Here is a 72,089-nt window from a genome sequence, read left to right as displayed (position 1 = left end):
AGGGCTTTCCCAAAAGGCAGTTATACGAGGGTGTGATGTCCATGACTTGGAATTTGACATTGTAAATGTAAGGGCCCACTTCTAAAGGGATATCAATCTTTCACATAACTTCACGCCTTGTCCCATCGAATGCCCTTACCGTGGAATGACAGGGCCTTAAATAGGACAAATCTATCGGAATTCTGGAAAGCGTGGCCAAAGGCATGACATTGAGTGCCGAGCCATTATCGATAAGCACATTCGGTATTATGTAGCCCTTACAACGCGTCGTAACATGTAGTGCTTTCACGGAGCCTCTACCATTGGGTGGTATTTCGTCATCACTAAAAGAAATAAAATTATCCGCATTCAAGTTGTTCACCCATCTGTCCAGCTTCTCTAAGGATATATTGTTTGTCACGTAAGCTTGATTCAACACCTTCAGCAAAGCGTTCCGGTGTGGCTCCGAATTTAGCAGCAGAGATAAAACCGAGATTCGTGCTGGTTGCTTATTCAATTGTCCCACCACATTGTATTCACTGTGTTTGATAAATTTCAAGAACTCTTATGCTTCCTCCTCATCCACAGGCTTTTTAGTTTCTTGCACGGGTGGAATTTCTTGCTCGACTTCGGCCTCATGCATCACTGCTTTCCCTTTTTGCTTCCAATCACTGTTGTTCTTCACCAGTTCGACCTCTTTCGAATAACATCTTCCACTTTGGGTAAAATGACCTACCTTTCCAACATCTCCAGTTATGGCTTTGAGCTTTTCATCTTCCTGTGTGACGATATTAATGTCATATTTCCATGGCACGACTTTGTCGTCCTTGTACGGGAAAGAAGACGGTACTTCGATTATCATTTTTAGTTTCACCGGCTCTTTCGTCGCGTCGTAATAAATTACTAACGGTCGATCCGCGCTATAAGGGAGACCTGATGACTGGTTGTCAGAGGTGCATACTTCTCTTTCGTTGGTCTCTTCCCTCTTGTTAAGGACCTTAATCTCCTTATTATCCATCCGGTCTTGAAGCAACCTTTTAAATTCCTCACACGACTGAATGTCTTCTCCTATAATTTCATAGAAATTGCAAAAACTTTGACCTTCTTCTCCTAGAATTCTATTAGGGTGACAAAGCAAGCTTTTCTTAACCAGTACCTCCCAGATTTTCTGTAGAGGCGTCCTTACTTCCGAAACACATCTTCTGACTTTCTATTCGTCCTCTTTCCCCACTGTGCTAACATTCCCTTCAGCATAGTTAGGGAACGGGTTCCTAGTTGCGTTATTGGCACTATCGAACCGTAGGATACCCGCGTCAATGAGTCCTTGACTCTCCTTTTAAAGGCTAGGCAATTCTCCGTGGAATACCCCTGGTTCCCCACGTGGTATGCACAACTAGCGTTTGGATCGTACCACTTTGGGTATGGAGGTTTAAAGGGTGCCATGTAATGGGGAGAAATCAGCTGTTTCTCCAAAAGTTTTGGGTGCAATTCCCCATACGACACAGGGATAGGAGTAAATTGCGGTCTCTCGGGATTAGACCTTGCTAGTCTTGGTTCGTTTCTGGGCTGGCTTTGAGCGGGTACCATGTTTTGTGGGAATGTGGTGACCGGTCTTTGGTTGTTCGTGGCGTATACGGGGTAGGAAAGAGGTGGTGCTTGGTAGTAAGGGGTTTGAGGGGGATAATAGAAATTTAGAGGTGGATAACTTCGAGGTCGGGGTTGGTTTGGATATGGATTAGGGGCATAACGGCTTTCCATTCCCACTATGTGGGCTTCTGGTTCTTTCTTCTTCATGGGCACTGTCCTTTTTGAACCTTCTGAACCTTCCATTCTGCCGCTCTTGACGGCATTCTCTATGAGCTCACCGGATATTACAATATCTGCAACATCCTTCGTGGCACTTCCCACTAGTTTGTCATAAAACGACGTTTTTAAGGTGTTGATAAAAAGGACGGTTATCTCTGTTTTCGTTAGTGGGGGTTCCACTTGGGCTGAGACGTCCCTCCATCTCTGCGCGTACTGTCTAAAAATTTCTGACGGTCTTTTCTCCATCATTTGTAAAGTCATCCGATCAGGCACCATATCTGATACATGCTTGTACTACTCACAGAATGCCGACGCCAAGTCTTTCCAAGATCGGATCCTTTCCTTACTGAGTTGGTTGTACCACCGAAGAGACGATCCTACTAGACTGTCTTGAAAACAATGTACAAGTAGCTTATCTTCGTTCACGTAACCGGTCATTTTTCAGCAAAACATGACAAGATGTGCTTTTGGACATCTTGTCCCATTGTACTTTTCGAAATCAGGCACCTTGAACTTCGGAGGCAGGATTAGGTCAGGTACCAAACTGAGTTCTTTAGCACCTAGTACTGAGAAGGCTTCAGTGCCTTCTATTGCCTTGAGTCTTTCTTCCAAACTCCTATACTTCTTTTGAGCCTCGTGATCATCTATTTTCAACTTGGCTATTTTGACTGGATCATTTAAATCTGGAACTACAGGATTGGTAGTGGTTGCTCCGGGATTTGACATAAATGTTCCTTGCCCTAGATGGGCAAATGGAATAGGTCGTTATTCCAAGCCTGTGGATTCCCCTTGAGTATACCCTCTTTGTGCTACGTGGGCATGTGGTGGAGTGAATCTTAGGGGATAGAGTGGATCCTGGTTATGATTAATTCTTGATTGAGGTTCCGTACTGTCGGGGTATAAAAGCTTCTTTCTAACTAACCGCTCCGCGATTATGTTATGGTCGGAGCCCCACTCATGGTGACCTGGTTGAATTGGGAGAAGCTGTAGGTATTTGCATGGGTCCTTTTCCTTTGACCAAAACTGATATCATTTCCATCATTCTAGCCATTTGATCCTTTTGTTCAAGTGATTCCTCTCGAGATCTTGCTATCAAATCCCTCGTTTGTTGCTGTGACTTAGCTAGATGTTCTTGTAATTCCTTCTGGACTCTTTCCATCCTTTCAATTCTTTCATTGAACTCAGCCTCCATTGCTCTAGCTTGTCAACGCATTTTATACGAATGGCGTGGTTCCAGATTTGAAGTGTTACAACTGCGAATTATATGATTCTAACCTTAGCGAATGATTATGTGATATGTATATGTAATGAATGAATGCAAAAAGAGGCGTTGATTCCAATTCAATTTCATTAGAAGAACTTCACTAGAAGAAAAATTTCTTTACATAGAACGGATGATTACATATACGACTTCGCCCTAATGCCCAAAGTTTTAACTTTCCTAAGAAGCCAAGCTAAGCTTCGGCCTCGGTCTGATTTCGACTCGTACTTTAAGCTCAATATATCAGCCTGAACTGCCAAGGTTTGCAAGTGATCAGCTATCTCCCGAACCTGAGCTATAGCTTCGCCCATGACATAGCCTCTATCTCTAATCTAGTTTTGAGAGTGATGAAGCTGTTCTCTGTAATGGTTGTTGTTCGTCTCAAGAAGTTCCAACGAATTTTGCTATCTCGCAGTGCGGTCTCAAGTTCTTCTATTTTCCCGTTCAACTCTTCGATCCTGCTTAGACTAGCCTTTAGCTTAATTATCAAATTACGGCTACGATGTTGCTGAAGTAATCTTTCCAATTCAGCCACCTGAGCTCGTAACTTCTCCTTTTCGTTTTGGGTTTCTAACAAACTCTTCTTCAGAGTGTCCTCTCGTACTCGAGCATCTTGAAATCTTTTCTCCCAATGGTCGGCTCTAGTCTTTTCCTCTTTAATCTCTTGACGCCATTACTCCGACGTTTTACCTAATCTGGTAGTTTTTATCATTATACGAAGCTTCTTGTAATCGGTTTTTAGACTATCTAAATCTTCCTCGGCCTTGTTATTTCCTTTCCTTAACTTCTCGACCTCTAGCTTGTAGATATCGACGTCTAACCCCAACTTCATTTTATCTTTTTCTAGCTGCTCTATCTTCTTCCCCAACTTCGAGTTTCTTTTCTCAAAATCTTGCTTAATGATCTCTAACTCGGATGGGATGACCCGTAAATGCTCCTCTATCGGTTGAGTGTTCCCTTGATTTTGCCTAGGGATGTTGTCGTTCACTCTCTTACCTTACCACCATTCATACTCGGGGGTCATCATCGGGCCTGCGGTGAATCCTTTCATTCTTCGAGTTTGGTTCCATGCATCTGATATCTCGCGAACCCTCTTCTTATAATTGTTGTCTTTATAGGGGAACTCACATTGTGCCAACCTTTGTGTCACCGGTATAAACTGCCTTGATCGATACTGCCTTAACACCATCAGTGGAGCGTATCCAACGGCTCCCCATATTCCAGCCAGAGGGACCCAGTCAAAATCACCACACCTATATAAGATCTCGTTAGGAATTAACCACGAAGCCCTCCATTCAACGTCTTCGGTCCGTAAATTTTGGAGAATAGTTATCCACCTCTCTTCAAAGATGTCGTCCCGCCTCGATGTGGCAATTAATTCTCTTAATGGGGAATAATCCTTAGAGAATACCCGATAGGAGACCTTCTTCACCTTCCAAAAATGACTGTGGAACCAAGCCAAAAGAAGCTGTGCGCAACCAATAAATCTTCCCTCGGCCGCTCTCCGGCATGTATTCAAGGATCGAAAAGTTTCTGCTAGGATTGTCGGGACGGGTGTGGTACCTTTATCAAGTCAATCGAATAAATCTGAGACGGCTTCATCTATGTGTCCAAGTGCTTTAGGAAAGACGATCAAACCGTAGAGACTTAAGGCAAAAACATCAACCCTTTTCTTCGAATCCGGGTGCGCAAGAATAAAATCCCTCAAATTCCTCCAAGGAATACATTTACTATCCTCTTTTTGCTTGATGCGGGCCGCAACCCATTGCTCGCTCATCCCCGTGATATTCATCAATTTCTTCAAAAAGGGAGGGACATTAACAAGTCTTGAATAGGCCCTATCAGCCTGAATCTTCAAGGCAATTAAGTAACGCCATGTATTCCTCCACCGTAGGTACTAAATCAACTCCTCCGAAAGTGAAGCAACTGTAAGCGGGGTTCCAAAATTGCGCGAGGGCCCAGAACAAGTACTTGTCCACCTTTACATCTAGCAAATAGGGTAGGTCACCGTAGTTACAGTAAAAGAGTTGTTTGACTTCGCCATTCCAACTATTCTATATATCCCTTAACTCTTGCAGGTCGTTCTGAGTCACACTGATGCGAGTGAAATCCCATAACTCCGATTCATATCCCTCGGTCAAACTATCTCCTTTCTCCTGTTGCGTTCTCTCAGACCACACTCGGACGGCCGCATTATCCTCCATTCTATCAAGAAATCCTTTTTCCATGCTAAACTCTTATAATTAGTAACCGAAAGTAAATCAACACCCTTTTATGATGAAATGTCATGCGAAAATGATCAAATACAACAAGTTAGTATTATATACAAAGAATAGAATTCAAAGCAAATAGTGAGTAAATAAGCACCTAATCAGGTAACCACTAAGGTTTGGTGTGGTTCTACCTAGGGTAGGCTCCTAGGGCTCATTACATGTAGTTTGGTTCTAAAGTAAAGGTACCTGAACCAGCAGATTCCTCGATCCTCACCCATTATAGGTTCATACAGACCGAGTTTGATTCAGGGGAATACATTTCCCTACGGCTATACGGAGGTGAAAACCCCACGAAGATGCAGGTACGGATGTATCCCGAAAGTGATCCACTATCCTATACGGAGGTGAAGACCTCACGAAGGAGTAGTTTTTCACTTCCACTTAAGAGGGTGAAATTGACCAATAATGCGATGCGATATGCAAAGATACCTCAAAGAATTAAACCACTTAAAGCAAGCATATTATGAAGAGAGTCGCAAAAATAACAAACAACATGCAATGCAGTAAATTTAAAATCGATTTTCGATTTTTGACAAAAGACAAAAAAATAATCAATTTAAGGCTCGACTTTCGAATTCCCCAGTGGAGTCGCCAAGCTGTCGAAACCATTCTTTTGAAAACGGGGTTCGACTTTGTTTGAAAGTGAAAATTAAAACGGGAGTCGCCACCAATCTTTTATCAGGTGTGATCGGATTACCTTTGTTTTAATAAATCAATTTTAGTTTACTAAAACAGAGCCTTTGGTCTACGAAACTTGAGAGAATAAGTTCGGGAGTCGGTTACGTGCAAGGAAGGATTAGCACCCTCGACACGTCCAAAAAATTGGTACCGAATTGATTAGTTAGTGTCTTAATGTCGAAAATTAAAAATCGGGAAGGGACTTGAAATACGATCTTTTCTATTAATACTGATTTTAAAATTCTTGAATTAGCTTAAATTGATTTGTTTAAAGATTTCCTTATCTCGAGATATCGGAGATCACATCCCGTAAGTTAGGACACAATACCATGAATTCTCGAGCACAAGGTCGTCTTTTAATTTAAATTGGAAATCCGTGCATTTCAAAACTCAAAAGGATATTTAGCTATTTAGAACCAACAAGAGAATCGAAACCCCGTAAGTTAGGGCACAATTCTTCGATGTTCCAAAATGCAAAACATTGCCTTATTTATTGAAATTAGTAAAAACATGAATAAAAATCTTTAAAGTAATGAACAACAGAATGATATAAAATAGGCGGGAGACAAAAATAAACGAGTTGGAAATACATTGAAACAAGTAATAAATATGACAACAATATTAAAACAATAACAATGCATGCGATATATTAAACGTAATAATAGTATCCAATGTGAAATAAAAACAACGAATATATACATAATAAAGATATTAAGAGTATGTACGTAATATATATATATTTATAAATAGTAATAGTGTTAGAAATATACTATATATAGTGTTTGAAGTATATACATAAAATAGTGAAAATATAACTAGTAATGTTAAGATATATATAATATATACATATGTATGAAATAGATATAAAAAAATATGTACATAATATAGTGTAAAAAATACATACATAATATAATTAAAATATATACATAAGATAACATTTAGAAAAAAAAATATAAATAATATAGTATTAAAGATATATACATAAAATAGTATAATATATATACGTAATATAGAATTTAGAATATACCTAATATATTAAAAGAATATATATAATATAATATTAAAAAATATAATAATAACAAACAAAAAGAGGGAGAGAGTAGGTGATTTTCGGTCACAAGGCCGACCACCGTCCTGTCACCGGACCACCGCCGGCCACCTTCGGTGCCACCGTACACGGCAGCCGGACCTCAAAAAAAACTTTTTCGGTAAAAATGGGAAAGCTTCCTCCTTTTATTTTTACTTTCGTATAAAAGAAACAAAATAAAACTGAAAGGAAAACAATAAGCAAACAAAGAACTTAAAACAAGAATAGACCAAGAAACCTCTTTTGCTTTGATATTTGATTAATCTCCAAAAAAAAAAACTAGCCTCTCCAAAAACTAGCATTTACAATAACTCTGTTCCTTGATTACTCTCAAAAAACCTCTCAAAAATCATTTACAATAACTTTCTCCCCCAAAACTTCTTCCTCTCCTAAATACAAAATATGAGAAGGCTTATATAGCCATTTAAAAAATAATTTTTATTGTTTATGTCTTCATTTGTAGGTACAAGTGGTGGTGGAGCAAGTGTGGCTAGTGGAGTAGGTGGTGGAGCAAGTGTGGCTAGTGGAGTTGGTGGTGGAGCAAGTGTGGCTAGTGGTGGCAAAGGCTAGGATTTAGTTGAGAAAAGTTTAGGTTGTGGGCTAGGTTTTTTTTATTTTGATTTGGGCTTAGGGTTTGGGCCATTGGGGTTTTGATGTAAATTGGGCTTTGGGTAGTTAAGATTTTGGGTTTTGGGTTTAATTTTGGTGGGTTAGGTAAGGTTAATTTGGGTTTTGGTGTAAATGTGTTAAAATTGGCCTATAACAAGTAATTAAAGACAATTAATCAAATTTAGCTCTTGGTGTTTATATATTTTGCTTAAATATTGACAGAATGTATAATTGTTGCCCTAAATTTGTTAAATCATGATCAAATTAATAGAATATGTAAACTTTGAAGGCTAAATTTGTTATTATACTAATAAAAATGTACAATTGTAAAAAAAATTTAATGTTGTGATTAATTTTTTTTAGTTGTGTACTTTCAAAAAATTGACGTGGATTAAATTGTTTTAATATTTTTTTAGAGTGATCAATTTACCTAATATCAAAATTGAGAGAGAGACCAAAGAGACCATTTTACCATTTTTTAAAAATAAATATTATATAAATTGTTAAAGGTTAAACTAATAAAAAAACTGCCGATTGAGTCTTACCTTAATTAATATTATTGTTATTGCAATAACAAGAATCACGCATTATTTTAAAAAAAACGTGAGTTTGAGCGATTTTTAATATGCATTTTCTTCTGATTTTTGCCATAATTTTTATTGTAATCAAATAAATTTGATACAAATTCAACTGACCATTAATTAGGGAAAGTTAAAAAAAAATCCAAATTCCTAAAAAACCACGTTCCCCTCCTAATTCTACCATTTGTTACTAAATCATTACTTCCCGTGAACGATGCCTCGGTATTGCAATTTCCTGAAACCAGAAAACAGACGCCTAAGAAGAAACAAACAGTCATTTTTTATAAGCTTGATTTTGCAGTTTTCCATTAATTTTATGGGTTATTAACTTTTAAACGTAAGCAGATCTTATTTTGAATATCTCTGCAGATTGAAGAGCAGAAAATGTTTACCCCAAAAACAATAATTTCAAAAATGAATTAATTGAGAAGATTTGCAATTTCAATATCAATAAAAGTATAATTTAAGCCATAGAAATTGTCATGTCAAACTCATACTTAATTTTTCAATTTATGCTAATTTTCAATATATGTGATGATCATTAGTATATAACTCAGTCCATTGTCTGCAAATTTTGCATTAATCACGTCGACACAATTGAAATTCAATTCAATTGATAATTATCAAATGAAATTCCAAATAATTTATTTGAATACTTAATTTGAACAATTAACAAGTTAAGTGAAATTCTTTTATTTACAATATATTTATAATATATATAAAAAAGTATATATGCTTGAATTCAAATACAAAAATTATGTAAAATTTAAATTTAAATCAAATTGAGTTCAAATTAAATCTTGTGTTGTACTCAACTCGATTACATTTTTAATTTAAACTATTTTTTTTATTTTTTTCAAAGCCTAATCGTAACCATATTTAATTTATTGGTTCTAATAAGACTTTATATAAAGCTAGGCTAAATGAGAGTGATTTCTCTGAATTTATATATATACACTAAGTTTTACGGATTAAATCTTAACTTAATTAGCATAGATATTGTTGTCAATGCAGGAGGATATGGGTTTCAGTGCGCTGAAGAACATTATCCTCTTATTTATAGATTGAGAAAGGGTTATAGATAGTTTTATGTATTATATAAAAAAGAGCATATATGAATAAAACCTATAATGAGATTATTCAATATACATTGAATTCATTATTAACTAATGTTTTCTATAATGCATGAAAACCTTACCTTATATAATACATATTTATGATTTTTTTTTCAAAAAAGTTAATTGAGTCCTCACATTATGATTTAGATTCTAAATTAGTCTTTAAATTTTAAAATGTTTTTAATGATTTCTCAAAGCATTAGAATCATATCAACTAAAGCTTGTTCAAATTTAAGTGGAGCATATTTACAACACGGATCAAATTATGAATATATGTGCACTTACTACATAGACACCCTACATTTGACGTGTTAGAAAGTTGTCTCTCCTAATTTTATTGGCATTATCTGTTTTTTTAACATATCAAAGTTAAATTATTCATGGAATAGATATAAACATGTTTACAATTTGAGCCACATGCTTTAAATATCCTCCAAATCAAGTCCAAACTAGCATTTAATGTTTAATTAAAGGCTAGGCTAACAAAAGACCTTGAATTGATACAAAATAGTCTTTTTAGAACTCGATTATAATGTTTTGAAGTTTATAAACCAATTTAAAATGTAGAGGATGGTTTAAGGACATTTGGTGGAATTAATCCATAAAATCTAGATGATGGCCCAAACAAAGGGCCTTCACTTGCAGATTAAGACTGAAGCAATATATTTTTATACCTTATTAAAAATAAGTCAAACTTTGTTTATTAATTAATGAATTTGGTGATTTTTAATTTTATATTTTTCAAAGTTTTAGAGTTTAGTATTGGCTAAACGGTAAATTTGTTAAGTAAAATTTTGTTATTTTTAATATTTTTATGGACAAACATATTATCACTTGTGTAATCTATATCAGTTTGATATTTTCACATAATACTCACAAAAAGGTCATGTCTAATTAATGGATTTAATGGATATGGTTTTAGTTAAAATTAAATATTTAAAGAGACTAAAAATGATCAAATTGGATAACAAAAACTAATTCAACTAATTATATAATACGCATAATATATGATTAAAAATAAATTTTGATTTAATAGATTTAATTACTATTGTTTAGATAAAAAAAACTTAAATATCAAGATTAAAAAAAGTGAAAAGAACTACAAATTATCAAATTAGAATACAAAAAGTAAATCGAAAAATTATGCATACTACAAAGACTAATAGCATGATCTTACCGTAAAAATAAACCAATATACTAGTAAATGAGTTTAAAGATATTTTTGAAGATAGATTTATTCATGTTGGGATCAACCCGATTAAGCAACAAGTAAAAAAATAGTGGAATAAATTAAGAAATTGAACATACAAATTTAACATGGAAAATCCCTCCAAAGAGGATAAAAAACCACGGGTAAAGATAATTTTACTATAATGGCAAAAGAACGAAAGTACAAAAGATAGAGATAAAAACTAAACCCCGAAAACCTGAAAACAAATAACCTTCAAAACGTAAACACAAAATTCTTTAAACGTGTTATGAGTTCTAATCTCTGATGGGTGTATTTTCTAAGTAAAAGAGCCTATTTATAGGCTAAATTCATAGGTCAAATAATAATAAAATAATCTAGACTAATCAGAGTTTAATTGAAACAAATAAACAGAGTTTAACTTAAAGATTATTTCTCAAATTTGACTGAAATAGGAGTCATACTCAACAAATCTCCACCTTGACTCATATTTCCACAATGCCATCTTTGCCAAAGCCCGTCAAGGGCCTATCTTAAACTATGCAGGGAATTAACTGAGTCGAATCTGTGCTTAGAAACTGGAAGACTTTTAGCCTTTGACTTGTACACTGCCAAATTAAAACTAACCCGAGTCTGATTTTCACGAACATAGTGCCCTAACTTTTCAAAACTTGCGTCCAAAAGAGAACCTCTCTTTAACGAAATAGTCATACCTTTTTCTCTCATATGACTAAGTTGCCTCCGTTCCAAACGAGTTGACTTCGACTCCGTAACGGACGAGGGACTTCCGATTTCACCAGTCACTGTAGAACCATCCACAATATAAAGATTGTCGGTTCTTTTACCTTTTAACAAAAACAAGAGCTCCACGAGATACTTTAATGCCGCTTGACTCGATGTTGATTCTGCATCCTTTCAAGTCTAAAAAACTCAATGAGATGAGATTCTTTCGTAAATCAAGTACATATCTGACATCTAATAGTGTCCTAATCGTCCCACCGTTTATCTTAATTTTAATAGTACCAATACCAATTACCTTACTAGATGAATCATTTCTCATGCAGACAACTCCACCTTCAACCAAACTGTATGTGGAGAACCATTCTCTATTGGGATATATGTGAAAAGAACATCCCGAATCTAGGATCCACCAGGACATGAGCTTGGGGTTATCGCTCGTTGACACTAACAAGAAATCATCACCGCTTTCATCGGCCAAATTAGCACCATCTATATCTTCCTTGTTACTCTCAATAGGTCTTTTATTTTGCAGTTTGTAACAATCTGCTTTGACGTGACCTAACTTTTTACAATAGTGACACATTTTGTCTCGTTTCTTTGATGTTACCAAAACGGAAGCTTGCCAATCTAGCTTGCTATCCAAACCAAACTCATTATCGAGTTTGTCTTTACTCAACAAATGACCCTTCATATATTCAAACGAGAGTTTGTTTCTACCATAAATTAGGGTCTTATTGAAAGCCTAATCTTCATCGTCAATCTAAACTTCAACATCCTTTAAATCATTTAAAAGAGTAATGAACTGACTGATGTGATCTCTAAGAAGCTCACATTCGTTCATGCGAAATGTAAATAGACGTTGTTTCAACACTAAACGGTTAGCCAGTGACTTAGTCGCATAAAGAGTTTCTAACCTTTTCCACAAGGCGGATGAGGTCTTCTCTATCAATACCTCTTGCAATATTGTATTTGTGAGGCACAATTGGATTGCAGACAATGCCTTTTCATCAAGCTCTTCCCATTCTATTTGATTTAGATTCTCAAGCTTTTTCCCTGTAACAACCTTTTTCAAGCCGGTTTGAACTAGAATTGCCATCATCCAAACTTGCCACAGATTGAAATTTGTCTCCCATCAAACTTCTCAATTTCAAAATCTATAAAAATTTAGCTCTGATACCACTTGTTGGGATCGACCTGATTAAGCAACAAGTAAAAAAATAGTAAAATAAATTGAAAAATTGAACACATAAATTTAACGTGAAAAAACCTCTCCAAAGAGGATAAAAAAACCACGATTAATGAAAAAAAAACGAAGAGTACAAAAGATGGAGATAAAAACTAAACCCCGAAAAGCCAAAAACAAAGAACCCTCAAAACGTAAACACAAAATTCTCTAAATGTGTTATGAGTTCTAATCTCTAATGGGTGTATTTTCTAAGGTTGTAAAAGAGCCTATTTGTAGGCTAAATTTATAGGTCAAATAATAATAAAATAATCTAGACTAATAAGAGTTTGATTGAAACAAATAAACAAAGTTTAATTGAAAGATTATTTCTCAAATTTGATTGAAATAAGAGTCATACTCAACAATTCAATTCTCCGATATTTATATCCAACGTTTAATTCATATAAAGTGTACATTCTTGGTTGTCACTAAGAAGCATAGTTAAAATAATCACATTAAATTATGGTCGAGTATTGGATTGTCCCAACAATGGTCGCTAGTTTTTCGAGGGTTTCCATTTGTTAAGTGTGGTGAGAAGGGATATTTAGCACGGGACTGTGAGTAAGGTGGTGGCGGCTGCGGCGGCGGCAGTGGCGGCAGTGGTGCTTGTTACAATTGTGGAGACTCTAGGAATTTTGTGAGGGAGTGTCCCAACAATGGTCGCTAATTTTGATAAGGGGATTAAATGTGTCATTCACATTTCTCCGATCCATCCTTTTTTCCCTTTTCGTTACTATTTCTGTCGATTTTGCTATTATCATATGGTTCGCTTTCTATGTTTCATTTTTCTGTTTATGCTAAACGATTTCTCTTAATCAATTTGTTTTGATTTTGAAAGTTGGCAAATGGTTGTAATGGGTGCTTTCGTAGTAGTGTTACTATTAGAGTGGACATTAGTATCGATAAAAAAACAACAATGAAGAAGAAAATGATGTTAAAACTCATTGTCATCAAGTGTTTATATAGATATCATATAAATAAAAAGAAAAAATAAATTGTTCAAAAAATAAAAGTATGGGGGCTAGTTTTAACTAAAAGAAAACATAGAAAAACTACGCTAAAAGAATAGGAAAAGGAGTAAAACAAAAGAAGCAAAAGAGAATAGAAAAAAAAGAGGAAAGTTAAAAGAATATAAAAAAAATTTAAATTGCTCAAAACGAAAAAATATAGGGACCAATTGTATAATTTTAAAAAAATTGTTTGAAATGATGATTTAATGTGCCACTTCAACTTATCTTTTCACTATTAATAGTAATTAACAGCTCAATAACTAAAATGTTACAATATGATAAAGTAAGTGACTAAAATGTAATCTGAGACAAATAAAATTGACTATTTTAATAGTTTACCCTTAAATTAAAGAAAGAATTAATTTTGAACCGGTCACGGGCTACTTCTCCGACCAGCAGCGTCCGTTTTCTGAACCGCTGGTGCTTTCTTTGTTGTTCTGAGTCGGTCCATTATTGACCCCACGCGAAGTATACAAGTCCGCCGTTTTTATTTCAAAAAAAAAAAAGTCCGCCGTTTTAATTTTGAACCGGTCAAGCTTATGCTGATTCGAGATTCTTCCAGAAAAAAACCAAAACACAATAAAAAAACATTATTAACATTGTAAGAAAAGAACAGGAGATCTAACCAGTTGAATTTTTTATTCACTTCAACCACTTAAAAATTAAAAAGAAATTAACAATAATTAAAAATGCAAATGAAATTTAAAAGATTTTAAAAAATAAAAATAGAAAATTAATATTTATTAGAAAAAAGTAATTGTAAAAAAATGAATCAAAACATAATAAAAAGTTTCTATTTTTTATTAAAAATAAAATATAATAATAAATACAAACATGATTTTACTAAATTTAAAAACGGTTTTGCCAAATGATTTTATATTATCAATTCAACCGTTAATTTAATCCACCAGTTAAATGTAATTTTCAGGTACAACTATTTACTGAAATTTGATGAATACTTTTTGTTGCTTTGAATACTTTTTGTTGCTTTGAAGGGGTAGATCGGATTTGAGGTTTTGATTTTTTTTTAGGTATCTACTTGAGTAAGTTCAGTGACTAGTTTTCCACGTTTTGTTAGTTCATTAAAGATTAAACGCTAGTCACGAGTTTTAAAATTACTCCATACTTAAAAATGAGAATTGAACTCTCAACTACTAGTTAAGGTAAGATGATCATATTTTACATGTATGTATATAATATAAATATAGCCATGAGTTTTAAAATTTCTCTATATCTATAAAATTGACATTAAAATTATAAGATTGTCAGGCTCAAATTTGCTTTTATATTAATTATAATGTAAATATAAATTTAATATAAACTATTAAATCTGTGAAAATTATAATTATAGATATTCCTGCTAATAAAGAATGTCCAATTGAGTCAAATTAATATGTTAAACTTAAATCCATTCATCCTCATTTCTACTCGAAAGCTTTTAATTAATCTGAATTTAATCTAATTTAAAATTAACAATTTAAACTTATAAATGATTCGGGTTAAAATTGATATAAATTTAAAATAATTTAAACTTGAAATCACTTTATCCAAAAAAATTTTATCACAACTTGAAAAATCTCAACTAGAAAACTTGAATAACAGCTAAAAAGTTATCTGAATTCAAAAAGTAGAAATCAGTATGAAAAAGTATTTAGGATAAATAGTAAAATACAATACAACTTCAAATATTGGAAATGATATTATCAAAAAATTATCATAATCTTTGAATATAAATCGTAAAATAGGAATCGATTTTTATTAAAATATGACAGTGATCCGCCATAAATGAAATCCAAAAACACAATTAAACTTTTTTTCCCTTTATTTTTCTTTTTCGTTTCTCGTTTTAATCCAAAAATTTCTTTTAAAATTGCAAAACGTCATAATAACCGATGTATTTTTATTTGTGATTACTTCAAGAATTTACGACTGGAAAAACTTCGTAATTCCCTTTGCAAATTACAGACCCTAATAACTAAAATTGAACAACTTAGTCACCCCAGAGATTGACTTCCACATAATCATTCCCATCATCATCATCATCATCAGGATAATACCCTTTCTGCATAGATGGTGGAGTTATCATCAATCCTTCCGCCATACTTTCAAGTATCCCCGGCATATTAAACACTTCATCTTCATCTTCAACTTCAAACACCATATTTTCCGGAAATGCCGGTACCGCTGACGACACCGAATCAGGCGAAGTTTTATCTTCAATAAACGTCTCAGCAGCTTCCATAGCAGCAATCTGAATATCCTTAACAGACAATGACTTAGGACGTGGCAATGTACGAGCAGATTCAGGAAAATTTAAAGAAGCAGCATCTCCTCTAAGTGCTAAAGCAGCTACATCATAAGCTTTAGCAGCCATACCTGGATACGAAAATGTCCCTAACCATATACGAGACTTCTTATTTGGTTCTCTCACTTCACTAACCCATTTCCCTTTCCTTGTTCTAACACCTTTGAATATTGGGTGTCTCGTCTCTTTAAATTTCTTCCTTCCCGCTCTTCTTTTCTGGGATTGTCCTAATGAAGTACTCCCTGCTTCTGACTGTGAAGACGATGATGAAATTTCATGGGATTTTGAGCTTTGTACCATTTTTGTTTTTTAATTTATTCTAGTGAATGAGATTTTAATTTATAGGATAAAATTTAGAAGCAGAAAATGATTGAAGAATGATTCAAAACGAAGGAATCGTGTTTCCTTTTGTAGGTTTTTAGTACTTACTTCTTTTTCCACGTGGATTAAAGTAGGAACACATGTTGGAAAGAGACATAGTTCCAAGAAATTTGAGATTGTTTTTGTCGTCTCGACAAAATTAACAATTAACAACGTTCCTATTTTTCTATGACGTGATAGACACCTTTGACCTTGTCAAGATACCTGAACCTATTCCAATTTTTTTTAATTTTTAATTTTACTTTTATTGAAGTCAAATCGAGAAGACAAGATTAGCATGCAAGTAAAAGGTGCTATCTCTCTACCTGAATCTGATACAGGGAAATCAAAATTTTCTTAGAATTATTGAACAACATTCTTTTTGAATGAAAGAGTAAAGTCTATAGAGCGCATGTTACGGTGTTTTGGGTTCAAATTATATAATATATATGTATCTTTTTTCATAAAAATGCCTCTTAAAATAATTTTTATTTTATTTATTTTTTTAATAATTTAATAATTGAATTGAAACACGTAAATGACACCAATTCAATTAAAATATTATTATTTAATATAATTAATTTAGAAATATATCAAATCTAATTTAACCTTAATGAAAGTTTTTTTATTAAGATACGAGTGTAATTACAATCAAAATCAACATTATCAAGTTTAACTTTTGAATCATGTACTCCAATTTTTTTAGAAAGTTATATTTTTACTCTTTAAAATATGTAAAATTATAAATTAGTAATGATAAAATCATACCTTGACATTTAAAAATGATAAGATTTTAATTTAGTCCTTTAAAAAAAATTACAAAAGTATTAGCTAATAGTAAATTTACATTTTAATTCTTATCAAAATTTATATAACTTAATTTCGTTTTAACTTCACCCCTGCTCATGTATTACATAACTTAAACCAAAATAAATCTAAAATTAATTTACACGATTTGAAAATCTCAAAAATTTTAAAATCTCAATCATATCGACTAACTTAACTAAGTTGTTGATACATGTTTGTCAAATGCTTCTCATAATAAACGAAATAAAACAGAAAAATAGAGTTGAATTTATTACACTTTAATTTTGGCATATGTTGACCAAACATATATAAACATAATAACCCAAAAAGAAAAAAAAAATTAAAAAGGGGGGCCTTTGACTAACCATACATAAAATTACAACTTTATCTTGGGCGTTGCAATTTCACGTGCAGTTGCAATTCTGCATGACAAGTTTGAGTTTGGTTTGGTAATCGATTCTGCCTACAACCAAACTCATAAAAACGACAGTTAAGTAGTTGTTTTTATGATTCTCACTTTATTTGTTATTATTATTTATTTATGGGTTTGTTTTTATTGAAATTTTATTATGTTTTCGGATTTTCAAAATAAAATATAATTATTTATGTATCACGGATTTTTTTTGGAAAGATAGTAAGACTTTCGGATTAACTCCAACAGAAGTATTATCTTTTCAAACTTTCAACCAATTGATTTTTTTTTATATTTTCAAAGTCATAGTTGCTTAGAAAGTATGTTCTAATCTAAAAAACGAGACTCTCCTTGGAGGGGGAGGGTTTGTGCAACCCTCTACTGAAAACCAAATCAACCACAAAACTTTCTAGTTCCCGAATTATAATAGTTTCATGATTGTAATTATAATTCTCTCTACTCTAAAACTTAAACCCAAGAAGAGTATATAGCCCTAACAGCAACGTAACTAACACGACTCTAACCTAAGCCACATCTGAGGCGGTGAACATCTTAACTATCAGACAAACACACGGGATTCAAACTATCACTAAATTTTTGAGTGATTTCCCCAAGTATTTAGACATATGGGATTTTAAGCTACAAGAAAATATGTAAAAGCTTACTTCCTATTCAAAGTCATTATTTAATTAAATAAGAGGAGTTATAGTCCAACTAGAACACCAAGGGGTGATCGGTGACTTCCTTACGAGGGAAGAAACACCTTGTTGCCATTCTCTTTGCGGAGGTGGGCTTGTGGTGGTTGTCAATGCCTAGTTCAATTTTTTGAACTTACATCTCTTATTTGGATAAAAAGATTAAAATTTAATTGTTTAGTTTACTAATTAAATGAACTTCTAAATTAATTTTAATTTAATAAATTAAAATTAAATAATTAAACCAATTAAATAATTTACACAATCCAATTTTAATTTCATTAAAATTATAATAACTTTACCTTATTAAAAGTTATATACAAATGTATTTAATTATCTTTACAAAATTAACATCGATGCATACTTAATTTTCACTTTACACTTAATAATTTAATTAGTCCATCCAATTAAATAATAATCCAAAGAATTTGAATTAACTTTAAGTCATTTCTTGCTTTATAAAAAAATGCAATTATTGTGGATATTAATTAATGCCATCTGTTTCTCTTTATTTTATCCGTTTGTTTTAGGTTTATATATGCAATCTAAATAGAGTTAAAATGGACTAAAAACCATTTTTTAAATAATAAATATTAATTTTGTTAAAATTTGAATTTATTTAATTTATTTAATAGAATATGGATTAAATTTAGTCTTTTAAATTCATCATATATTTAAAAGCTATAGTTTTTCGTCTGCTACCCTAGCAAGCTTAAGTCTGCCGCCGCTGGCATGATCGTTTAGGTCTTATTTGTTTTTCTTGTCTTTTTTGTCCCATATTTTCATCTTTTTGCAAGTCTGTGTTTCATCACGCCACCATTAACCTGCATCAATGGAAAACGAGTTAGCAGATCTGTCACTCAATGAAGAAGAAAATGAAATTTTGCAGATCCATTTAGATCCTGGCTCGGGTAATGAAAGGGGTGAGTTTCAATTAGTAGGTTATTTTTTAACGGCAATTATTTTTCACTTTCCAGCTATGAAAAGAACGATGGCAAATCTGTGGTGAAATAGCCAATTTTGGTCTAACCCAATTACAAAAATAAATCTCTAATAAACAGATTTAAAAGTCCAAATAATTAAAGTCCATTACAAAATCAGACCCAAACTCAAACCCAATTACCAGGCCCGAAATAAACTAAACCCTAGCCAACTATCTTTAATTTTTTTCAGCAGTCACCCTAACCCTAGCCACCAAAGTTCAGCCGCCACTCCCCCTCGACTTTTGGCCTCCCCTCAGCCACCACGCCCCTGAACATTGCCCCTCCCACGCGTCGCAACACCTGCAACCAAATCAAAAAATAACAGCAAGAAGGCACGCGATCGACAGAGAAATAAATGGCAAAATAACAAAAACTATGAAACCAACAGTTTTTAGATTGGCTTTAAAAGCCAATATCTTTTCTTTGTAAACGGTTACGAACATTAAAAAAAACAGAATAGAAGCAAAGGCAAAGGTTGATTTCGATTTACTTTTCTTGTTTTCTTTCGATTTACATTTTTATTTGTATTTTTCATTTCTTTATCAAAAACGATTTTAAATAGAAACATAAACAAAAAGGGAGAAGAGACTCACTGGTTTCCCACGGTTGCAGTGCCGGAGGGTCCTCCTCCATTGTCAAAATCGAACCCGAAGGGGTTGAGAACCATTTCTATTCAACTCTTTTTTTTCGGGTTTTGAGGGCTGGTTTCTCTAGGGTGTTTCAAGATGAGGCTAAGGGCCCATTTTGGCGCATCGCTGGCCACCGAATACGGTGGTGGTGCGGTGGTCGGACGGCAACGATGATGGGTATATGAAGCCCTAGCCAAAAAGAGAGAAATAGGGGAGAAAAGGGGAAGGAGAGAAAGCAAAAAGCTTTCTGTTTTCTTAAAAAAATAGGGGCTGAAAATGAAATTAAAAAAAAAAGGTTTTGGTTTAAATGATGATGATGACATGATGCCGTTTGGTGTAGTGGGCGGTTTGTGCATTCTCCTTAAAAGGGAGATTTATGCGATTGGTCCTTCCCCTTTTCAACCCCCATTCAATCAGGCCCCATTTTCTATCTTCTTTTGTTTTTTTAAATTTAGCCCTCAAATCCTATTTGGTTTTCTTTTTGATCCCTAATTAACTTTCCAGTATTTATACTTTTATACCCCGAACTTTAATTTATTTTTAGCCATGTCCTAAATCTATTTAATTCATTTATTAACCCTTTTTAAATGTTTCATTTACATGTTATTTCAAATATTTTATATGTTACTTATTTACATCTATTCTAACTTATTTTAATGTACTGATTATTCAAATTCTTATTATTTATCTTAACTTGCTTTTTGTATATATATGTTACCTTAATCTATTTTATATGTATTATTTATTTTTTTATTCCTTACCTATTATATATATGTATACATATAGTTTATTTCAAGCTTTTTAGATATTTATAATTCTTTAAAAATTATTATATATTTATTTCAAATTATTTTATATTTTAAGTTATTGTATATTATGTATTTTAAATAACTCTCTTTTTATTATCTTTGAACTGTTACTATTACAAAGTATATTTATAGTGTCTATTTTTAATTCTTTTACATATTATATATTTTAAACTTCTTATTTATTACTTTTAAATTAAATTATATATTATTTATTTTAAAATTATTTTATATACCTTATTTTAAACCCATTCTACTTATTCCATATTATTTATTTTACATTTTTATTTATATATATTATCTATTTTAAAATTATTCATACGTATCTTTTTTATTTGCTTTGTGTAATATAGATTTTAAAATTCTTTTACATTATTTATTTTAAACTCGCTTTATGCATTTTTCATTTTAAATTGTTTTATTATTTACTTTAAAATTATATATATTATCAATTTCAAATCGTTATATCTTTATATATATATACTAGTTAATTCTTAGATGTCTTGTATATTACTTATTTTAAGTTTCTTTTTACATAACATTTATTTTAAACTCATTCATATATTAATTATCGAAAAATATTTTACATATTATTCATTTTAAACTTTTCCCGTATATTATTTATTACAAACTTTCGCCTATATTACCTTTTCTAAAATTGTTTATACATATATTCTATTTTTAAATTGTTTTGTACGTTGTTGATTAAATTTCTTTTTTCATTATTTATTTTAAATTCATTTCTTATCATTTTAAAATTTGTTTTACGTTTTATTCATTTTAATTTGCATTGTAAATTTTTTTAATTTAATTCATTTGTCATTGATTATTAATGATTAGTATTTAAATAATGTATGTTGTGTGATTATTGCATTATTATTCATTCATATAATATTGTGTATTTTAATTCGTTTACTTAATATTTTTGCATTATTGTTATTCATTCATATAATATTGTATCCATGCATTATTATAATATTGTATCCATGCATTATTATTCTATGTACATTTACTATATTCCTATGTAATATCATCGCCTCATGAATCAAGCCTCGTTATATTTATCCAATAAATTATTATTTTTTAATTCAAACAAATATTGCGCATCGTTAAATATCATACTCGCTATATTTCAAAACGAAATTTCAAAATAAGGCAATGTTTCGCGTTTTGGAACATCGAGAAACCGTGCCCTAACTTACGGGGTTTTAATTTTCTCGTTGGTCCTAAATTGCCAAATATTCTTTTGAGTTTTAAAATACACGGAATTCCAATTAAATTTAAAGACAACTTGCGCTCGAGTGTTCATGGTATCGTGTCCTAACTTACGGAATGTGATACTTCGATATCTCGAGACGAGGAAATCTTTAGCAATCACTTTGATTTAATTCGAACTTTTTAAAATTAACATTAATAAAAAGGATCGTATTTTAAATCCATTCCCAATTTTTAATTTTCGACATTAAGACAATAATTAATCAATTCGGTACCAAATTTCCGGGCGTGTCGAAGGTGCTAATCCTTCCTCGCACGTAACCGACTCCCGAACTTGTTCTCTTGAATTGCGTAGACCAAAATGCCATTTTAGTAAGCTAAATTGTTTTATTAAAAAAAATGTGATCCGATCACACCTAATAAAGATCGGTGGCGACTCCCGTTTTAATTTTCGTTTTCAAACAAAGTCGATTCCTGTTTTCAAAAAAATGGTTTCGACATGTGACATCCGGTTCGTGGGGTTCAGATTCGAATTTGGGAGAAAAACAATATTTATTTTAATTTTTTCATGTTATGAACATGGAAAGGGTTCTTAAGGGTTCTCCATGGGCTTTCAACAATCATCTGTTAGTCCTTTATAGGTTACAGTTGGGGGAAGATCCGCTTAAAGTTCCCTTAATTTATTCTCCTATTTGGATTCAAATTCATGATGTTCTAGTTGGTTTATATTTAGAAAAATTAGCCGCACAATTGGGTAATTTTTGGAGGCAGTTTTTGGAATACGATGGAGCAAACTTGGGAAAGGAAATCAAAATTATATGCGCATAAGGGCTCATATTGATATTAGAAGACCATTGAAGTGGAAAAAACAGGTCATATTTAATGGAAGATGTTCATATGTCAAATTTAGATATGAACGATTATCTTTGTTTTGCTTTTATTATGGTCATTTCGGTCATAATGATTCGTTTTGTGAAGCTAAAATGCTGATTGGGGTGAAGGTTGCTAAACTAGGTTGGGATCTTTCCTTGCGCGCTCAATCACGTAAAGCCTTATCGATGAATAGTATTTGGCTTAGGGAGGATGACGATGGTAAAAGTGAAGGGGAAAAGAGGTATATTCGGGGTTCAACAAATAGAATATGGGCTGCTGATAATACTGTAAGGGGAGGAAAGGTTATTAATCCAATCTTAGGTTTTAATCTGGAAAGGGGGTCATCAAATCTTGATCTACAAAAAGAAAATAAGATATCGGATTGGATGAATACAGTTATGGAGCATGATCTAGAGGAGGGAGTAATAATTGGAGAAGAATGAAAGAAGAGAGCTAGAGGAGCTTTAGAAGATGTAGTGGGAGGAGAGGAAACTGACAACTTATTGGTAAGGAATAGAAGACTAGTGGAGATCAATCATTCAATATCGACGGCTTTCAAGAGGCAAGCTGACCGGTCACAATGAAAATTTTAAGTTAGAATGTTTGTGGTTTAAGGAGACCACGAATAATTCGGTGACTTCAACATACGCTGAAGGTGCATAATCCCCAAATTGTCTTATTTATGGAGACTAAGTTGGACAAAAGAAAGATGGAACAAGTGCGATGGAAATATGGATTTGTGTATGGTTTGGAGGTTGATTCAGAGGGTAGTCGAGGAGGCTTATGTATGGTATGGAGAATGGATGTCTCGGTTCAATTTTGATCTTTCTCAAAAAGATATATTGATGTAGAGATTGAGGATGCTGAAATACGAGAAAAATGGACTCACAAGTTTCTATGGTTCTCTTTATGCACACGATAGAAACGATTCATGGGAAATATTGAAATGCCTAGGTCCTGATAATGATATACCGTGGTTGGTTTGTGAGGATTTCAATGAAATAATGTATGGGTCTGAGAAGAAAAGGGGCTTACCTAGGGATGAACGAAGAATGGATCAATTCCGGAGAACTTTGGAGGAATTTCAGTTGATCGATATAGTATATTCTGGTAGATGGTTCACTTGGGAGAGAGGTAACCTTCCGGAGACGAATATACGTGAAAGGCTCGATAGAGGAGTGGCTAATACTAGATGGATATCCATGTTCCTAGGGGTAAAAGTACAACATTTAGTACACTTTTTTAGATCATTGTCCTATACTGATTAAAACATGCCGAGAAGAGGAAAGGTTGAAATGTAAATTATTCAGATTTGAGGTGTGGAGGCCATTAGAAGAGTCTTTCTTCAATGAAGTTAAACGAATTTGGGAGTTATCTTCAGGGGATTTATTGCAAAAATTAGAAGATGTGAAGAGGGGATTGGAAAAATGGGCTGGTCAGATCCAATGGAATCGAAAGAGGAAGAAACAGGTTCTTACGGCTAAGTTATCAGATTTATATGAAGCAGATAGAGACGATAATAATCTGGCGAAATTGATCGACATAAAAATTCAATTAAACTTTGAGATTGAGAAGGACGAATGATATTGGGAACAGAGGGCTCGACTGAATTGGTTGCAATATGGAGATAAAAATACAGTCTTTTTTCATAGCCAAGCAACCCAACGGAGAAAGAAAAATATTATTCGAAAGTTGCTAGATGAAGATGGTGGTGCAACGGAGGCATCACAGGAATTGGAAAGAATTGCTCGTTTATATTTCCAGAAGCTATTTTCAACAGGGCAAATGAGTGATTCGGCTCATCTATTATCAGGCATTGTTCGGTGTATCCAGGATGAAGACAATAATAAACTATGAACTATACAAAAGAAGAAATAGAGGCGGTAGTGTTTGAAATGGGACCTACGAAGGCGCCGGGAGAGGATGGACTTCCTGGACTATTTTATCAAAAGTGCTGGCCCATTGTTTGAAATGATGTCGTAGAATTTTGTTTACATCTTTTAAATGGTGATATGGAGGTTAGTTTGATTAATTCTACAAATATTGTGCTTATCCCAAAGATTTCTAATCCTTCAAACATGACGCATTTTCGTCCGATTAGTCTTTTCAATTTTTTGTATAAAATCTTGGCAAAAGCTATTGCGAACCATTTTAGAGTTGTGATTGGAAAATGTATTGATGCCACGCAGAGTGATTTTGTGCCAGAAAGATTAATATCTGATAATGTGCTGTTAGCTTACAAAATTCTGAATACGTTAAAGCAAAAAATGGTGGGAAAGAAAGGGTTCATGGCAGAAAAACTTGATATGAGTAAGGCATATGATCAGGTACAGTGGGATTTCATGAAGCAGGTAATGTTACGAATGGGTTTTGCAACTAGATGGATTGAGACTATTATGAAATGTATTACTACTATATCATATTTAGTGATTATGAATGGTAAGTTGGGAGAGAAATTTCAACCGTGTAGAGGACTTCGACAGGGTGACCCTTTAAGCCCTTTCTTATTCCTTATATATGGTGAGGGCTTATCGAGTCTAATGCGGGTAGCATAAGGGAAGGTCTTTTAAAAAGAGTGAAGGCTAGTAGAAATGGTCCACCAATATCGCACTTGTTATTTGCCAATGATTGTATCATTTTTGGGGAAGCAACAAGAAGAGGGGTGCAAGTATTTAAAAACATTTTGCATGAATATAAACTTTGCTCAAATCAGTGTGTGAATTTCGATAAGTCAACAGTTTTTTCAGTAAAAACACAAAAGAACATAGGTAAATAGTAGTTAGTCTTTTGGGTATTCGAAGTTCAAGCGAGCCTGAGCGTTACTTGGGTCTACCAAATATGGTGGGGAGGAGGAAAAAGGAAGCCTTTCAAAACTTAAAGGATCGTCTTAAAAAACATATTGATAATTAGAGTACCAGGTTTCCGTCACAAGGTAGGAAAGAATTTTTTACAAAAGCTATTCTCCAAGCTATTCCTACGTACACGATGGCTTGTTTCTTATTGCCGAGTTCTTTATATAAAGATCTTGAAAGTATCATAGCAAAATATTGGTGCCCGTGGAAGAATCTTTGTTTTCTAAAAGAAAATGGTGGTTTAGGTTTTCGAAACTGGAGTTAGTTTAATATTGCATTGCTCACAAAACAGGGATGGTGTCTGATTAATTATTGCATTGCTCACAAAACAGGGATGGTGTCTGATTAATTATCCTAATTCATTATTAGCCAGAGTTTTAAAAGCAAAGTATATCCGAATTCAAATTTTATAGAGGCACAGTTAGGAAGGTTACCTTCACTCACCTGGAAAAGCATATGGGTAGCTAAGGGTCTCCTTCAGAAAGGCTTATGCTGGCGAAGAGGCAGAGGAAATAAAGTCTCTATCTGGCAGGATTGTTGGATCCAGGGAGTTGATTCATTGGAAAGGCTGAATATTCCAGACAATTTACAACCAGAGTTAGTATCGAATCTTATTGATGGGGTGAATAGGAAATGGAATGTAGAGTTGATTAATAATACCTTTCATTTGGAGGTTGCTCGAAAAATTCTACAGATCCCATTATCGAAGTCAGCTCATGAGGATTTCCAAGTTTGGAAAGGTGAACAGACTGGTGAATACTCAGTCCGTAGTGCTTATAAACTATTACAAATTGCTAACCTGGATCCTAGCAATTATTTATTACAGACCGAAAATAAGAATTTTTTTGAAAAGCTATGGAATCTATAACTACCATCTAAGATTACAATTATCATCTGGCACATTGCCTGGAATAACATCCCTACTTTAACAAATCTTAGACAGAGAAGAATAGTGACGAATGCTGTTTGTCCTCAATGTGGTTTTGGGGAAGAAAACTGCTATCACATTTTTAGGTAATGTCCTGCAAGCATGGAAGTTTGGCATTTATTAGATCACAAATATTATGCAACCAAATTTTTGGGAGTGGCTTACCATGGTCTTCGAACAAGGAACAGATGAACAGTACAGATATTTTTGCTATGCTTTTTGGTTACTTTGGTACGCGAGAAATCAGGTTGTGCATGAAAGAGTTTATTCAACAGGTGTTGATCTTACACAAAAAGTCCAGAACCTCGTTGCAGAATGTGAAGGGGTCAGAGCCAAGAAGAGTCTATTGAATATGGTGTGTAATCAAAAAACTGAGGAGAACTTACCGATTATAAAGATCCAGTTTGATGCTGCGTTTGACTCCAGAAATCACAAATTGGCGACTGGGCTGGTGGTTTGGGGAAAGACGAACAAATATTTGGCTTCAAAATCATTCATTCATTATGATATTGCTTATCCGTTTGCAGTAGAAGCATATGCGAGATTAGAAGCAGTTAAGTTAGGAATCGAGATGGGCTTTCAAGAGATACAAATACAGGGAGATTCATTAACAGTAGTAAAGAAATGCCAGTCAACCACAATCGATTATTCAGTTATTAGAGCAATTATCAGAGATATTCAGGCTAAGAAGTTGGGCTTTCAGAAGATAGAGTTTAAGCACATTCTGAAAATGAAGAACATGAGTGCTCACAACATTGCGAAGACAACATTAAAGAGAAGTGAAAGAACTTACCTGGAGGATGGAGAGTTGAATCGCCAGAATGGGGGGGTAACAAAACTATGGGCAAGAAATCCGGATTGAAAAGATAAGGGAAGACTCTGATGTACAAGTAGATAGCAAAGAAAGCAAATTTTGGGAAGAGCTATTGTCAGACGGATGGAAGTGATGGGATAGGTGATTTGAAAAGACGAGAAGATAATAGCTTCCAACCATTGAAAGTTTGACTAAGGATAATTTAGGAGTCTTTTTTTTAGGTAGCTTTTTAGTAATGGCTGTTTCAATTTTTTTTTTCATTTCTTTTCTTTAAGGTTCCTAACTGCTTTAATAGTTTCCCTTTTAATATGTAGTAAGCCTGGTTTGATTTGCTGTTGGGCTTGTTAAAACAAGCCTGAATACTTTGTTTTTTAATTTTTCAAATAAATACCCAGTCAATCATTAATAAAAAAAAATAGAGTTAAAATGAGCTAGCAAACATACCAATTGAACATATGTAATTAGAGTTCAAATAATTTGGAATTCTAACTATTTGTTTATTAATTATGCAGTTATTTAGTCATGGAGTTAATCTACTAAAAGTACCATGTTTGAACTCGCCATTATATATCATTACAAAAACTAATATTATCAAGTTTCAATCCAATGAATTTATCATATGTGTGTCAGCCTCATAGAATATCTAGTATTTGTCTTTTTAACATGACAGTTATGTAATGACCCGATTTTTAGTGGTACTGAAAAATGTAATTTCAGAACCTTATTTTTGTAAACCGAGTTTGCCAATATGAAATAAGAATATTTATGGAGTTAATATGAGAATATTTTGAAGTTTGGTTAAGTAATTTAACTAAGAAATTAGTTAATTAAAACTTAGGGATTAAATTATAAAAATCTAATCGCTGTTGAGTTTTAATTTAAAAAAGGCTTGAGGGCTTAGATAGCAATTATCCAAAAAATCAAGAGTTAATAAATCAAATTTTGACATAAGTTAGTGGACGGTGATATTAAATCCCACTTAAATTAAATTATAAATAAATTATGCTTAACTAATTAAACATGGTTAATTAAGCTAAGTTAATCTAAACTAAGTATATATATATATTAAACTTGTGGAAGATTGTCATCTTCCATAGTGTTCCAACCGTCCATGCTTAAAAAAACCAAAGGAAGAGAGACATTCAACCATACATTTGAACAAAAATTGGAAAAAAAATAATAATGAATCTTGTAAAGGGAAGGCTAAAATTGTGGAATAAACTTGGAAATATCTATTCAATTTATTGTGTTTTGAAATGTAAGTTCTTATAAAATTTATTATCATTTTTTGTTTGTTAGGTACGCTTATATCTATTTTCATTTCATCTATGGTTGAACTTATGCTAAGATTAAAGTGGAAATTGACATAATTGGCTAGGAAACATAAACAAATTGGAGTGAGTTGTGATAAGTTGAATGATGCTATATCTATCGATTTGTAATTAGAAGAATGACAAAAAGATCTTTAATTGTATCACTAATTGTATGTGTGGTTCGTACTCAGATGCAATAGATGAATTTTAGAAATTGATATATGATAGTCACTATTTATGCTTATGCATACATGAATGAATGATGCCAATGTGACTTAGTGGAAAGGTTAAGATATGATTAGCATATTAATAGGGTCATATGCGCGCTTATGTACGAGATTATTGATGATATGGAGATTACAATATGTCATTCAAGATCCAGAATTTGTTACGAATTATTGAGTAGTTATTGTCCCTTCGGAGACCTTGGTGTGGTGGAGTGATGTATTTGCGGATGATTATGCTTTTGATGCCTACGAGCTTGACACTTGGGGGCTTTGGTGTGGGGTAATTAGACTCAAATGAGCTATCTTGATGTGGTGTAACTTGGCAATTCACTTGTATACCTTGAAATTTATTAATTATATTACATTTATTGGTTTAGTTTTAATGTATAATGAATCATCATAGTTTAAGTTGCTCCAACAATAAAATGTGGCAACTGTCGGAAACAATGGAAGAAAGAGGGTGGCCGAATTAGCCCATGCAAGCAACGCTGAAAAACCCTCGTCGGAGAAATCCATCGACAAGGCAAAGCCAAGGCCAGGACCAAAAGAAAGGTCCTCGTTGCCACCATGAAGCTCGTTGGGGACAACGACGAACCTTCGAGAAGTCAACTACGAAAACCTTCCATGATTGGCTTTAATTGATGAAAAATTAAAGATTTAATACTAAATGGGATGCAATAAAAACAATAAGAACTAGATTTATTTTTAATCTATTCTTCAGTAGCATTTTATAAAACAATAAACAAGCATTATTTTTCCATTTCTTCATTTTCCAACAAATGGCAACAAAAACAACTGGCCAATACCATTCCCCAATCAGCTTGAGTTTTACTATCAATAAGATTCAAATCGAAATTGTAGCATGAATATATTTATATACTAGGAGGTAGATTGTATTAATTTTTATATGTTGGACAAAGAGTTGACCGATCTTTCCATTAAATAATTCATCTAATTCTATTGTCAAGGAATGATGTAACTAACAGAGCAACTAGACAATGGCGCCTAACGTGCCATAAATACTTCAAGTTGATGTGGTATTTTGTCACATTAGTAATTAAAAATAAATAATATTCTTATAATTATTTGAAAACCTAGACAATTAGACAATGATTTTTCAAATAATTATAAAATTATTTTAAGAAATAGAAATTTATTAAAAATTAGTAAAAATTAATCTTGATTTAAAATAAATAACCAAAATTAAAATGAGAAAATATTTGGCACACTATTAGTGGAGTTTTTAGACTCCACAAATAAAGGTGTAAATGAATAGAATATTCGATGAACTGTTCGTAATCCGTTCGTATAACGTCTATTTATGTTTGTTTATTAAGCTAAATAGATGAATATGAACAAATTTTTTATGTTCATTTAATAAATGAACGAACACGAACAGAGGTGTGTTTGATTTGTTTATGTTTACGAGCAAACTCGTTTAAAAGCATGTTTATTGGCTCATTTATGACTCGTTTATTTATTAATGACTATAAAATTTCCATTAGTATATATTAATAAAATTATCTTGGATTTTATTTTTTCATTTATAATATAATTATTTATATTTATATTTGACTATTTTATATCTAAACAATATATGTGTATATATATATTTATTGTTTGTTTGTTTATTATTTATTAACATTGTTCATGAACATGTTCAATTTTATGTTCATGAACATGTTTGTTTAATGTTTGTAAACATGTTCGTGTTCGTGAACATTAAACAAATGAACACTACAACAAAACAACCCTATCGCAACACTTTTTTTGACTTAAGACGACGCAAAAAGGGTTGGCATAGGTCTCGCGACGCTTCTCTCGACGCTTCCAAAAAGGTTGTCTTTAGTACCGTTGGCGTAGGCACAGCAACTCTTTTGAAAAAGCGTTGCCAAAAGTCAGCATACGGCGACCCTTATTGAAGCGTTGTGAAAGGCTTAGTCAATGGCGACCTTAAAAAAATGTCGCGGTAGACCTAGTTAAGGGCAACCTTTGAAAAAGGTTGCGATAGACCCGTTTAATACAACCATAACAGGGTTGCGATAGACCAATTTAAGACAACCGTTAAAAATGGTTGTGATAGACTTGTTGAGAGCAACGTTAAAAAGATTGGTATAGATTCATTTTCGGCAACCTTAAAAAGGTTGCGAGAAGCCTTGTTTACGGCAACCCTTAATAAAAATTGCTATAGACCTTATCTACGGTAACCTTTTAAAAAAGTTGTGGTATATCTTGTTTACGGCAACCTTGAAAAAAGGTTGCGATAGGCCTATCTACGGCAACATTTTAAAAATGTTACAATAGACCTTGTCTATGGCAACCTTAAAAAAAGGTTGGGATAGACTTGTCTAAAGCAACCTTAAAAAGGTTGGTGATAGATTCGTTTAAGGTAACCCTAAAAAGGTTGCGATAGATCTTGTTTAAGGCAACTTTTAGAAAAGGTTGCAATTGACCTGTCTAAGACAATGTTAAAAATTTTGCGATAGACCCGTTTACAGCAACCCTAAAAAGGTTGCGATATACCTTTCCCAAGGCAACTTAAAAAAAGTTGGGATAAACCCGTCTAAAGCAACCTTAAAATGGTTAGGGTAAACCCGTCTAAGGCAAACTTAAAAAGGTTGGGATAGATCTTTGTCTCATGTTCTATTTTGTTTACGACATTTTCCCCGATTTTTAAGAGACTATTTTGGTGAAATACGAGCAAATTTGTATGTATTAGGTTTGGAAAAGTTTGAGTCAATATTAATTGAACAATTAATTAACATGAAATGATAATATAAATACAAAATTATCATTGAATAATGCAGTTAGTAATTTATATACAAAATCCTAATAGAAGTAGTCAACAAGTTGCGAACATGTTGTCAACCTATTTCACATGACATCAAAAAATTATACAAAATCCTAATAAAAGCAATCAACACATTGCAACATGTTGTCAACTTGATTCCCATGACACAAAAAAATTATGAGACAACTGCATTCGTCAACCACTATAACATATATATATGTAATACATAATATGCAGTAAGCCTCATTCGTCATCATTCGAACTGAAGGCTTTATCATCAAGTCCGCTACTCTAAAATTCAACTGCAAAAAATAGCAATGTACATTTTCTATTTATACAAGCTAGATGTGAAACAACATGAACACATGGAAAGAATATTTTAATATTAACCAAAGAACCATAAATTGAAGCTAAATAAAGAATTTTCATCAATACATCCACTACTAATTATTAGTTGAGCAAGCAATGAAGACATCAAATAAGGACATAGCATTCAATTACAACAAGCAATGTCTATTAAACCATTAATAAACTTATTGACAATCTAGTTATAAAATAGTCACCTTACTATGCTTATTATGAAAAGTCTTGGACTTACTTGACATTCCCTTTGCCATACACTCATCGATGAGAGCCTTATACTTTTTCTCACGAGCATCCATCATTTTTATGAACTTTGCCTCTCGAATTTCAGTTAATTTCATAAATCTTTCTTCTACCTCAGCTATCAAATGAGCTTCTCGCTCTGTAGCCTCCATACGAAATCAAGATTCTGCTTCCTCGAGTAGAGTTTTCTCTCGAACTGCTTGTTTGGCTTAAACTGTTTGTATTTGCTGGACATGTTTTGCGCTCATCTCTTCAACCAATGTAGTGATGGTCGATGTAGATTGGCTTTCTCGGGTAACTGACCCATAGCCAAACAACCTAGATTTGGTCATCCCACGTCCATATCCCAACATTTTTCCATCCTTGTCAGGGCCAAACACTTGTGTATAGACCTCGTTTTCTAATGCAATATTATCTTGAGGTGCGGAAGAACTGTCAGGTATTGGCATAGAGTCTTTAACCATCTTGCATGCTTCATCCTACAGTTATCTTTAATTAGAAAATTCTATTTTTTTTAAAAAAAATTGATGTCAAAATAATTATAAATAAATAAATAATACCCATTTGTTTCTTACATAAACTTGTTCTGCTGCCTCACTGCTCAATTTGCCACTCCCATCTTTGCGCAAATGTTGAAATCTAAACTGCTCCAAACGCGAAGGTTCACGGCCTTCCTTCTCAGACTATTATACAACAAAACAATAGTTAACATTATTCACCAATGAGTGCAGAATAATTAATATAAGTTACATATTGATTAATTTGTAATACTTACAAACTGTGCATTGAGGGTCGCATATCCTGTACAACCAGCAGTATGTGCATAACGCACCTTTGTTCGAGATTCTTTCACCTTTTCTGAATGTGCCTATTGTTTAAATTAATGAGAAAAATATGAGAGTAATATGGAAGCTAAGTTTATTATGCCTCATTCAACAAATCACGCATTTATGCATCCTCTACTTTGATCATACTGTAAGTGGAAGTAGGAAAAATGAGACAATTAATCTAATAAAAGTGCATACCACAACTTGTGGTGTTCCCCATCGCTCCACTAGTCACTTCCATTGATCATCATGCACACTAGGAGGATTGTTTTCATATATTTCTTCAATCGGTTGACCTTCTTGGACCATCTCTTTATAGTATCTAGTTTTCAAAGTCGATTTAAACTCCTTCCGGAGTTTTCTAACATGTGAGAGGATGTCAGAGTCCTTCACCTTACCTTGGAGATCAAACTTTTCCTACACAAATAACAAAATAATGTAACAAGTACTCATTACATACAATTTCAAATAATGCAAAATTATTGCAATACATTAAATTAGAAAATGATTATGTACTACATACATGAACGATTCTCAATATGTTTTCCAACACATATTTAGAAAGATGTTTCCAATGTTTTATATTCAAAGGACAGATAGAACCAGTCCTTGCAATTGTACTGAGAAATTTAGCCAATTTGGACGCTTCTTTCCCAATAAGCTGGCCATATTGGTTGGCTTCTACTACTATACGAGTTCCAGGTTGAAGATTCCATATATCTTTCATGTTTATAGGCCCTCGCTTTCTCTTAGTATCCTTAGTAGCCTCTGTCCAAAGTAACAATTATATTTTAGATATGAAAATTGAAAAAAAAATATTATGTATCAATGTAAAAAAATAAATACGATGCAAAAGCAAAAGCAAATTGTGAATATGGTAGAAAAAGAAAAAAAACCAATATTAATTAAATAAAAGCTTAATAAAAGATTTTATTTATCATAACAAATACATAATATTTATCATGGACAAAAATATTTTTGTCCACTAATACTCCATTTAATTTTTTGTACAAAAGCCTATGAAAATGCTTTTAATTTTTTAGGGACAAAAAAACACTTACCATTCTCTCAAAAATATTTATCCGCTAATACTCCATTTATTTTTGTTTCTTACGCTTTCAATTTATAAAATTCTCATATAAAAAAATGAATGAAAATTTAAAAACCAAGAAATGTTCTAAATAAGAAAGTAAAAAATGGATTTATATCATATACAGAATCAAAATTGTATAATGTCAAAATTTTTCGTAATCAACAACCAAATTCCTTTTTCAGCCTTTAATCCACCCTCCAACCTGCAATCTAAATTTTAGCAATCTTACATAGTTGAAGAAACAGGACACCATGGTAATAAACAGAGTAATTTACTGATAAATTAAACGGCTCATAATTATCATACCTGCTATAGGAACATTATCAAAACTATAGAAGATATTGAGGAAATGTAAAAACTCATCATGTTTAACAAAGCAAAGAAATGGTCCAGAAGTTGTGAAAAATTATAGTGCAGCAGAAAACAAGAGGAATCTATGAAGGAAAGAAAACAAAACATAAAATCCGTACAATAATAGAGTGCAAAAGAAGAGCAACGACAAAATGGTAACAAATAGAAAGTTCAGTGGGGCAAAAAACCAAACACATAGTTAAAGCCAAAATTTTTTTGTTTCTTTGTATATTGTGAAGAAAATGAAAACTAGAGAAAGAATAAATACCACCAAAAGGGATTAAACTAGTTTAAAACCAGAGAAATAATAAGTGAGAAGGAAATGGAGGTGCCAGTCGGACTTGCAGGTACTTCTTCAACTAACTGAGTTGGAGTTTCATCTCCCGTGCTTTGACTATCGGTAGCAGCACTTCCTAAGGTGTTCGAACCTATCAATGAACCCCTCGAAGAGAATCGTACACCTTTTAATGGTCTCCTTTTGCCAATCATTTTCCTAGAAAACAAAGAGGTAATGAGTTTTTAACACAGCACCCAACACAGCACCGGAAAATTCATGGGTTTTGGGGAGAAGGAAAAACCGGGAAAAATATGAATTTTCTACTTGGAATTCCCGGGAAACTTGAAACCTACTGTAAATTTAGAGCAAGACTTACCTTTTATTTTACCTTTTAGGATTTGGCTAACAAATTCAAAGTGAAGGCCGTGAATGTCTACTGCATTTTATTAAAACAAAAATCCAAGCAAAACAATATGGAGAATGTCCGGCAAATCAAGCCCAAAAAACAAACAAAAAATAGACCAAAAAACAAGCAAAATAAGAATGTGGACCAAATCAAGCCCCAAAAAAAAAGTACATCAAACTTTTAAAATAATAACCTAAAATTTGATTTTTATAAATAAATTAAAATTAACAAATAGAACATCAAACTTAAACAAATAATATATTACAAGCTTTTGTAGCCAAATATACCTTTTTTATCCCCAAGTTGGCAAAAGTCCGATCCAACCAAAATTAGGATCACAAATTTTAATCTCCTCTAATTAATCTCATATCTCATATTTACTTCCCTTTTTATTTATTATTTTTTAATTATTCGTTGAGTCAATTGGTGAAGCAGGCACTTTTGGTCAAAGCAATACTCGTTAGGTTTCTCTTATTTCTCATTTTTATACTTTCATTCTTCAAAATATTCTATATTCAAAATAATTAATAAAAATTCAAGTGAAATAAGGTTGGGATATTAATAATTATAAAAAAAATCGACATCTATATAAATATCAGATGAAGGTGAATAACTTAATTTTTAATTTCAATCTACTCTATCGTCATGCTTAAAAAAATAAAATTAAAAAAACACAAAGATTAGGTAATATTAATATATAATTACACATTAAAAAATAATTAAATTCTACTATCAGGACTGCATATGGATAACATAATTTTCTAAAAATTGTAGTAAAATAATAAAAAAATAACTTTTTTAAAAATAGAATAGGTGACCATCCTAGAATAAAGACTAACTCTAATATAAATATTACAATAATTTTTTAATATATTACCTAAATTACTCATAAATCTCAATCTCTAAAATAGATGATATTTCATATGTAAACATGCTCAAAGCACATATCCTCCAAGTTATTATAAAAACTATCGAGTTAAGATATAATTAAATGTAAATATATAATAATAAAAATATATATATAGACAGCAAATAAATATCTGAAATATCATGCCGTAATAAAAATATACCTGGATAATTAATTGCACATCATTGATATCTAATCCCCTTGCCGCCACATTTGTAGCCACGCTAATGTCATGAACTTGCCTGACCGAAACCCTTTTAAGGTGACCTGCAAGCATATATAAATGAGAATGGTAATAATCATGAAATAAAATCCTATTTACAAACAAGAAGATGAATGCTATCTTTATTTATTTTTCTTTTATTAAATTTAAACATACACAAATTAATATATTTTTAAGATTATAAAATATATTACAAACTTTTAAAACTCAAATCTGACTTATATATCAAATAAGTATAATTTTTCTATCCAAGTAAATTTTTTAAGTTTAAATCAATGTTAAAACTTAAAACAATAAACAAGTCTAAGTTATAAATTAGATACTGGGCAAGGTGTAGGTAAGGCAATTTATGAGCACACTTATTGAAGCAATTTACTACATCATACATTTCCTTGAGAAGGGAATGAAAGAAGGTCCCGTCACACACTAGACAATCAATAATTTTCTATTGGAACGGGACTGAAGCAGCAAATTTTAGAGATGAGGAAAAGAAAAATACTAGTAACGTTATCCGTATCAAATCATGAAGGGAATATATAAGAAAAGAAGAAAAGTAGGAAGAAATTAAAATATAAAAATGGACATCATAGAAATATCATTCCTGATTGACTGACAGCTAAAGGTAAATTGATAAGAAGCATTAACTCTTTAAGTGGACTCGCCAAAGGTTTCAAAATGATTAAATGAGGATCTAATATTTTCAAACCAAATGTCTAATGTAGTAATCACATAAACTGTAGACTTCTCATTTTCAAAGAGGAACCCCCAAATGCCAAAACAGATTAACAATTATCAGAATGTAGGTCAAGCAAGTATGTATAATATGAATATAAAAATGTCTTCAAATATAAAAATGAACATACATAGATGCTAATATAATAATATGAATGTCATCTTCATTTAAGTGCTTTGTTTCTTTTGGGCCATTCATTCTGCTATAATGCATTAAAAATGTCAATTACACTAAATTTTTGCACTTCAAAACTTCGTTCTTGTTCAAATTAAAACTAAAATTATTAAGTCACAATTTGATGATCACACTGCGGATATTCATCATCTTCTACAAGGGTTTCAACGCTTAGATTGAACAAATCTCTTGGTTTTACTCCGATAACATGGAGCCATCCTTCACTCTTGCCATCCTCGACATAAAATACTTGTTTCGCTTGAGAAGCCAGTATGTATGGATCGTCCAAATCACGATTCCCTGTATGGATAAGCTCAGAAAATTTCACCATAATAAAACCATTTGCATCCTTCTTCATACTCCTAGGAGATTTAATATTCACCCAATCACATCTAAGCATGATAACCCAAAACCTTTCATAATAGTTTAGCTTGATAATTTTAATGCAATTTCCATAATAGTTTCTCCCGTCAGCAAAAACCATCACGCCACTATTTTGAGTCTTACGATGTTGCTCAAGTTTTTTAGTATGGACCCTAAAACCATTAATTATAAGCCCATCATATGTGGAAACCACATTATGCGGTCCTCGAGCAAGAGCAATTACATCAGCATCAACTTGTTCAACTTCCATCTTTGGAATCTAACCATATAGTAGGAAATCAATTAACTCTTATTCTATATTCAAATTTATACAATGTTCCCTCATTACATAAATAATATGATAAATTATTTTAATAGTGGCAATTTTCCTGTTTCGCAAGCCATCTTGGGAACTTTTCAACCAACCATTTGTCTTCTGTGCGTTTACTAATTTGAATGCCACCATAAACAGCTCGCTCAGACTCCAAAAATTCCCTATAATATATTCAGTATACAAATTATGTGATAACTTTATTTGTCTATTGGTTAAGAAAAAGATTCGAATGACAAGATTTTCCTCAGGAAACTCACTGACGGTATGGTGATAACTTATCGCTGTGCAATAAAACATAGCGGTTTGCTTGTGCAAGACTTTTTGAGTCCAATGTCTTCGTGTCCATGGTGCCAACTGGACGTCCTCCAGAAGAGAAAATGTACCGTTTTTGAATATTCCCATCATTCCTTAGAGGACGGGAAAATATAGTCTCAACATCAGAAAAATAACGGGATATATACCCTTCAGCAATGGAACCTTCGGGATAAGCTCTATTTCGCACTGAAGCTTTCAATCCCATAAGATACCTACATCACATACATTTATTTTTACATACTTATTATATTCTATATTAAAATAAGAAAAATAAAATATTGTGAATTTTTTTTGATATATCTCATATACCTTTTGATCAGGTACATCCACCTGTATTGAACAGGTCCACCAAGCTTAGCCTCCATCGGCAAATGAATAATCAAATGAATCATGATTGTGAATAAACTTGGAGGAAATATTTTCTCTATTTCACAAAGTGTTAATATAACTTGTATTTGGAGTTGATCAAGTTCTTGTGGATCAAGACTTTTTGCACATAATCTCTTGAAGAAATCTGATAGATTTGTAATAAAACTTAGCACCTTCTTTTCTACAACTCCTCTTAAGCACATAGGAAGCAAATCTTGCATAAGAATGTGACCGTCATGACTTTTAAGGTTGCTCAACTTGTGCTCTTTCAAATTCACGCATCGAGATATGTTTGATGCATAACCATCGGGTACCTTCAAGTTCTTCACAATAGAAAGAAAAATATCTCTTTCCTTTGATGCAAGAGTGTAACATGCTTGCGAAAGGTACTCTTTCCCATTTCTCATTTTTGGATGAAGATAACTTTGGATGCCCATATCTTATAGGTCCTTGCGTGCTTTGATATTATCTTTACCACCACGTGAGAGATTAAGAAGGGTGCCAACGACATTGTCACATACATTCTTCTCAATGTGCATGACATCCAAGTTATGTCGAAGAAGATTGTAACGCCAATAAGGCAAGTCGAAAAATATGCTCATCTTCTTCCATAAAGTCTCGTCTTGATTTATGAGATTTGCTTCATCTTCTTCTACCACCAATTCTTCAAAGTTGTTAAACAAATCACACCCCTCGTCTACATCAAGTTCTACCAACCCTTCATCTAGTTCTTTTCTATCCCTCTTTCGAGTTTTTCCATAAATGAAATTGACACCTTCAATTTCCCTTAAGATATCTTCCCTGGATCGTGGTATAAGAGCTACCCCATACTCTATAGTGCCATCGAATTCACGACTTTGTTTTCAAAATGGGTGTTCAGTTGATAACCATTGACGATGACCCATATAACAGAACTTCTGACCATACCGTAGCCATTGAGATTCAATTTTTTCAGCACAAATTGGGCAAGCAACCCGACCTTTTGTACTCCACCCTGAAAGATTGGCGTAAGTTGGGAAATCATTGATTGTCCAAAGAAGACAAGCCCGTAAAGTGAAAAATTCGGAATCTGATGAATCAAAAGCATCAATTCTTGTCTACAATTACTTCAACTCTTTAATTAACGGTTGCATGTAGACATCAATGTCGTTACCAGGTCCTTTTTCACTAGGGACAACCATTGACAGTATCATTGATGATTGTTTCATGCATGCCCAAGGTTCTAAATTATAAGGAATAAGAAGTACGGGCTATATATTGTGACTTGTACTCATTGTTCGGAATGGATTGAATCTGCCGCTGGCCAAACCTAGCATAACATTGCGAGGATCAGATGCAAAATCAGGAAACCTCTTATCAAACGCATCCCAAGCAGAACCATCGGCTGGATGTCTCAATATATCATCTTTGGTTCGTCCTTCTTTATGCCATCTCATGGATTGTGATGTCTTAGAGGATTGAAATAATCTTTTAAGTCTAGGAATCAAAGGAAAGTACCGTAATACCTTGGCAGTCTCAGGACGATGACAACTATCATAAACTTGTTCATCTACATCCAACTCATTAGAAGATTGCCACTTTGAGCTTTTACAGACATCACAACTGATCTTTTTACTAGCATCGCCCCAGTATAACATACAATCATTCGGGTATGCGTCAATCTTCACATACCCAATATTTAGTGCAGAAATCTTTTTCTTCGCTTCATAATATGTAGTTGGGATTGTGTTTCCATCTGGAAATGCCTTATTTAAAAACTCCAATAAACATGTCAAAGATTTTGCTGACCATCCAAAAAGTGCTTTAAAGTGGTAAAGCAGAAGTAGGAATGAGACGCATGAAAACTTGACACAACCAGGATAGAGTGGAATATCACAATCATCTAAAAGAGTAGTTGCTCTCTCTGTAGTCCTTTGGGCTTCATTAAAATCATCCTCCCGACCATTATTTTGAAACTCGAACTCCATCAAAACTCTCATTAAGAGTTGGGATGTTGATACCTAGAGCATCCGTTATGAGATCTCTTAAATCGTCTTCGTTGTCTTGTGATTGCGTACAAATTGATGGAGAAGTTCTCACTGTTTGGTCGGTTTGCACCGATGTTCTTTCAATGAATTCTCCATGAAAAATCCAATGATTGTATTCTTTTATTATACCATGAAGACGAAGATGCTCACCCATAATATGTGGTTCGTGCAATATCCTATTATTGCAACGACAGCACGGACAATATATTTTTCCGTTAAAAACTGATTTTTCAATTGCAAATGATAGAAATCTTTCTATTCCAGCTAGGTGATTGGTGCTAAATCTCGGAGCATCCATCCAACTTTTATCAACCATCTGTTAAAGTAATTAATATTAAAACAGAGTATCTATTAATGCCTAATCCTAAGGTTCATGTGTGAAAGAGATGAGCTTTCTGGTGAACTAATAGCAACCAAAACTACCTAATCCAGAAATAAAATAACAAGTTTAAATATTAAAAAAATAAAATTTATCTTGGTGACAAATGATAAATAATATCTAAATTCTTATAAATAAAATATTCCAAACTACAAAGATAGAAAAAATTAAACCTAAATCTTAAAAAAAGGGAAACAAAAGGAAAAGAAAAGGTTTACTAACCTTTTAGTTATATCAGATTCGTAAATCCAATATCACATATATCAAACGAAAGGGGGGTGACTTAAAGAACAAATCAATTAGATACATCAAAGCAAAATTTTGAAGTCAGCAATACGTTCCACATCTATGTTAACCGTTTTAATCGTTTTTATCACTTTTATTATTTTATTTTCACATGAATTATGGTTTCTAGATATAATACAAACATGAAATAAAAAATAATTAAATTAAAAAATAAAATAAATACTGACATAAATATATAAAGCGCTTTAAACGCTAGATGAATTTTCCAGTGAAGATTACAACTTATTTATATTTTTTTCTCGAATGAAAATTAGCAGCCTTCTAGATAACTATAGCTTTGAATTTTTTTTTGGAAAATTATTATTAATTATAATTATCAATAATGTCATTAAAATTACTTCTTGAATTGAAAATGGCCACGAATACTACATTATATTTGCTTTTTTTTAAAATGACCAGACATTTCTATTGTTCTAGAAATACACTTGAATTTATTGTGGCTTAATTAATTTCAAAAAAAAACTCATGGAATTTGATTAAGTTGTTGATATTAACACACCATGAAGACAACAAATTAATTTGCCTGTATGAGAATGACATTTCATGAAACTAAGTTCTGAGTGGTGATTATACAAAAAGAGTATAAAAGTTTTTTGGGTATAAGTGGATTTTTCCTAGTTTAACTACAGGTCCGATTATATATGCATGGTTTTGTTCAGGCCATTAATTGATGAATAAGTAAACAGCGTGATTTCACAAGTAGCTGAAAGAAAAACTAGAATAAAATAGGGATGGGTTCCTTACTTTATCACATGAGACTCGTACAAGCCACAAAATAATTCCCACTTCTTAGCAACTTGAGCAATGACAGGCATCAGCTTTGGCTGCCCACCTGAAGTCCCAACGCTGCATTTGATCAAACAAATGATAGAACTATTAGAAGGAAGCAAACAATGCCCCAAAACACACAGAACCAAAGAAACAAATTCATGCATGCCTTAGAAAGAATCCTGTAATGGGTTTTGTTAAAAGGATATCTGATGTCTCCCCACTAACAATCCTATCTATGTAAGGCTTGACATCTTCATAAGTAACTATGAGAACATTTTTCTTAAAGAGCTGCTTGTCGGTTTGACCATGGAGGAATCCCTTTAAATACTGGCTGACTATACTTACCTGCATTCCAGAAAGGCAAGAAGAATAAGGGTGTTAAAGAAATCTTAGGGTATCAAAATGATCAAGTATTTGTGAAAGCCATAGATAATTTGTTAGAATTAAGTGACCCAAATTGTTATTTAAATAAAATACGATGGAAAATAAAATAAAAGTAAAATCCATATAGAACTAGACTTCTTTTATTTTAGAATAAGGTTTTAAACCTTATTAAACTCCATCTATTTTATATTGATTAGGATAAGGTGTTTTAATCCTACTGGAATATGGCTTTGCAAGCCTATAAATAGACATAGTCTATTCCTCTTGTATTTGATTCAAATTTTTCGACATAGTGAATTTCTTCTCCTCTGCCCGTGGTTTTTTCCCGAAAGGGTTTCCACGTAAAATTTGTGTTCTTTATTTTATTTATTTTATTTTTCACAAATTGGTATCAGAGCTTTCGGGTTATTCATCTCAATCACGGTAATGGCATCTTTGAAGTATGAAATTCTGCTGTTGGATCGCAACACCAGATTTGCGTTATGGCAAATTAAGATGCAAGCAGTTCTTGCACAGATGGATTTAGAGGATGCCCTGCTAGGGATAGATAAGATGCCTTCGACATTAACAGATGAAGAGAAGAAGCGTAATGATCGAAAGGTATTAACACAATTACATCTGCATTTGTCCAACGAAATTTTGCAGGATGTGATGAAAAAGAAAACTACCGCTGCATTATAGAAGAGGCTAGAACAAATATGTATGTCGAAAACTCTTACAAGCAAGTTGTATATGAAGCAGTGTTTTTATGCTCATCGTTTGGAGGAAGGTGCGTCTGTACACGAACACTTAACTGTGTCTAAAGAAATTCTCTCAAACTTGGAGGCCACGGAGGTTCAGTATGATAAGGAAGATCTAGGGTTGATTCTACTTTGTTTGTTGCCCCTGTCTTATTCAACCTTTAGAGACATGATTTTATATAGCCACGAGTCTCTCACAGTTGATGAGGTTTATGATTCTTTAACCTCGTATGATAAGATGAAGCATCTTGTGGTTAAACCCGACTCTCAGGGAGAGGGTCTCATTGTTCGTAGGAGACAAGATCGGAATGATGATGATCGTGGTATGACACAGGAATAGAATCCTCGTGGTAAATCTAAGGGTAGATCAAAGTCTTCAAACAGAGGTAAAACTTGTAACTTCTGCAAGAAGAAAGGGCACATTAAATCTGAGTGCTATAAGCTACAAAATAAGATTAAAAGGGAGGCTGCGAATCAAAAGGGAAAACAACCAGAAAATTCCGGTGAAGCTGATGTTGTAGAAGACTACAGCGATGGTGAACTTCTAGTCGCTTCTGTCAATGATTCTAAAGTAAGCGAGGAGTGGATACTTGATTCAGGTTGCACCTTCCACATGAGTCCCAATCGGGATTGGTTTACAACTTACGAAACAGTATCTGAAGGTGTTGTTTTGATGGGAAATAATGCTTCGTGTAAAATCACAGGTGTTGGAACAATTAAAGTTAATATGTTTGATGGAGTTGTCAGAACACTTAGTGACATGCAGCATGTTCCAGAATTGAAAAGAAATTTAATTTCGTTGTGTACTCTTGATTCAAAAGGGTACAGATACACAGCTGAAAGTGGGGTTTTAAAGATTTCCAAAGGGTCCCTTGTTGTGATGAAAGGGCAGAGAAAGATTACCAAGCTATATGTTTTACAGGGTTCTACTGTTACTAGTGATGCAGTTGTCGCTTCCTCTTCCTTGTCAGATGATGATATTACTAAACTTTGGCATATGCGCCTAGAGCATATGAGTGAGAATGGCATGGCAGAATTAAGCAAAATAGGACTTCTTATTGGGCAAGGAATTTGCAAACTGAATTTCTGTGAGCATGTGTTTTTGGGAAGCAAAAGAGAGTTCGATTCATTAGAGGAATCCATAACACGAAGGGAACATTGGAGTATATTCATTCTGATCTGTAGGGGCTATCCAGAATGCCTTCGAGAGGTAGAGCTAATTATATGCTAACCTTTATTGATGATTTTTCCAGAAAAGTTTGGGCGTTTTTCCTGAAGCAGAAAAGTGATGTGTTTTCTGCATTTAAGTCTTGGAAATTATGATTGAAAAATAAAAGGGAAAATAGATAAAATACCTCCGCACAGACAATGGCTTAGAGTTTTGTTCTGATGAGTTTAATAGATTGTGCAAGTCAGAATGGATCATAAGACACTTGATAGTTCATCATACTCCACAGCAAAACGGCGTTGCAGAACGAATGAACAGAACGATCATGGAGAAGGTTCGATGTATGTTGTCAAATGCCAACTTACCGAAGGCATTTTGGGCAGAAGCGGCCTCTACTGCATGTTTTTTGATCAACCGATCTTCATCCGTTGCCATTGAGAAAAAGACTCCACAAGAGGTATGGTTTGGTAATCCTGCTAATTATTCTGATTTAAATATTTTTGGCTGTCTTGCGTATGCTCATATTGATAATGGAAAATTGGAACCGAGATCTATTAAATGCATTTTTCTTGGTTATAAAGCTGGTGTAAAAGGGTATAAGTTATGGTGTCCTGAAAATAGAAAAGTTGTGATTAGCAGAGATGTTGTTTTTGATGAAACTGCTATGCTATCTAACTTATCTCTTAAAGACTCTTCCAATAAAGAAAATCAAAAGCAGGTGGAGCATCAGATTAATACAGAGTCAACTCCTAAAGCCAGAACAAAAATTGAGAATAGAGTTGCTTCTTCACCACAATACTCTATCACCAAAAACAGAACTAGAAGAGAAATTAAACCTCCAAAGAAGTATGCCGAGGTTGATCTAGTTGCTTATGCTTTAAATGTAGCTGAAGATATAGATGCGAATCAAGAGCCATCTAATTATTCTGAGGCGGTTAGCTGTGAAGACTCAGAAAAGTGGATGTTTGCTATGCAAGAAGAGATGGAATCACTCCACAAAAATAGAACATGGGACCTTGTGAAACTTCCTAAAGGTAAAAAGGCTGTTCGTTGTAAATGGGTGTTTAAAAAGAAAGAAGGGACTCTAGGAGCTGAAGAACCCAGATATAAAGCAAGGCTTGTTGCAAAGGGTTACATTTAAATTCCAGGAGTGGACTTCACAGATGTGTTCTCTCTAGTTGTTAAGCATAGTTCGATTCGAGCTTTGCTTGGTATTGTGGCCATGCATGATTTGGAGCTTGAGTAGTTAGATGTAAAAACTGCATTTCTGCATGGAAAACTTGAAGAAGATATTTACATGCAACAACCAGAGGGTTTTATAGTCTCAGAAAAAGAGGACTATGTTTGCTTGTTGAGAAAGTCCCTTTACGGTTTGAAACAGTCACCAAGACAGTGGTACAAGAGGTTTGATTCCTTTATGACTTCTCATGATTCCAAAAGAAGTAGTTTAGACAGTTGTGTTTACTTTAAGAAAAACAGTGATGGTTCTTTTGTGTATCTATTTCTTTATGTTGATGACATGTTGATAGCAGCAAAAGATAAAGGAGAGATAAGAAAGGTTAAAGCCCAATTAAGTGAAAAATTTGAGATGAAAGATTTAGGACCAGCAAAGAAGATACTTGGTATGGAGATTCTCAGAGATAGAAAAGCAAGTAAATTGTACCTAAGTCAAAAGGGGTACATTGAGAAAGTTCTTTGCAGGTTCAATATACAGAGTGCTAAGCCTGTTAGTACTCCTTTAGCAGGCCATTTCAGACTTTCATCGGCCTTGTCTCCTCAATCAGATGATGAGATTGAGTACATGTCACATGTTCCATACTCTAGTGCAGTGGGATCTCTCATGTATGCTATAGTTTGTTCACGTCCAGATTTATCATATGCAGTCAGTGCAGTTAGCAGATATATAGCAAATCTCGGTAAAGAACATTGGAAAGCAGTTCAGTGGATTTTAAGATACTTACGAGGCACTACTGATGTTTGCTTACAGTTTGGAAGAACTAAAGATAGAGTTATAGGGTATGTTGATGCTGATTTTGCTGGAGACCTTGATAGAAGAAGATCTCTTACAGGTTACGTCTTTACAATCGGAGGTTGTGCAATTAGTTGGAAAGCCACCTTGCAAACTACAGTCGCTTTTTCTACCACTTAAACTGAGTACATGGCGATTACTGAGGCTTGTAAAGAAGCTATTTGGTTGAAAGGACTATTTAGTGAACTCAATGAAGACCTTCAAATCAGCACAGTATTTTGTGACAGTCAGAGTGCCATCTTTCTTACAAAAGATCAAATGTTTCATGAGAGAACAAAACACATTGATATTCGGTATCATTTTGTTCGTGATATTACTACTCGTGGTGATATTGTTGTGAGCAAAATTAGTACTCATGAAAATCCTGTAGATATGATGACTAAGTCACTTCCTATAACCAAGTTTGAGCATTGCTTAGACTTGGTTGGTGTTCATTGTTGAAGTTAAACCCTTAAAGGGTTTTATGGAAGAGGTGGAGAACTTGTTTATTGAAAGTTCGCGATGAAGAACTTGTTCATTAAGAATTTGTGTCAAGGTGGAGATTATTAGAATTAAGTGACCCAAATTCTTATTTAAATAAAATACGATGTAAAATAAAATAAAAGTAAAATCCATATAGAACTAGACTTCTTTTATTTTATTTTAGAATAAGGTTTTTAAACCTTATTAAACTCCATATATTTTATATTGATTAGGATAAGGTGTTTCAATCCTATTAGAATATGGCTTTGCAAGCCTATAAATAGACATAGTCTATTCCTCTTGTATTTGATTCAAATTTTTTGACATAGTAAATTTTCTTCTCCTCTGCCCGTGATTTTTTCCCGAAAGGGTTACCACGTAAAATTTGTGTGTTCTTTATTTTATTTTATTTATTTTATTTTATTTTTCACATAATTTAATGCGATTATTGTATCTAGAACATTAATACAGAAGGGTGAAATTATACAATTTAAATAATTGTTTACACATTTCCATTCAATGGCCGATATAAAGTTTAAACCATATATTCATTTCATTCTAGTTTGAAATGACAAAAGCTACGTGCCAAGCGAGAAACTGTAAACAAAGCAGATAAATAAATGCACTACTGTTATATTAAAAGGGTGGCCTAAATTAGAGGTGGCAAGCTGGTTTAATAAATTAATTATGAAAATCATTAATAAAACCGTGTTTAGTCTATTGGCTTCCAAGGTAATAGACAATAATGAGTTGGCAAAAGAAGAAATAAAATAAGGAAAAGAAACTTTAATAAATTTAAAAAAAAATGCAAGAGTAAGGCATATACCTTGCCTGTTTCTTGAGCTCCCAAACTTATCCAAGCAGGAAACAGAAGTCAAAAGTTTTATGTACCATAATTAGGGGTGATATCTGTGAGGTGAAGTTTTCTTTTATTTTTTTATATTAACTTTTTATGAAGATATTCATGAGATATTTCCTCTAAAGGAACTCCATTTAACAAAATCTCTCCCTTCAAAGGATCGTAAAATCTCTCAATTAGGTTTGCAATCATGGTCTGCAACAGATAAGAAATTTAGGACATTAACTATTAAAATCCTCCAACAGAGAAAAATGGAAAAACAGTAATAGGGAAATGGATGATGATGTTACTTTTCCACCACCACTTGGTCCAACAAGGGCAACTTCCGTACCAAGTTTTAGTTTCAATGTTATTCCCTGCAATTCAAACAGTAATCTGTTTCAAATCATGAAGTTCGAGAATTGTAAAACCATGACTTAAATTAATCCCTAAATAACAAATGTTCTCTCTATCAGAATTCGTTGGCCAGAGCAATGCCAATCTATGCACTTCAAATTTACCCTTATTTTACTGTGATCTTCTTCAATTTTATCATGTTGCAAATCCTAAAAGGGCAGGCCGACTAAACCAAATCCATCACCATGGTATAACAAGGAAAAGCAGAAAAACAGTGTCAATACTGCTGATATTACTGAAACAAAAACAGAATTCCAAAACCGCACTTGTACAAGGAAAGTGACCCTAAATATATATCAACTGTAGATTAAATGAAAACAGCCAAGTGTTCAACTAATTGAAAATTGTTCCCTGACCTTAAAAATATATAAATTGTAGATTAAAGGAAATCGACTTAATTCATCATTTAACACAAAACCAAATCAACCATACATATCTCAACAAGTTGAAACTGATTCACCAGGTTCTACCACTACAAGATTGGGGATTTCATGCATGGAATCTGTAAGGCAGGCTTTTACCAGTAGCTGGAGCAGGTGGTGGACGGCAGATGCACCGGTGGCTGGGGCAGGCAGTGGACTGTAGATGCACCGGTGGCTAGGGCAGGCAGTGGACGGCAGATGCAATAGGTTTGCTTTGGCCAACAGAGTTTGGAGTGAGAATAAGTGGTTTTTTGTGGGTAAGATTCATGGTAACTTTACCTATTGACCACTAATCCCATGCCATGTCACCATCATTTAAGTCTTTTTTTACTAATTATTTATTATTCAAAAATATTTTACTTTCTTTAATTGAACTCTTTATTAAACTATAATGGCTTATTTATTAGATAAATCTCTTAGTTATAATTTAGCTTTTACCACTTATATGATTTAGTCCCTATACTTAAATTGAGCACTAAAGTAACGAAATTGTCTAATCAAAATTCAATTTACTTACAACATAACTCAATAAATATTTAATAAAAATATTTACGACATCGTTTTACAAAAACGAAGTCACAAAACTAGATTTTTTAATACTACTGACTTTTGGGTCGTTACAGAGATGCAGCAGAGGGCTGCCGACGAAGATGCAGCACTTTGATGCAGAGGATTAGGGAAAATTTTAGGGATTTCCGGGAAGGACATTTGGGGAAAATAAAATGGGGAAAATTGGAGATGGAGATTTAAGGGAGGGGATGAAAATAAAATTGCGCCGTATACTAAAAGTTTTTGTTTTAATTTTTTTCATTTTTAACATATATTTTTTCTATTTTTATTTTATAAATTTTTTGAATATTGAACTTTCTGATAGAAATATGGACTAAAATATTAAATTTTTAATTTTTAAATATTTTTGAAGATTTTTATAAATTTTAAATTAACATATAAAACAAATAATATCATGTCATGTGGATTATTACCTTGTAGGTTTTCACATCAATAACATTAAAAAATTAATTTGTAGTTAAATTTCTATTAAAGTTGAGATTTAACATTTTTTAAAAAGTCGAATCTCAAATTTAGTTCAAAAAATAAGAATCAAATTGATAAAAATAAATAAATATTGAGAGTTAAAATTTATCATGATCAACTCTTTTAGGAATTAAATTGATAAATGGGTATAGCATGGTCTAGTATTGTTGAAAAGATTTCTTTTTTCAATATTATTCTTTTTTCGATAAGAAATTTTAATTGTGGTTGAAATATTTATGTATGCATTATCTAAATATAAAATTATGTTATATAAATAATTTTGTTAATAATTTACAAGAACTAAATCAAATTAAAGTTCATATATTCAATTGCATATTAAACCATTGTTCCTATGTATGCTTTTGGGATTTATCTCATTTTGATATTTTATTTTTTGAAAAATAATAATTTATATTTATCTTATTTATGATTAAAATTTTTAAATATATATAATATAATTTTTGAAACACTTATGTTAAAAAAACCTTAAAACCTAAACCCTAAACCCTAAACCCTAAACTCTAAAATCTTAAACCCCAAACTCATAAACACAAAACCCTAAAACCTTACACCATAAACCATAACTATAATCCCTAAACCTTAAACTCTAAACACTAAACCTTAAACCCTAACCTAAATTGATTTTTTGCGGCATTTTTATTAAAAACCTTATTCACACTCGAAGCTAAGTTATTTTTAATTTGAATATATATAATACATTAACAAACTGATGATATTTTAAAATTTTAAGAATATTCATATTTTAAATTCAAATTTTTCGTGCTACGTACTCAAAAAAAGCCGGAATTAAGTAATTTGGAATGTTACACCTTTATACAAAAAGTTGGCCAAAGCATATGTTGACAAGTCTATCTGAACACTTAGGAAAGTGTCGCCCCAAAACTGTAGTCTTAGGACTAGACAAAAGCCAACTCTTGCTCAAGCGTTGCCGTAGGCATACATATCGCAACCCTTATACAAAGAGTTGCCGAAAGCGCAGTTTATCGCAACACTTAGGAAAGTGTCGCCACAAAAGTGTCATCTTAGGACTACACAAAAACCAACTCTTATTCAAGTATTGCCTTAGGCATACAAATCCCAACCCTTATATAAAGAGTTGACGAAAGCATAGTCTATGCAACACTTAGGAAAGTGTCGCCACAAAAGTGTCGTCCTAGGACTACACAAACTCTAACTCCTATGCAAGCGTTGCCGTAGGCATACATATCGCAACCCTTATACAAAGAGTTGCCAAAGCGTAGGTTATCCCAACACTTAGGAAAGTGTCGCCACAAAAATGTGTCTTATGACTACACAAAAGCCAACTCTTATTCAAGCGTTGTCGTAGGCATACATATCGCAACCCTTATACAAATAGTTGGCGAAAGCGTAGTATATTCCAACACTTAGGAAAGTGTTGCCCCAAAAGTGTCGTCTTAGGACTACACAACACCAACTCTTATTTAAGCGTTGCTTTAGGCATGCTTATCCCAACCCTTATACAAAGAGTTGCCGACGGCGTATGTTGGCCAGTCTATCGCAACACTTAGAAAAGTGTTGCCTCATAAATGTCGTCTTAGGACTAGACAAAGCCAACTCTTAATTAAGCGTTGCTTTAGGCATGCATATCGCAACCCTTATACAAAAAGTTGCCGAAAACGTATGTTGGCCAGTCTACCGCAACACTTAGAAAAGTGTTACCCCATAACTGTCATCTTAGCACTGTTTTGTTGTAGTGGAACATGAATACACACAATTTTAAATAAACGAATATGAATAAAAATTTGAAATTCTTAACAAATACAAACTGAACATGAGCAAGCTTAAAAATAAATAAACAAACATGAATAGAAGATTATTCGTTCAAGCTCGGTTCATTTACAACCCTATCCACAAGCAGGATTAGGGGTTAACAAGTATATTATAAGGGTATAGTAATAAATATTTTAAAAAATAAAGAGACGCATCTTATTTTTAAAATTGTTTGTGGAATAAAATAATTATACGATAATATTTATATTTCACGCCATTAACTTTAATCATATTTCCTTAAATTATTATTTTTTTGCCCAAATCTGTAACATATTTTCTCAAATTGGTCCCCTTAGCAATGGACAAGATGTGGGGCAAACAACTACTTAAAACAAAAGCTTTCACTCCCATTAAATTTTACATTAATATACTAGTTTTCTCTCATTTCAATTTTTTATATTTATAGTAATTCATCATAAAAATTATTAAAATTTTTAAAAAATTATAACTCAATAATGATAATTAATTTGCAATTTGAATATTTATTGTAATTTTAATTTTTTTAATTTTAATAAATTTAATAATTGCTTATAATTCTTAATAATTTTTATATTTTTATATGTTAATAGTTATTTGAAAAATCATGTCAACGGTTTTTAGGATTTTCAAAAAGATATAAAAAAATATTTATTTTTATAAAATTTGTTTACATGACATACACTACTCAGCCCACATTTTGAGAAGAATTTAAAAAGTTAAGAAAAACTTTCTCAAAATTATCAGAGCCAAGTTTTGATCTTGGGACCTATGGGTTATGGGCCCGTCACGCTTCCACTGCGCCACTCTGATTTGTCAAAATAAATTTCAAGACTAGCTTATTTAGGTGTTCCTTTTTTAGCAACATAAAGTTCACTATTGTAATGCATCCCCTAAAACCTCAATGCTCACCTGCCATCCCTTATTAGTCACCAAATGATCTATAACTTTTTTTCGTTTTCAAATTAATATTAATATATACGCCACAAGTTAATTATCCATCAACTCTGATTTCAAAAATCAAGCTAGCCCACGTTTTGATAAGAATTTAAAAAATCAAGAAATTTTTTTTCAAAATTATCAAATCCAAGTTTCGATCTTGGAACCTATGGGTTATGGGCCCACCACACTTCCATTGCGCCACTTTGATTTGTTAAAATAAATTTCAAGACTAACTTATTTAGGTGTTTTCTTTAGCAACATAAATTTCATTATTGTAATGCATCCCCTAAAACCTCGATGCTCACCTGCCATACCTTCTTACTCACCAAATGATCTATAACATTTTTCTTTTTCAATTTAATATTAATATATATGTCACAAGTTAATTATCCATCAACTCTACTTTAGAGTAATTTTTTTGGGTGATTTGCTAAGAGATAAAACTAGGATCGAGAAAGAGTTGTTCAAATTTTGAACCCTTTATCCAAGAAGGAACCTAGAAATATTATTGAAGATATTTTAAATATAAAACATATTTAAAAGTACATAATATGTAAATGTTGAGGATTAATTTTTTTCAAATCAAGACTAAAATTGACACAACGTATAATGTAAAGAGTTAAATTTGCTATTATATCAGTTTTAAAAGTGACAATGTCATCTTCCTAGTAGCTATTTGACGATTGATGACCAAAAAAGAAAAAAAACTGATTAGTTAGATGATCATTTTGTAACTTTTCATAGTTAAATGGCTAAAAGAAATTTAATGATAGTTGAATAACTGTCAATATCATTTACTCTTTTATTAACATTAAATAAATTTGAAGGTAAGCTAAATTGAGTTTTGGATTTTTTTTATCAAGCTTAGCTTGATCCAAGAAGAAATAATTTGATATAAAAAATAACTATAAATATTGCAAATAATATATAGATTTCTTATAATAAAATAAAAGTTGGATATTAAATATCACAAGTAAGGTTGTATATGTATAATTTTTGTATGAATTAAAGTTTTATCATTTAAAAATTAATAGCATTAATTAAAATCTTTCGCAATTCCGGCCTATAAGCTTATGTAATGTTCTTTATAAGATCATTGCAAAAGTCCTAGTGGATCGAATGATCCCTTACTTAGGTTTTTGCATTGACGAAGCTCAAGGTGCTTTTATTCCTAGAAGGCAAATATCGGACAACACTTTAATTGCCTATAAGGTACTGCATTCTCTAAAGATGAAAAAGAAAGAAAAAAATGGAAATTTTGCCCTAAAGCTTGATCTTAGCAAAGCATATGATCGAGTTGAATGGAATTTTTTGTCTGGCATGTTATCTAGGATGGGTTTTCACCAAGACTGGGTTGTTCTCATTATGCGTTGTGTTTGTTCTGTTACATATACGGTGGGAATAAATGAGTTTATCAGTGAGTGCTTTATGCTGTCTAGAGGTTTCCGGCAAGGTGACCCACTTAGTCCCTATCTCTTCCTTCTTTATGCAGAAGGTCTCTTTTGTTTATTGAATTAGGCTAAAATCAATAATAAGTTAAGGGGTGCTTTGATTGGTAGAGGCAAGATATCAATTACTCATTTGTTATTTGCTGATGATTGCATCATATTTAGCAATGCCTCGGCTGAGGGTGCTCACACTGTTCGTAACATTCTTTTGGAATACGAGGTAGCTTCGGGGCAACGAATTAATTTGGATAAGTCGCTCATCTATTTTGGTGCATGTGTCAGGTCTGAGGTTAGGAATATGATTGTAAGCATTTTGGGTGCTAGATTGGCAATGAACCCTGAAAAATATTTGGGCTTGCCTATAATGATTGGGAGGAAGAAAAAATAGGCTTTTGCTAATTTCGTTGACAGATTTCGCAAGAGAATTGAGGGTTGGAAGATTCAGTAATTATCGATGGGCAGTAAAGAAATTTTTGTTAAGGCTGTCCTTCAAGCAATTCTGGTTGAAGTGATGCAATATTTGCATTGCCAAAAAAGTTATGTTATCAACTTGAAGGTATATTGAACAAGTTTTGGTGGGCAAATAGTAAAACTGCCAAAGGAATCCATTGGAGCACTTAGAGTGTGCTCTGTTTGCCAAAAGTTAATGGTGGGATGGGTTTTTGAGACCTCTATTTGTTCAATAAAGCCTTTTAGCTAAGCAAGACGGAAAGCTTTTATCCCAGCCTGACTGCCTTCTCTCGAAAGTCTTTAAGTCCCGATATTATCCTTTTACTAATATACTATCAGTTAAAATTAGTTCTTATCCTTCTTTTACATAGAGGAGTATCTGTGTGCTTGGAACGTACTTGATGACGGACTCCTGTGGAGAATTGGCAATGGTGTAAAGGTAAATATCTGGAATGATCCCTAGCTTCCTGGTCCTGGAAATGGCAGACTGTTAGTAACGAATATGGATACTCATTGGTCTACTGTTGATCAATTGATTAATACGGATTCTAGTACCTGGAAAAATGAGGTGATTTTTAAGATATGCGATGAAGTTCATACTCGAAAAATTTTCAACATTCCTCTTGTTGGGTGTAGTATTCCTGATTTGCTTGCTTGGTGCCATGATACTTCAAGAGAGTATTCGGTGAAGAGTGGGTATCGAGCGTTACTTACAAAAGTGACCCAGCATACAGACAGTAATTTGAGTAAAAACGATAATGAAAAAAACTCTATACATCTATTTGGGACCTTCAAATCCCTGCTAAGATTAAAATTCATCTATACCGTACTCTAAAGGACTATGTGCCTCATTTCTCCAATTTGGCCAAAAGGAGATTGTGAGTCGATAATGTCTGTCCTTTGTGTAAGGAGGCCCCGGGGACGTGCATCATCTATTATGGTCTTGTAGTGTCTTGCGTCAACTCTGGCTTTCTCTGTATCTCTCCTTTGATAACAGTATAGGTCTCTCAGATGGAAGAACACAATTCGTAAGTTTCTTTCTTGTAGTTGATATGAAATTTAAGAAACTTATAACTATTTCTTTGTGAGCCCTTTGGTTTAAGAGGAGTAGGCTGGTAAATGAAGGTCTCAATTTTGATATGCATAAGATTGTGGGGTTTGTTCAAAGTTATGCCTAGGATTTCAGTACCAGTAGAGTTCAAAGGTTTTTTCCTGATAAACCAAGGAATGTTTTGTGGCAGCCACCTACATCTAGGTTTATGAAGCTGAATGTTGACGCATCGTTTATGGACAACACTAAGATTTCTATTGCAGTAGTGTTAGCTAGAGACGAGGAAGGACAGATATTGGGTGCTTGTACTTACCCGATAGCGGATGTGGCAGATGCTTTTGTAGCTAAGGCGAGAGCGTGTGAAAGGGCTCTTTACTTTGCGTTGCATATGGGTTTCAGAAATATCATCCTGGAAGGTGATTCTCTTACTGTTATTAAGAAGCTAAACTTGAACATAGTGGATAGATCTATTTTAAGCCCAATTTCACAGGATATTCGGCTTTTAGAGAGGTTTTTTGAGGCGGTGGCATACCAGTTTGTTCCCAGAGATACTAATCGGGCGGCACATGCATTGGTGATGGATGGTCGTCATCGGATCTCACCATGTTTCTAGGTTGAGGAGACACCAAATTCTGTTGAAGTGTTGGTCGAGATGGATAGATCTGTGAGGTATCATAGGTGCTGAGCTGGTTTTGGGCTTTGAAGATTGGAGAAGGTTCGTTGAATCTCCTGTGCTAAGTTTCAAAGTCGTCTCTTTCCGTTTCTTTTTTGAGAATATGAAGGGGTTCTATTCGTCGAAAAGAATTGGCTGGTATTCTTAGTGGGTTTCTCTGCTGATGGTTTTGATTTTGTGGCTGTTTTTTTGTGTCTATTGGTTTTCTATTTGTTTTTGTTGTTTTGGTTACTGTGCTTCTGTAGTGGGTTAATTGTTTTCTGTCGACTATGTTTCCTTTATGTCGTTTCCTGTTCTATGTGTTAGTCTTTTTGAGCCACTTAAACTTTTTAATGGAATATTAGTATTATCTTAAAAAAATGAAAATGAAAAATGAAAATAAAATAGAGACAGAAACCAAAAAATTTATTTAGGGGGCCGAAATTAAATTGTAGTTTTACGATAGTAAAAATGTAATTCTACCATTTTAATAGCCTATATCTTTATACTTTTTAAAGGATTAAATCAAAATTTTATATTTTTAGAGGTCCAAGGTACAATTTAGCATTTACTAATTTAAAATTTTAAAAATCAAAATTAAAAAATTTTCATTTTAAGGGATGTCAGACTCTGCCAGTCCCTTAATTTCACCCTTAAGTAGAAGGTAAAGAAAGAAAGGAAAAAAATTATTTAACTATTGGACTGAAAATTTAATCTGGATGGCCTTGTGGGCTTCATGCCCAATAGTTCAATACCAATATTAATTATTGGACTTCAAATCAAGTTTTGTCTTTAAAATCCAATTCAGATTGTGCTTAAATTAGTCCAATCCCTAGTCTCCATTTAGTGTGTGTCTGAATGAAAATATTTAAATATTTAATAATTTTTATAATAAATAAAATATTAGTATTGTGATTATTTTACTTACGTAAATATGAAGATGAAATTAACCCAACAGTCTCGTTGAAATCAATGTGATCTGCAATATTCCTTTTGCAGGGGTCCTTTTCCCTTTTTATTCACACCTTTAGATATGACAATGATAGTGCTGATTTAGATACTTATATCTAATGAAATTTCATAATTGGTTTGGTGGTAAAATGCTGTTCATCTCTAAAACTTATTTGTGTTCAAACCTTTATGAGTGTAAGTCTTTATAGTATTGCCGCCGTGATGGTAGCATTAAAAAGTATTTTTAGCTATGAAATGGAAGTTAAATAATTCTCTATTTATAGAATTTGGTTCAATAGTGGTGTTTAATTGGTGTGCAAATAAGTTGATGAGACCATAGTCTCTTCAAGCAACTTTGCAGATATTAAAAGAAACATTGAGAAGGTAGAAAATGTTGTTTTTTTATGGCAGAAAAGAATTGAAACGAAGTGGCATCTTCTTTGGCGATTGCAGGTACAAATCATGAGGAAAACCATTAAAACTTGGTGGTGAGCCATTGTTGTGATGTAAACGTAGGTCTATTAGTGATTGAATGTGTTTTCTTTTGGAAGGTTATAATGTTAAACTTTTGAACGTTGTTCTGTTTTTTTTTACAACAGAACAGATCAAATGAAGCAAAAAAAAAAAGTCTCTATAGAATGAACTTGTATTCAAATCTTTATGGGAGCAAGTCTATGAAGATTTGAGGTAACATTCCTTTAAATCTGTTTTTTTTTAATATAATACTTAAAATTACTAGTAGCTCCTCCCCAACCCTTAAATAGGAGGATAATTCTTTTCAACGTACTCGAACACGCACTCCTACATTGACAACAATACCAATACTAATTGAGCTAATACTTAATCGACTAATTTTTAACTTTATTATTACCACAACAACAAGTCACGATTTTTTAACAATTAAATAATACTAGCCTTTATGTTGTCGTTTACACGAAAAGAAGGAACACTTATGAGTTACAAAAAGAAAGAAACAACTTTTCCCTAGTGACCAAAAATTTAAATTTGTAAAAATTAATCTTCTCTCTTTTTTATATTACCATTAAAATGGAGTTGGTTGCAAAGTGGAATTGTATTTTGTTTTTTATTAAAAAAATAAATTACGTTAGATTAAATAATAAATTGATCTTTATATTAAAAATTTCATCTATTTGAACTATTAACTGATAAAATAGCTGAGGGAGCAATTAATCATTTGTCCAAGTTTACTCTATATATGAATTTTTAAATAATTATAAAAAAATTTCAAATATAGTCATGCTAGGTACACGTGACATTTGTCTAGTTGCACCGTCAATCATGTTATTACTTATTAGTAGAAATGAACGAAATTTTTAGTAGAATAATCAATTTACTCTCTGATCGAATCTAGTAAGACTAATTTCCTATTTTTTTAGTAGAAAGAACAAAATACAAATTAACTCCCAATACAAAATACTATTAAATAGGATACATTGCGGAACTTTGAATATAATAAAAAAATTATATAAAAATTTATGTTAAATAAAGTGGCTCATAATATAAATTAACTAGAAATTGTACAAATATCTCATTAAATCCATGATCCATACACCATAGTACCCACTAAATACATTATTTGCATATACATAGTATTTTTTCCCTAATTAGCTTATCAATTCAAAGCAAGTTAAACTCTAATTAAAATATAAATTTTAATTAAAAAATTAGAAAGAAAGTGAATCCAAAATTCTTTTTTTTTTTTTAGCTTCCAAAAAAATTGTTCTCCCCATCATGAAATCCCATTTAAAGAAACAAGTTCTTCCGATAATTCTTCCATCAACAACCCAAAGATTGCATATTCAAGTTGTGATCCAATTTCTTTAATTTGTTCTTCATTTCTTTTCCACCCATCAACCTCTAATCTTTTGAAATCTTGATCCACCATCATGTCAATTGTGTTTGATTCTACATCTTTCCATGATTCTATCCTTTTACAAACCCTTTTAGCTACCGTTTCTAGATCGCTGTCGGCCTTGGCCTCGGCCTCTTCCTCCGTGATGAGATCAGACACTAACCTTTTCATACAGTCAGGGACACGTTTTGGATTTTGGAAGCTTGATTTAAGCACTTGTTGAATAATGACATCTATGTTAATTTCACTATCTGAATAAACCGATTCGTTCTCCACTTCCTCTTCTTCATTATCATCATCATCATCTTCTAACATTCGTTTCTCGAGTTCAATCGGATCTAATTCGGCAAGTTTCTCGAATCTCCGAAGTTTGTGCAATAGTTGCTGCTTTGCTCCTGGTAAACACACAACATCCAACAAATTTGAAAACTTGAAAAAAAAAATTCAAGTAACATTTTAAGTATATGATTGCATGGTCCAACAAATTGAAAACTATAAATGTACAAGCAAAATCAAAGACATATCTCCTAACATAGAAATGTGGGTCACACATGAAATTATGACAAAACTAGTGGTGTCTACTTCAACAACAGGTCAGTTTAAACTAAAATATTAAATGCCAACAAAATTTCCATGGATCCCACATATCATCAATCACCAGAAAGAGTATTTAACCAACCAATTTTCTATGATAAAAACTTAAAAAATAAATTAATCAATTTCTGTAAATTAGATTAAAAAGAGTAAATAAGTTATTCCCATTAAAATTTTATCAATTTTTACTGTTAAAAATTAACGTGATTAATAAAATAATTAAATAGTTATACGTGGTGTGTCATGTGTATCGTATTCTAACATACATAAACTAATTTTTAATAATAAAAATAGATAAAAATTTTATCAAAATAACTAATTTATGTTAAAATATAGTCTGACTTTTAAGACAAAAACCTCTATATACTTGTACCGGCATCTTAGCTATCAACTACACCATTAAAGACCACAAAAACTGAAAGGAATGGTTTAAAAAAATTAACTCAAGTGATTCAGAAAAAAAAAAACCCTACTTTGTACATTTGCATAGCTGCATTCGAGATCAAAACCATCCTTCTCATCATCGTTGTCATCGTCGTTATCGTCATTGACGTGTCGATCATCGTCATCCTCGAATGGAGGGTCCAAAACCGAAACAGGGCTGCATTGTTCTTCCTCTTCTTCTTCTACTTGTAATTTTTTAAAGTTCTCAACTTGGTAATTTTCCTTGTCCTGTTTTCAGTTCAGACATGTTATTCTTCAGAGAACAATTCTTCAATTTAGCATTAGTCAAAATTTTACATGATTATTGAAGGGTTTGTCTATACTTGTAATTGCTAATTGATTGGATTGTTGACATTTCCAATCAAAAATTCAGAAACAATTGTCTGATTTTAGTGATGGGATCCAACAGAAGAAAACAAATAAATATTTGTCCTTTTAAGGGAATTATTTCCTTGACAGGCCCTTCATATAAAACAAGATTTGCATGGCAGATACCATGATCAAAATTACACATAAAACTAACTTACAAGACTAAATGGCATATTTAACCCCCCTAAAACCTTTAAACAAAAAAGGGCATATTTGTCAAATCAGATCTAATTACGGCAAAAAATTAGTAACGAAGTTGATTATATTTACCGACAGTTAGTCAACTCACTACTCAGTTAGCTGAGTCACGAGTTCATTCAAATGCTTCCATTAATGAAGAAGCTTTTAAATTAAGTAATTTGTTTTTTACTCTTCAAATCAAATTTCAATTAATTAGCAATGGTGATTAAATAGATTGTTACTATTACTAACCTCTTTTTGGCGTCGACTTGGGGAAGTCGTCGGTGAAGAGAAGAGTGGTGTCCGATGAGTAAAAGAAGGGCCTTTTTGAAGCACGAAATGGAAAGGGCTTTCACAAAAATGTTCATCACAAGAACCAAAAGCCGCGTTACTTCGTAAACCATCTTTAGCAACGAAAATCTCTTCGAAATCCTCGGATTGGCTGCAGCTACAAGAAGTATCCAAATCCAAATCCATCGATTTTTCTTCATTAGTTTCCGACCAAACGGCACTGCTACTCGGCCGACCACTTTGATTATTTTTACCAACACTCGAATCCCACCTTAGAATATCTTTCACCGACACTTCAGCTCCTTCAACGTTACTTATTTCACTATTCCGACTTTTGTTACGATGAGTTATCCTCTTCAAAATCGAACCGAATAACCCGGAAGAACCACCATTGTTTTTAGTTTTCGATTGCTTTTGAATCCTTAAAGCAGCTTCAAGAAGAAGAGCAGCTGTTCTTGCTGGGATGTGAAGAAAAATAGCATTGGGGCTTTTACATGGACTTCTTTTAACAGGCGATGGGAATTCAAACAATGGAGACTTGGTAAAGTCCGTTGTTGTTTTCGTCGAGAAAAAGCAAGCATTTTTGCAGAAATTCGAAGGGAAACTCGAGGTTTGAGTGATGGGTTTTCGTTTTTTGATCTGTAAGAGAGTTTTCGGGGACGGTTTCTTCAGTTCACAACGTCTGTCAGCAATGTATTTCTTCAAAACAAACGGTTCTTGATCCTCTTGAAGCAACTCATGTAAATGCTTTCGACCCATCATTGAAAAACAAGATGTAAAACTAGAAAAAGGAACAAAAATCTCAACTGTCAACAACAACAAGAAGCTATGGTTTTCAGCACCATGAAAGAGTTGACGAGGTTTCAACTTTTTAACCAGAGAGAAAAAAAAAACAGTGCAAAAAAGCAAAAAGATGAGTTTTTTTTTTTTGGTTTTGAAGGGGGAGAAACAAGTTGGCTACAAATATAAGATAAAAAAGGAAGGAATGAGGAGAGTTCTTGATTCAAATCTGAAGGGATTTAAAATATCGAGGCAAGATAGTGATAAGAGAAATTATTATTATTAATACTAAGATTTACATTTTACACTAAAAAAACAAAAGCTGCAAACTGTAGGGGGTTCGTATGGCAGTATTTTAAAGTTATATAGGTGAGGATCTGATGTCTCACCATTGTCGACAATAGAGAGATAAATAAACAAGAGAGTTAAAACTAGGTTTGGTTTTGTCTTAAAAGAACAATGGAGTGTGACTGGTAATATTAGGGTTGGTTTTCAAATTTTAATTCAGGTTATAATTTTTTTTCTTTTTTTTTATAATAAGAAAAGGATAAAGCCTTAACAACAACGCGATTAATACGACTCGAATTCAGACTACACTTGAAACAGTGAACACCCTAACTATCAAGTCAACACGGATGTTTTTAATTTTTATTTTTACTTTAATCATCAGAACAAAAATAAGCTAATAGTTAATTGATTATTTGAGAGTTTATCCTTTTAATTAAACTATCAATATCATTATCACAACAATTATTTTTTATTAGCTTCATCCATAAATACTAGATAGGATTTGACTTAGGCCATATTTAAAATACATGAATTAGGGTAATGTTAGAATTTTTTGGAGAAAAAAATTAAACTATAAATCTTTCGAGTCAAAAATAAATATTTATCATCAATTTGTAATTTTACAATGAGATAAAAGGGCCAAATGCTTTAAATTATAAATTATTATATGAATTAAAATATAATTTTATTATTATTTTCATAATAACTAAATTATAATTTTATCATTTTTAAAGAATTGGAGTACAATTTCATTATATATTAATTTGTAAATTAAAGGGTAAGTTTCTTAATTTTTCTTGGGGAGGAGGAGGCCCCTTACTTGGACCCTTGGTATTGTTCCTGTTGGATTTGTCTTTGAACACAGGTGAACCTATCGCATAAATAATTCGGATATAATCTATTAAAAAAATATATCTACTAAATTTTGATATTAATATTATCTTTTTGACATATTAAATCTAAATTGTTTATATTTACAATTTAGTTTACATGTTTTAAATATTCTTAGCTAATGTTTAGTATATGAATTGACTACATATAATAACAATATATTAAGAATTCACTTAAACATTTTGGGTAAGTACCATGGAGGCCTCTATTGTAAGGGTTAGATTACATTTTGTTCTCTTTACTAAAAAATCAGCATATTAGTCCTTGTACAATAGACTAAATATCAAACTAACTATTTCTATTAAAAATTCATTTATTTTTACCGTTAAAAGTTTATATGAATGATAGAATAACCAAACTGTTATACCTATCATGCCACGTGTGCTTCACGCTAACATATAATGGCTAGTATATAAAAATTTTGAAAATGATTTGAAAACATATAAATAAAATTTACCCTAATATATATAAAAGAAAGGGAGTGGGGACGAGGGTAAGTCACAGGATTGGCGAGAAGTGCGCTGGCTTGGGTGGGGTGTGGTTTAAACCTAAAGGATTCTTTTCCACGTACCTTCACATCTTTCCCGAGATTTTCAACACCCATACATGGCCGCTCTTCCCTTATTAATTCCTTTGCTTTTTCTTTTACCATTCCTTACATTTCTCCTATTTTTTTTATTCTCAATTTGCACTCACTTTGTCCTTTGCCTATTGCTTATTTGAAAACAGTTGCTATATATTTCAAATTCCATTCATGACGATGTCGGAGATTCTAATCAATGCACGTAATAGTCGATCTTGACCATGGTAATTATTGGTAAATTATACTCAGGTTACTAAATTACTGGTAGATGTATGTTTCGGTCACATAACTTTAAAAAGTTATAAAATAGTCACTGAATTATTCGAAAGTTTTTTTTTAGACGTTGGGTTGTTAAGTTTTTTTCTTTTAGAAATCTAGCTAGCGAGCTCCAAGTGACAATTCGATTATCGGTACGGTGGATTAATACCCATTGACGAGTAGAACATATCTTAGATCCAAATCGATTTGACAGTCAGTGTTGGAGATCAGAGAAGAAAATTGTTTGGATTTTGGTTCGCAGATGAAGTTCAAAGTTGTTTAATGGAAAAAATATTTTGCAAGAAATGCAACATTCAATGTGATATTAGAAAGTTTTCAGTTAAGCATTTTACAAGAAATGCATGATCAATGTGAGCAATACATGAAATATAACAGTCAAGTTATTAAAATATTAATCATATCAAATATTACATAAATATAAAAAAATAACTTTAATTTTACATTAAACTTTTCATTAGTCATTGTTTAAATTTATGGTAATAAAAATGACTTTGAAAATCGTTATACTATACGTCGATAATGATTGTAGAAATGATCACAAAGCAATAAGAAAGAAAAATAAGAACACACAGATTTTACGTGGAAAACTCTTCTCGGGAAAAATCACAGGACTAATGTTGAAAAACAACAAATACAAGAGGTTTTCTACTATACATGTTTTAAGGGTTAAACAACCCCTTTATAATCAACGTCTAATAGAATAAATATAGTTCTATACGAATTCAACTTGTGCGGCAAGTTCCATACCCACATATTCTCAATTTTGCCTCTCTATTTTATTTCTTTAACAAATGAGTTACACTTCAAATTTTTTACGTCAGAATTTGGGTCACACAACTATAACAAAAAAAAATAACAAAAATAAAAATTGTTAGGGAACGTTGATGTTGGAACTTTCGATGCATGGTTTTAATTAGTGTATTGTAAACAAATATGATTTATATAATATTTTTTTGACATCTTAACTTATTTGAGGTTTCAATGCAATATTTGACAAAAAAAAAAGAATACTAACAAAGAGGTTAATGTAATCCACCTAATTGAAGTGTTATTAAATAGATTTCAGATTCTTACATAGTTTGACATTGGGAAAATACAATGCTTAAAACTTTTGCTTTTTTTTGTTTTTAACACATTACAAGACAATGCTAGAAACATAGAGAGGGTATCAATGTTACAAACTTTGTGTGTTTTAAGACATGTTTATAACTTTGTCATCATTAAATTTTTGTATTAGGACAACCTAAACCAAAAGCAATTTAGACTTTACAGCTAGACACTAGAGTACATATAATTAACTAATTAAGCACATTGGGAATTAGATTAATAATTAATTAATAAATGTTTTTTATCTTAAAAATAAAATAACAAGCTCATTATTAAGTAAAAATAGATTAATATTTGATATAATTTTTTTGATATAATATCTACTTCTACTCATAACCCATCCTCAATCTTTGAAATAGAGTAAAAAAAATACTTGAACCAACATCTTTGTTATTGCAATAACAACAGCGCCCAAGGGTGTAATCAGAAAATTTTTTAGAGGAGCCGAAATTAAATTATAATTTTTATGATAGAAAAAATGCAATTCTACCATTTTAATAGACTATATCTTTATAATTTTTAAAGGATTAAATTAAATTGTTATATTTTTAGAGGGTTAAAGTATAATTTTACTTTTACTCATTTAAAATTTTAAAAAGTTTAAATAGGCCATATGGAAATTTTTTAATTTTAGGGAGCCGAGGCTCCTACCAGCCTTCTCGTTTCACCACTGACGATGCCAATTGAACCAAAATTCAATTGACTCATTGATGATGTATAGAATCAGTGAATCATGCGATAACTTATCATTAAAAATAAAGATATATCATCATTTAGTTTTCTAATTTCATACCAAAAAGAATATTTGATTCGTTGAAATCAAATATAAATTTAAATGAAGTTTTTTTTAAAAAATTATAAAATTTTTAATTATCTTAAAACTAAATTAGTGGTCAATCCCGTCAAGTTACCCACTCATTAATCTAACCAATACAATTAAAATTTTAAAAATTTCGAATTAATCAATTTAATTATCAATTCAATACCATTTTCCAAATGATTATTGAGTTAAAAAAGAAATACTGAAGCATGAGTAAGAGGCACGTGGAGACAAGGTTGAGGTTAGAAAGTGAGTGGTTGATGTGCTCCATACCTTGGACGGTTTATTAATTAAAAACAAAAAAAGCGTTGACGAAGCGAAGATATCGTAAGGAGTCGATAATATCACGAAACGTAAAAAGGAAAATCTGGGGAGGCGAACCGGAAAGAAGAGGACAAAAAACAGAAGAACACGCATGCCAACTAAGTCACAGAGGCGGATCTTTGACGCTCCTCTCCACTCTTTCATCCTCATTCTCCATTTTTACTTTTCTCCTTGTTTTTTACTGCTCAATTTGTTTATATATATATACATATATATAATAATATTATTTTGTATTTACCAACTTTTTTTTCCTTTTGTTGGGGGTTGATTCAAAATCAATCTATGAGTTACCATTTTCTATTATTCCACGTAATTTTATATATTCACCGAGGTTTAAATAATTTAAATTATCGGTTCAATTATTAACTGAATTGAATTATATAAAATGTAAATATTTTTAATCGTTAATCGAATCAAAATTTTTTCAAATACATTGATCGACTAGAAGTTTATATGTTTTTATCTTTTGATTAAAATATATATAAAACATATAAAAATATACATTACTAATGTTCATTTTTTTAACAGTTAAAAAATTTATATATAATAAATATTATTTAATTCAATTAATTATCTAATTCCAAATTAAATTAATCGATAACAGAACTTTTAAAAAATTATTAATTGATTTTTGATCGAACTAAATTCAACCATCAACTGATTAACTCAATTCGACGAATGAATTTAATTTTACCCTAACTTTAAATACTTAGATTCAAGACTATGCTGACCACAAACAGATAATTCTTATGACTTAGAATCCATTATTCATGACTAATAGGTCGACCATTGGGTTCCTCTACCGTTTATATATATATATATATATACGTTGTTGAAATAACAAATTATTAAAATTTGTTATTAGTCAACGTATTTTACATAGATTGCTAATTATTATTTTTACTATAATTTAGTTAATCTTAGCTCCTATATTACTAAAAATGTAGTAATTAAATATGTTAAATCAAACTCTTTCTATAAAGGGAGTAGATAAAGAGGTCGGCAATGGACTTAATCCTTTCAAAAATGTTAAAATTGTCTTGTAATTCTTTTAAAATTTTAAAAAATTATAAATTAACATAATGACAAATTTATATTCTTCTCAATTTATAATTCATCTCTGCTATCTAAAGCAATTTTCTAGCTTCGTTTGCTTTTATTAGTCAAGTACTATGGGCAAGTTGTGGTTTAAGTCTTTATTTTCAAATTTAATTATTTTTAATCTTCAAACTTTTTTTAACATTAATTTCATCATGAATTCTTATTATATAAGTTTTTTTTATACAATGCCTAGAACTACTCATAACCCCTCTCCAATGAGGATAATGCGCTTTAGCGCATTCAAACCCATATCCTCCTGGAAACAATACCAATGCCAATTAAGCTAAGACTCGATCAACAATCCTCATACTTTTTGAACTTTAGAATTTCAATCTTGACTTAAACAATAGTTGTTAAATACATAAACTAAAATGACATTACTTTTGGAGTACTTTATGACAATATCAAATTGACATGATATTAAACATACAATATTATATTTATTTAACAAAATTTTGAAAATAATAAAAACTTAACAAATTTAACGATTACCATTAATTCAGAACTGAAATTTCAAAATTAATAAAAAAATACACGCACCAAAGATATCAAATTAAAATACAAAAAGTGTGATAGCAAAATTTAAGTATAATAAAATTATTATTATGGAATGAATAAAGAGTTCATTAGTTGCAACTTTTTTTTATTTAAATAATCTAATCATATCTGTTTTTCTTAACATAATTTTAGAACTATCCATAGCTCTTTCCTGACCCATAAACAGGAAGATAATGCGCTTCAGCCCACTCGAACTTACATCCTGCATTGATAACAATTTTTATACCAATCGAATTAAAACTAAATTTATTAATTACAACATTTAAAATTTTAAAGTCACATAATTTTTTAGTGTTTTCAGATGTAAAAATGAGGAATGAATAAAGAGAACCTTAGTCGTAATCATATTTGGTACACATACTTTTCCTTTTCCCCCCTTTTAACGTGACGGGTCCATTTCACAAATCAACTTTAATTTAAAAAGCAAATTTTTTTGGGATTTGATTTTTGAAAATAGAATTTGATTTTTCTTTTTATTTATTTATTTACTATATTGAGTAATAATCATATTAATATGGGCAATTGGGCACTGAAAAAAAAAAGTGAACCGTTTCGATAATAGTGACGCGTGAGCCGTGCTCGTAACCCAATCGCTCTTTTCTCTTTGGGTGCATTGTAGGATTTTGTGCGCTACTATTTTGGGTATATGTGGTGAAAATGAAATTTGAGTTTTTCTTTAAAAAAAATCATATTTAACTTCAAGTATATTATTTATAGAAATAAATTTTAATCTTTAAATAAAATAATAGACGTACTTCAATACATTTGAATTTATTTTTTTTATATTGACAATAATGTCGATGCCTATCAAATTAAAATTCAATTACCGATTAAGTCTTAATTCGATTGGCATAGACATTATTGTCAATGCAGGAGAACGTGAGTCTGAGTGCGTTGAAGTGTATTATATTCTTATTTATGAGTTATGAGAGGCTATGAATAGTTCTAGACATTCTGTAAAAAAAATAAATATAATCAAAATTTGTAATAAAATCGTTAAAAAAGTTAATATCTATATCTATTCTGAATTTGTACTAGTCATTGTCATCGCTATGCTTGTTTACCATATTATTGTACTTGAAGTTATAATTCAAATTTAAGTGTGTGTATTAAATATGATGAAGGATGTAATGGTGACAACAAATTCCGAACTATTCAAGTTTCATTCCACCCCAATTTTATAGGGATATTATTTTTTAAATTGAATTTGAGGCAAGACAAGTCAATTCCATTAAGACTTTTGATATAGTTCGGATTCGGATTTAGGTAAAACTCATTTGGCCTGTTTTGACATATTTTATAAATATTATATTTTAATTATAATTTCTTTAATTTTATAATAATTACGATAATAGATCTTTTTGGGTTAATATAGCATTTTTTTGGTATTATTTTTCCTTGTCTGATTTTTAACAAAGCAAACGTTTTAATATTATCCTTTTTTTTTAAATTTTATACAACCAATCAAAATATTAACTAATTAATTTTTTCATTAATTGAGATATTGTTTGATAAGTTAAAAAAATTAAATCTTTTTTCAAAATTATAAAATTATTTGATATATTAGTAAAAGCTAAATATGAAATGTAATTATGTTGTTTAATAATAGTAAATTTTACTTTATCAAAATTATATTTTTTTTATAATTTTAATCTTATTAATATAATAATTTACATTATTTTATATAATTTTAAATAAAAAATAAATACAATATTTTGGATTTTTTTACAGAAATAATAATAATAATAATAATTTCAACTATTCAGTAATTCGTAGCTTTCTACTCTTTTTTAAAAAGGGGAGGGAAGTTTTCTTTTCCAGTTTACAACTCTAAAAACTTTGAGGTTTCAAGCTTAAATCTCCATATTCGAGCTTGGTTGATTATTTGGGCTCATCGAGTGTAATGATTGATTTTTTTTTTACCAAGCGTAATGATATAATCTAGTTATAATTTTTTTGTTTTTGGCGAATTACAAGAGAATTGAAAAATTTTAACAGTAATATGACTAGCGCAACTCAAATGCAGAACATATCTAGAGCGGTGATCATCCTAACCATTAGACCAACACACAAGATTTAATCTAATTATAATTTTGATATAGTTGTACGTTGACAATAAAATAATACACCCTTAATCTTCAAAACAATTATTGCATTCCTTATCTTTTTAATTTCATTTCATGAATCAGTATGTATATTAAAATTAATGAAGATGGTATGGAAGAAATCTTAATTTTTTTTAACAATTATATATAAATTTGTGGGTTGAGTTATTATTTAATTTATTTGCTTTTAAGTGGGTGGAATTATATTTGGATAAAATCCAAACAGAGTCATTTCACCTACCTAATATACCACCTTTAATTAAAAAAATTATCCCAACATTTAATTATTAAAAAAATTATTAATCGCGAATTGAGTTTTAGCTAGCTTAATTAGTGTTGGCATTGGTATTGTTGTCAGTGTAAGAAGACGTAGATTAAAACATGTTGAAACACGTTTATTCTCCTATTTAAGAGTTGAAATGTGTTATAAGTAGTTATAAACATTATATCAATTTAGAAACAATAAGATACTTCACAATTGATATCCATTTAATATTTTAAACTATTAAAATAAAAATTGATCGACTTTTTGAAGTTATTAAAAAGGAAAAGTTAGCAATTGATTTTTTTTTAATCCATAAAGGTTTCACTCAAACTTTAAAGAAATGTAGTAATAGGAAAAGGAGAAAATTTCTCCCATAATGGAGGTATTTTTAATATTCTTTTTCTCCTTTCTTTTGCTTGGCATGTGGGTTTGACATTTTGTAATTACTAACTAAATTCTTTCTCACCAACTTAAAAGAGACCCTTTAGCCGTTAACTTTAATTGTTGATCGTTAAAATTAACAGTCCCCTATTTTTTTCAGTTAAAGCCATCACATGTTGCAACACGGCGTGGCATGTGGCGAAAAATATCAATGTATAGAAAAATATTAAAAATTTATTAAAAATAGAAAAGAAATTATAAAAACCACAAATTATATAAAAAATAGTAAAGAATTTATAAAAAATATATTTTTTATAAAAATTTTAAAAAATATAAATATATAGTAATATAGAAAAAAAATTATAACTTTTTTATAAGATTATAAAAATATAAAATTGTAAAAAAAATATTATAAAAAAATTATAAAATCAAGTAGAGGAAATGTAACAGCCAAATTTTTCAGTGGTGTCAAAAACAGTGATTCGAGATCACTAAATCCGACGAGTAAGTTTAGAAATTTTAACAAATAATAATTATAGGCCAAGCGCGAACTTAAAAGAATTATTTTTAATTAGTGAATTTTGCGATTTTAAAAGAATTAATCAGGTAAATTTGGTTGAAAACGAGGTATCGAGACCTCGGATTTATAAACCGAGCCATAAATATTTTTATAAATATTTATGGAGTGTTATTAAGCTAGTATTAAAGTTTCGTTAGAAAATTTTAATGTTTGGTTAGTCAATTAATTAAAAAGGACTAAATTGAAAATAGTGCAAAATTTATTAAATTGTGATTAAATAGTTTAAGTGATTAAAAAGGAGGGATTTAAAAGGTAATTGGACCCAAATTGTATGGGCTGGACGGTTGGGCAAGAAAATCAGCAAAAAAGACAAGGAGAAACAAGGGTAAAATGGGAAATTTTACAAATTAAACATATAAAACAAGACAAATTTGAAAAACCTAGAGATATCATCATTTTTCTTCAGCAAAAACGCCATGGGAGGTCTGAAAGCTGCTGGTTTTTCATACTTTGACATATGTGAGTTCAATTCTTACCATTTTCTTTGAGATTTTTATGTTTTTGTGACTTTTACAATTAGGTCCAAGTGTTTAATTCATTAGTTTTTGATTTTATGAACAAAATTAAAAGCTATCATTGATAAGTGTTAGCTTTTTATGATGAAATAAAATGAATTTGAAGCTTTTATTTTGTTGTTTGATGATTTTATCAAGTAATTTCAATAGATATTGATTTTAGGACCTAATTGTGAAAAAGTTGTGAATTAAGGTTTAGTGTTAAAATTCTGATTTTCAAAGATTGTGTAATAGTTTAGAATGATGGAATAAAATGTTAATTAAGAAAAATTAGCTTAATAGATGGGCTAATTGAGCAAGGACTGAATTGTATGACCTTTGACATTTAGAGGAAAAATGGTAATAAACATCTTTAACTAAAACAATATTGGATAGCAGAAGTAGACTAACTTTGAAAAATCACCATAAATTGTTTAAATCGAATTAGAAGATGAATAAAATATGAAATTAAAGCTTATTGAGTCTAGTTTTTCATAGAAGAAACGGTTTAAGCAATGGATTTGTAAATTATGAGATATAATGAATTTTGTGAGACAATATTAGAATGAATTCGGGTTCCCCTGTTTTGACTTTGGAAAATCACCAAAATTTGGAGAATATTAATTAGAGTCTCAAATTTATATACTTAGAATCTTTAATGAGTCTATTTTTAATAAAAATCAATGGGAACATTATCCGAGTTTTGTACTGTGATATAATTAATTTTTAGTGAAGAGAGGTCATAACTGTTGGATAGTGAAACAGGGGAAACTTAAATGAATAAACTGTACTAATTGGCTAAAGCAAAAATTCTTAAAATTTTATGGTGGAATTATATGTGAGTCTAGTTTTAGAGAAAATTTACGGATCTTAATTTTGAGCTCTGTAGCTCGAATTATAAATAATTGAGTGACTATGACTCGTGTGAACAGATTGATGTGAGCATTAATAAGTAAATTGTGAAATCGTAATTACAA

General features: G+C 31.9%; 3 protein-coding genes and 4 long non-coding RNA genes across 13 annotated transcripts; all 7 read right to left on the bottom strand.

Annotated features, from left to right (window-relative positions):
- Positions 1-15,406: 15,406 nt before the first annotated feature.
- On the bottom strand, positions 15,407-16,175 carry LOC107903161 (dehydration-responsive element-binding protein 1F). Its single transcript, XM_016829204.2, has one exon. It carries the CDS (start codon positions 16,160-16,162, stop codon positions 15,548-15,550), a length of 615 nt encoding a protein of 204 aa, XP_016684693.1. The 5' UTR covers positions 16,163-16,175; the 3' UTR covers positions 15,407-15,547.
- A 2,995-nt stretch (positions 16,176-19,170) lies between these two features.
- On the bottom strand, positions 19,171-20,491 carry LOC107905366 (uncharacterized). Its single transcript, XR_001686509.2, has 2 exons — positions 19,713-20,491; positions 19,171-19,419 (listed from the first exon to the last, which is right to left on the bottom strand). It is a non-coding gene; the product is annotated as an uncharacterized lncRNA (long non-coding RNA).
- A 5,341-nt stretch (positions 20,492-25,832) lies between these two features.
- Positions 25,833-27,495, bottom strand: LOC121230279 (uncharacterized). Of its 2 annotated transcripts, XR_005928241.1 has the most exons (4): positions 26,809-27,495; positions 26,588-26,726; positions 26,155-26,516; positions 25,833-26,062 (listed from the first exon to the last, which is right to left on the bottom strand). It is a non-coding gene; the product is annotated as an uncharacterized lncRNA (long non-coding RNA). The 2 variants fall into 2 exon arrangements; XR_005928242.1 differs by lacking the exon at positions 26,588-26,726 and having other exon boundaries at positions 26,809-27,479.
- A 4,053-nt stretch (positions 27,496-31,548) lies between these two features.
- Positions 31,549-48,771, bottom strand: LOC107905367 (uncharacterized). Of its 5 annotated transcripts, none has more exons than XR_005928240.1 (10): positions 48,588-48,771; positions 47,638-48,026; positions 42,002-42,373; positions 36,198-36,301; positions 33,524-34,937; positions 33,199-33,417; positions 32,949-33,041; positions 32,749-32,856; positions 32,166-32,652; positions 31,549-31,869 (listed from the first exon to the last, which is right to left on the bottom strand). It is a non-coding gene; the product is annotated as an uncharacterized lncRNA (long non-coding RNA). The 5 variants fall into 5 exon arrangements; XR_005928234.1 differs by lacking the exon at positions 31,549-31,869 and having other exon boundaries at positions 31,917-32,652; positions 47,638-47,865; positions 47,961-48,026; XR_001686513.2 differs by lacking the exon at positions 31,549-31,869 and having other exon boundaries at positions 31,925-32,652; positions 33,524-33,768; positions 34,713-34,937.
- LOC107903162 (uncharacterized) lies at positions 37,612-38,383 on the bottom strand. Its single transcript, XM_016829205.2, has 2 exons — positions 38,119-38,383; positions 37,612-38,022 (listed from the first exon to the last, which is right to left on the bottom strand). The coding sequence occupies exons 1-2, from the start codon at positions 38,379-38,381 to the stop codon at positions 37,899-37,901; spliced, it is 387 nt and encodes a 128-aa protein (XP_016684694.1). The 5' UTR covers positions 38,382-38,383; the 3' UTR covers positions 37,612-37,898.
- A 5,534-nt stretch (positions 48,772-54,305) lies between the features above and the next one.
- LOC107925535 (uncharacterized) lies at positions 54,306-56,226 on the bottom strand. Of its 2 annotated transcripts, XR_001692022.2 has the most exons (3): positions 55,735-56,188; positions 54,707-55,611; positions 54,306-54,624 (listed from the first exon to the last, which is right to left on the bottom strand). It is a non-coding gene; the product is annotated as an uncharacterized lncRNA (long non-coding RNA). The 2 variants fall into 2 exon arrangements; XR_001692021.2 differs by having other exon boundaries at positions 54,707-56,226.
- A 2,104-nt stretch (positions 56,227-58,330) lies between these two features.
- Positions 58,331-61,632, bottom strand: LOC107905371 (zinc-regulated protein 8). Its single transcript, XM_016832014.2, has 3 exons — positions 60,518-61,632; positions 59,746-59,944; positions 58,331-59,073 (listed from the first exon to the last, which is right to left on the bottom strand). The coding sequence occupies exons 1-3, from the start codon at positions 61,316-61,318 to the stop codon at positions 58,556-58,558; spliced, it is 1,518 nt and encodes a 505-aa protein (XP_016687503.1). The 5' UTR covers positions 61,319-61,632; the 3' UTR covers positions 58,331-58,555.
- Positions 61,633-72,089: the final 10,457 nt, after the last annotated feature.

Source organism: Gossypium hirsutum, chromosome A01, assembly GCF_007990345.1.
Source record: "Gossypium hirsutum isolate 1008001.06 chromosome A01, Gossypium_hirsutum_v2.1, whole genome shotgun sequence".
Classification (NCBI taxonomy): domain Eukaryota; kingdom Viridiplantae; phylum Streptophyta; class Magnoliopsida; order Malvales; family Malvaceae; genus Gossypium; species Gossypium hirsutum.
The sequence above is the reverse complement of the archived record's forward strand: the minus strand, read 5'-3'. Positions and strand labels throughout refer to the sequence as shown.

Excerpts from the sequence above, each read along its gene's own strand:
- LOC107903161 (XM_016829204.2), bottom strand. The coding sequence starts at position 16,162 with ATGGTACAAAGCTCAAAATCCCATGAAATTTCATCATCGTCTTCACAG.
- LOC107905371 (XM_016832014.2), bottom strand. The coding sequence starts at position 61,318 with ATGATGGGTCGAAAGCATTTACATGAGTTGCTTCAAGAGGATCAAGAA. Across the intron at positions 59,945-60,517 it reads CAAGTCGACGCCAAAAAGAG|GACAAGGAAAATTACCAAGT; the intron begins GTTAGTAATAGT and ends AACTGAAAACAG. Across the intron at positions 59,074-59,745 it reads CAGCTATGCAAATGTACAAA|GAGCAAAGCAGCAACTATTG; the intron begins GTAGGGTTTTTT and ends TGTGTTTACCAG.
- LOC107903162 (XM_016829205.2), bottom strand. The coding sequence starts at position 38,381 with ATGGGATTGAAAGCTTCAGTGCGAAATAGAGCTTATCCCGAAGGTTCC. Across the intron at positions 38,023-38,118 it reads AAGTTATCACCATACCGTCA|GGAATTTTTGGAGTCTGAGC; the intron begins GTGAGTTTCCTG and ends AATATATTATAG.